The sequence below is a fragment of the Dermochelys coriacea genome, chromosome 5, assembly GCF_009764565.3.
Source record: "Dermochelys coriacea isolate rDerCor1 chromosome 5, rDerCor1.pri.v4, whole genome shotgun sequence".
Taxonomy (NCBI): domain Eukaryota; kingdom Metazoa; phylum Chordata; order Testudines; family Dermochelyidae; genus Dermochelys; species Dermochelys coriacea.
Window position 1 is genome coordinate 56,018,149 of NC_050072.1, and position 72,089 is coordinate 56,090,237.

The following is a 72,089-nucleotide window of genomic DNA, read 5'->3' on the forward strand; positions in this document are numbered from 1 at the left end:
TACAAAGCTTAAGGCTCAAAACTGTTACAGACTTCATGCTCAGCTGATATAGCTCTGAAATGTGAAGACTGAGTTCTAATGCAAACAAACTATTCTATAGTCCACAAATTATTCAGTACTTTTGATGATTTGCCAAATATATACATCAAAATATGCAACATTAGCAGATCATGACTTTCCGTACATGGACTGGGAAGTGTTTGTGCTGCATTTCCACTACTTACAACAACTGTTACTAGATACAATAACCCATTTTTCTCACAGGTTGACTTTAAAAAAAAAAAAAAACCACACATCAGCCTCTTGAAGCTGCTGACATTGAGAATGTTAGAATAAATGTAGGGGGAAATGGATTAGTGACCAGAGGGCAAGTGAGGAAGCCAAAAGTATATACGTAAATGCAGTTGCTCACTTATGGCCAGCTCTGGCAAAGACTAAAGCAAAGGCTTGTACCTGCACTATTCACAATGAAAAATTTTTCTTTGACTTGAACAGAAGCAGGATCAAGTCTTGGCTTAACTTTATGCAAAGAAACATAATAGCTGCACAACTGTAGTGCTTCAACTGCACCGCTTTAGTGTAGACACTTATTATAGGGACAAGGGAAGAATTCTTTCATCGACCTAGAAGTATCTACACTGGGGCGTAGGTTGTTTTAATAACATTGCACAAGGAGTGAAACTTTACAGCCCTGAGTGATGTAGTGAAGCTGACCAAACTTTGTAGTGTAGACCAGCATGACTTAAATTATATGTAAAAATAAGGAAAATTTGTGTCTTTGCAGGATCAGGTCTACTCCACTTATTTGCTATATAAATGTGTACAGTGGATGCAATTAATGTTAATTGTCATTTTAGAGATAATGACTTTAGATATATTCCTTACATTTAAAGTAAGGAATACTGCTATAACAAATATACCTAGAACTAGAATGAAAACTAAGACTGTCCACTGTATATTTATTCTTCTTTGTACATATTTTCCAGAGCTGGTTAATATGGTTTATCTAGAAGTGAAAAGAATGGAATCTGACTACAGCAACCTGATTTTTTATTTATTTATTTTTGGGGGTGGGGGAGGGGGCACAGCAGCTTTGGGTGAACTGCAAATATAGCTGAGTTATGATAATAAAACTGCAGTTAAATAGATACTCATGTAAAGTCATTAACTATTGAAGCTATATTTTATGACAATTAGAATGCTATAATCAATTTGGGGTTTTGTACTATGTGGGTACAGCCTGTAAAACTACAATAAGATATCAAAATATATTTCTAAAATATAATTAAAATACTGCAACGAAGGGCTATTAGAAGAACATATTAAAACCTCCTCTATTCTAGAAGGGGCAGTCAAAGATTTCAGACTTTCAGATATCTTTGCAGTTGCAGAAGGCATGGTACCAAAAGGTCACTATCCTGCAGTTCTTTCCAAAGCAGAATTCCACTTGGTGTATTGTCCTATATACCCGCTTACGATTCCTTCCTGTCCAAGTACCATGAAGGTGACTGCTGTTGATCTCATGTGGCTGGATCATCCCTGCCCATGGTAAAAATTCATGAGAGGGAGCTTAGGGGGAAGAAGTCTCTATGTGGACCCTTTCATGAAGATTTTCATTGAGGGACTGGAGCTAAACCCTCTAACAGAAGAGAGCCCAAGTCCTAACATAAAATTGGTAGATCCCTAGGGATCCATTTGGATTATGGGTGACCAGTTACACCCCCCCCACACACACACACACACACGGAGGTCATGTGCCTCTGCACTAGCCCCAGTTCCTAAGGCCATTCAATCCTGGCAGCTCAGAACCATTAGAATTGTGCTACCAGAAAGTGTGCCTGATTGCAGTTGCCCAGAGACCACTGTCTGGGTCATTGGGGGGGGGTGAGGGCCAAAGCCTTCCCATTTTCCTGCCCCATCCACCTTCTTTCGGTGAGTAGCAGGCACAAAGTGCCTAGTTAATTCCTGTATAACCAGATCTAAAATCTGAGTAACCCATGCTCAGGACTAAAGGAAGAATTTACTTGCCCTATCACTGTGGGATGGGTGTGGAGGATGAAGAATGATCAAGCTTGATGTAGATGAAAGGACATATTTTATGATCATAAGTCACATTAAATATCTTACTCCATTAGTACATCCACTGAAACCAATGAAACGATTTGCAGAGTATATTACTACAAGTACTTAAAGTATGTCAAACTCTGACCTTTAACCATCTAACATCTATAGTTCATTCAATTGCTGTAAAATATCCTACATTACACACACACACGCTATAAACCAGTGAACATTCACAATAAAGGTATGCTTAAGGATATGATTTTGAAATCCTTCCACACTTATTTAGTCTCACAAAAGTTTCTACAGCATTAGTTCAGATTTACATACATTTGTAGTACAGATACACTAACAAAATACTAGATCTGGTGAAAATGCCTTACTTTTAAATGAAAAGACCTTTTACAGAAAATTTTTTACAATTTTAGTTCTCTTCCCTGAGAAAATTAAACCTAAACAATGGAAAAACAATTTTTACTGTTAAAAAAGGTGTACATTTCAAAAGGAATTTTGTCTCTTTTGAAGTTTTATAGAAAATGCTTACCAAGCCACTTTACAAAAAAGTATAGGTAAATTTCTTACCAATTTCTGTTTTTTGAAGTTGAGAATCTACACAATGTTAGCTTCATAATAGTAACTCAGCTGCAGCAGGTACTCAGATATAATGCAAGAGACTAACATTTATTTATTTCTAAATTGGCTTTAGGCTAACACCAGTTCCACTAATGTTACACTCAGCTAAACTCTACATTTAGATAGTCAATATGCCCTTAATTGCAATCTGTACTTATGAGCATAGAGAATGTTGATTGGCTGGTAATGATTCATGGGATTTAAAGGCAGAGGAGTTGTCATGGGTTTCAAACTGTCAGTTTGGCACATCATTTAACAGTCTGCTTTCCTGTGAAATACTTTGACAATAAATATCATTTTTGTTTTTACTAAGGAAAGGGTAGTTCCTCTTATTGAGCTTTCAATAGATTAACTTTTTAATGGAGTTATGCAGTATTTTAAAATCAGCTAGGCTCTGGCCCATTGTCTTTGCACTAGTTTCCAATTAAAATTTCCGAATATATTTTATATTATTGTAGTTCTAACTTGTCAGGCTTCCATTAACCTGACTTGGTCCCTCTGTTATCTTTAGATTTCTTGGGCCTGATTCTCTGGAGTGGTGTAGGTACTCTATGTTGCATCAGCAAAGGAACTTGAGTGCAACACTTCACAAAATAATGAATGGTATTTTAAAGTCCTAATTTGTGCTGTCTCATCATCTGTTGCAAAAAACTGGATTTCATGGCATCTTGTGAAAATGCAAAATTATGCAGCTGCACTGTAATGGAAGCCCTGGGCCCGATTGAGATGAATAAGACTGGTTACATTTCTCAGAGCTATCATTTGAGGTGCTCTTCACACACAGGCAGATGATACTACATTGACTTAATCTTGTCACATGAAAGTTTTCTGCAACAATAAGGAGTAGGGACTACATTAAACAAAAAGGTCAGATTTTTGGAGCACAGTTTTGCCATAAGGAAGTGAATTCTGCAATATACAGGGACCTTCTCCTAGTAGAATTTCTATTTGTTCTTTTACAAAAATTGGAAGGCAATAATTTAAAACTGACTTTTTAAACTATGCATAATTAACCTGTGGAACCAACCACCACAAGATATCATGAAGGCCAAGAACTTAGGAGGAGGCAAATATATTATATATATATATATATATATATAAAAATAGATATGTAACAAACAGAATGCTTTTAAGACCTAATCCAAAATCTATTGCAATCAATTGACTCACTCACTTTAGGAAGCTTTGTACTGCACCCTTATACACTCTGCTTCAGGGCATAAGGCAGCCAGTAACTCACAGGTGTTGAGTTTCCACCTGTGATCATAACCTGTGTTATGCCATAATTGCATTTTGAGATATGGAGTTTGAGTTTCTTGTGCCTTCTTCTGAAGCATCTCACCTTGATCAGTGTCAGCCATGGGAGACTGCAGTAGATGTACCACTTGGCTGTTCTTATTGTCTTATACAGATCATGCTTTAGAGCATTAGGAGTTTGCTTTTAATAAAACAAAAAGCCAGAAGCTACCAGCACTCTAATAGTAAGTGATGGCGATGACAGGGGAACACCTGTATTTGTATAGGTGGATAGCTTTTTAGCTATGCGCTATTTGGCTTTTGAATCCACTTCCTGTTCTGAGATGTGCTACTACCATAGGTTTCAAATTTTAAAATTTCCGCTTATTTCTCCCATTTTTTGAAATAGCCATATTCCCTACAAACAAGCTCTCAGCTTGTTGTGTCTTGGGATTTGTGTCATGAAAGGCTTCAGCTGTGTAGAACCTTTTTCTTTGGTTATAAAGAACAGTGTACACAATCTCCAGGGGAAATGAAATGGTCACTTTTTCCAGCTAGTTTATTTCCCATTTGAGATATTTACAATTTAACATGAGAAAAGAAGTCATAAGTATTGTCAGTAAGGTTAGCTTTGTACTAGAATATATCTGACTTACAGCTATGACTTGGGAAATTACTACTATAAATCAACCTTAACATTAGCTCATGGGCATCTTGTGTCCTTTGGGTTATTTGCTCTAGGGTAGTGACTGACATTTTGGTACAGTGCCCACCATAATGGGCTTCTCCCCCCTCCCCATCACTGAGTGAATGCTTGGATTATAGTTTAATATAAATGCTAAATAATAAAAAACCTGGTTTAGCTACCATTCATTAGTCTGAGACACGCAAATACTGCATTTCTGTGCAAGTTTTTTTTAAAAAGATGAACTTAAAGGGTCTAATTCTTATCTCACCATTTCTGGTGAGACTCCTTTAACTTTAGTAGAGCTACTCCTGATTACATTGGGGGTGAGTGAGCAGAGTGGGGACCAAAATCTCTAGGAATCTGGTATATTTATCCTATAGGATCATGTAATTGTCTCATCTGTTAGACTAGACTGCATTCATGGATATACATCCCCCTCAGATGAGAGGTTCAGTCATCTCCTTGGTACCCTCCATGTTTCGGCCTGGACCTGGCAGGTCCTTCTCTAGAATACCCAGCGTCTATTCAGGAAGATATACAAGAGAGGGGTAGGTGGGCCCACAATGGAGCCAGAATAGAAAACAGCCTTTTTATGATGTAGATTTTGCCTGAAAAAAAAAAAAACAAAACAAAACACCTTTTCTGCACAGTTACCTGAGATCCTGGGAGCCTCTATGGCTGGAGGTGGGGAAGAAATCATGTTAGCATGACTCAAGTGGAGCCAAGTTGCCAGGGAACCAGGGCAACACCAGGATCAGTACAAAGATAGAGGGCTCTGCATCCCTGTCCACCAGAACCACCATCTTTTAAGCCAGGAAGATGTGTGGGAACCTCCCACCCCAAGAGAATCCTCATGCAAATTTCCTCCTAAAAGGCCATTAACCTGAGAGGGAATGATTGAACTCCAAGCACTGCACATACACGAGTAACATTAGGAACAAAATTGATGGAATTTGACTGATGGTATGAAATCTAGAAACAAAAATAATGTGCATATATGAGCTCAGACATTATTCTAACCTTCTGCTATAGATATTAACAGTAATATTTTACTAGGCATTATATACATTAATACTTAGATACAGATGCAGATATCTGAATTCCACCAGATAACATTTTTCAGATTAAATACACCAATTGTAATTTAAAAATACAATCTCTATATTTTATGTCTACAAAGATCACAATTTTCATGTAGATTTTAAGTTTTATTTTCATCTGTGAAATGTTCAATAACATTTTACTGCAAGGTTTTATGCAGAATCATGGTGTTAGACTGGTTCTTTAATATAGTCAGCAGCTGTAAAGTCATTTGATAAGTGATATGAACAATTTAAAAAACCATTTCTAAGACAGCATAACAGTAACATATTAAGAATAGCCTGAAAATGAAATCTTGCAAAATACATTGCTTTCATATCATAACTTCTGTTCACTTTTGGAGGTATTTCCATTTTAACTCAGAGCGGGTGAGAACTGAAACTTAAGGATATATTTACCTGAGTAATTGGTTATGACTTGACTCATCAGGTTATAAATTGATCAAAAACTAGTTTAAAAAACAAAAAAAAGCACCACTAATATAGCATGAGGAGCAGGAAAAAGCCTTCAAGAGAAAAATATTTTGATTGAACCAAAAAGTTTTAAAGGCCATAGAAGCTTCTATTTAGGACTCATACCCTTTTCTTTATTATATTGTTGCCTGATTAATACTGCTTATAAAAATGCTTTATTTAGCAGCTTCCATCCAAGGATCACCAATTCATTTGACCAACATCTACTTCTGTTGGCCAGTCTGCTGGCATAATGTCTTGCAAGTGTGGCTCAAATAAAATAAATAAATAAATAAAAATAAAACAAGAAATAGGCTAAACCAGATCTGATCACTTTGGGTACCTCCAGAAGGACCAGCCTGAACATTTTTTATAGAGCCAGCAAAGCTTACTAATGTTAATATTTAGTATTGTGGTATCAGAAGTCACAGAAAGAAAAGGAGTATTTGTGGCACCTTAAAGACTAACAAATTTATTAGAGCATAAGCTTTCGTGAGCTACAGCTCACTTCATCGCATGCATCCGATGAAGTGAGCTGTAGCTCACGAAAGCTTATGCTCTAATAAATTTGTTAGTCTCTAAGGTGCCACAAGTACTGTAAGGAGAGTGATCACTTAAGTTGAGCCATCACCAGCAGCGGGGGGGGGGGAGGGGGAAGGAGGAAAACCTTTCATGGTGACTAGCAAGGCAGGCCATTTCCAGCAGTTAACAAGAACATCTGAGGAACAGTGGGGGGTGGGGTGGGAGGGAGAAATACCATGGGGAAATAGTTTTACTTTGTGTAATGACTCATCCATTCCCAGTCTCTATTCAAGCCTAAGTTAATTGTATCCAGTTTGCAAATTAATTCCAATTCAGCAGAATCTCCTTGGAGTCCGTTTTTAAAGTTTTTTTGTTGAAGGATAGCCACCCTCAGGTCTGTAATCGAGTGACCGGAGAGATTGAAGTGTTCTGACTGGTTTATGAATGTTACAATTCTTGACATCTGATGTGTGTCCATTTATTCTTTTATGTAGAGACTGTCCAGTTTGACCAATGTACATGGCAGAGGGGTACTGCTGGCACATGATGGCATATATCACATTGGTAGATGCGCAGGTGAATGAGCCTCTGATAGTGTGGCTGATGTGATTAGGCCCTATGATGGTGTCCTGAAGGATTCTGGGTGGACTCCTCCTGAAGGTCGAAACAGCAGACTGGACTTCTACATAGAGTGCTTCCGCCAACGTGCACGGGCTGAAATTGTGGAAAAGCATCATCACTTGCCCCATAACCTCAGCCGTGCAGAACACAATGCCATCCACAGCCTCAGAAACAATTCTGGCATCATAATCAAAAAGGCTGACAAAGGAGGTGCTGTCGTTATCATGACTAGGTCGGAATATGAACAAGAGGCTACTAGGCAGCTCTCCAACACCACTTTCTACAAGGCATTACCCTCTGATCCTATTGGGAGTTGCCAAAAGAAACTACAGCATTTGCTGAAGAAACTCCCTGAAAAAGCACAAGAACAAATCTACACAGACACACCCCTAGAACCCCGACCAGGGGTATTCTATCTGCTACCCAAGATCCATAAACCTTGAAATCCTGGATGCCCCATCATCTCAGGCATTGGCATCCTGACAGCAGGATTGTCTGGCTATGTAGACTCCCTCCTCAGGCCCTATGTTACCAGCACTCCCAGCTATCTTCGAGACACCACTGACTTCCTGAGGAAACTACAATCCATTGGTGATCTTCCTAAAAACACCATCCTAGCCACTATGGATGTAGAAGCCCTCTACACCAACATTCCACACAAATATGGACTACAAGCCGTCAGGAACAGTATCCCTGATAATGTCACGGCTAACCTGGTGGCTGAACTTTGTGACTTTGTCCTCACCCATAACTATTTCACATTTGGGGACAAAGTATTCCTTCAAATCAGTGGCACTGCGATGGGTACCCGCATGGCCCCACAGTATGCCAACATTTTTATGGCTGACTTAGAACAACACTTCCTCAGCTCTCGTCCCCTAATGCCCCTACTCTACTTGTGCTACATTGATGACATCTTCATCATCTGGACCCATGGAAAAGAAGCCCTTGAGGAATTCCACCAGGATTTCAACAATTTCCATCCCACCATCAACCTCAGCCTGGACCAGTCCACACAAGAGATCCACTTCCTGGACACTACGGTGCTAATACGAGATAGTCACAAACACCACCCTATATCGGAAACCTACTGACCGCTATTTCTACCTACATGCCTCTAGCTTTCATCCAAATCACACCACACGATCCATTGTCTACAACCAAGCTCTATGATATAACCGCATTTGCTCCAACCCCTCAGACAGAGACAAACACCTACAAGATCTCTATCATGCATTCCTACAACTACAATACCCACCTGCTGAAGTGAAGAAACAGATTGACAGAGCCAGAAGATTACCCAGAAGTCACCTACTACAGGACGGGCTCAACAAAGAAAATAACAGAACACCACTAGCCATCACCTTCAGCCCCCAACTAAAACCTCTCCAATGCATCATCAAGGATCTACAACCTATCCTGAAGGACAACCCATCACTCTCACAGATCTTGGGAGACAGGCCAGTCCTTGCTTACAGACAGCCCCCCAACCTGAAGCAAATACTCACCAGCAACCACACACCTCACAACAGAACTACTAACCCAGGAACCTATCCTTGCATCAAAGCCCGTTGCCAACTCTGCCCACATATCTATTCAGGGGACACCATCATAGGGCCTAATCACATCAGCCACACTATCAGAGGCTCATTCACCTACGCATCTACCAATGTGATATATGCCACCATGTGCCAGCAGTACCCCTCTGCCATGTACATTAGTCAAACTGGACAGTCTCTACATAAAAGAATAAATGGACAAATCAGATGTCAAGAATTAGAACATTCAAAAACCAGTTGGAGAACACTTCAATCTCTCCGGTCACTCGATTACCGACCTAAGAGTGGCTATCCTTCAACAAAAAAAGCTTCAAAAACAGACTCCAAGGAGAGACTGCTGAATTGCAATTAATTTGCAAACTGAATACAATTAATTTAGGCTTGAATAGAGACTGGGAATGGATGAGTCATTACACAAAGTAAAACTATTTCCCCATGTTGTTCCCCCTCCCCACCCCACCCCCCATTGTTCCTCAGATCTTCTTGTTAACTGCTGGAAATGGCCTACCTTGCTTGTCACCATGAAAGGTTTTCCTCCTTTCCCCCACTTGCTGCTGGTGATGGCTCATCTTAAGTGATCACTCTCCTTACAGTGTGTCTGATAAAACCCATTGTTTCATGTTCCCCCCCCCCCCGTGTGTGTGTGTGTGTGTAAATCTCCACACTGTATTTTCCACCATAGGCATCCGATGAAGTGAGCTGTAGCTTACGAAAGCTTATGCTCTAATAAATTTGTTAGTCTCTAAGGTGCCACAAGTCCTCCTTTTCTTTTTGCGAATACAGACTAACACGGCTGCTACTCTGAAACCTGTCATTATGCAAGGCACTGAATTTAGCTGTATAGAGTGGAAATCTATCAACTTCATGAAAAAAGTCATACAGATACAGACAGACATCTTCCTCTCCAAATGCAAACAGATGGAGATCATACCAAAAGGACTGAAGGTAAAAAAAATACATTACAATCTACATACCACACAGACTATGCTGACAACTTGGTGCCACACACTCTCAAAGAAACTGCGGAACCACCTGATCAACATCCTCTACAGCAAACAGGGAAAGATTAAGCATGAGCTCTCAAAACTGGATACTCTCATAAGGAACCAACCTTCCACACAAACTTCCTCGTGGCTGGACTTTACATTAAGTAGACAAGCCATTTATAACATACACTTTGCTTCTCTACAAAAGAAAAAGGACACTAAACTATCTAAACTACTATATGCCACAAGGGGCCACAACAGTGGTTCCCGTAACCCACGCAGAGAGAGTCTGGGCAGTGAATTATGAAACTCTTGTTGTTACACATAGCTACTTGGAACCAGACACTGAATCAAGCATATTTCTTGCAGGGACATCAAGTTTGAGCGATTACTAAACATCACAAGCATGTCAAAGTCACACAAAGTCATCACAAAGCATGTCACCACCAAGCAATGGCTAAGGCACATTAGTTTCATAGCTTATAGTACACATGGGAGTGACGTGGCCAGCATCATGTCCTATCACCTTTGACATCCCTAACCCAACTGATAGGGTAACAGTTCTGCAGCTGGGGGAAACTAGAGATGGTTTTTCAGGGTGAGATTAAGTGAGACTCATATTCATGACTTTCATCATTCTAGCTGAGAACGTTGATGGCCATTCTTCTGCAGAATAAGGGCACTATAGTGAATTCCACACTGTTCATATACAGTATGAACACACTATTCAGAGACTTCTAACTATGGACTATGTTCTTTTTTTTTCCCCCCCACATGACCAAAAAAAAAAAAAGATAAAATTAAAGAGTAATATATTTTAGCAAAGTATAAGGCCTTCTCTGCACCAGAATGAGCTCCAATTATAGCAACTTCCACAATCACTGCAGCGGATGCTCAGAGTAGCCAGGACTCTGGCATTGTTACCATTGTATCCTGGTGGTAGTTGATAGAATATAGAATTTATTTTTTTAATGTAATGTAGGAGGCGGCCAATGGTCCAGTTTCTGCAATAGGTAACATGTGAGCAGATCCCTGCACTTGCATGGAGCTCTCCTGTTTTCATTGAAATTCTAGGTGGGAACAGAAGTCTGTTCATGAGAAGCTTATTGCAGCATCAGAGCCAAAAGATTAGCCTAAGAAGGCAGTGGCCTTTAGTGCTTTCGGAGTCCCTTGTTACCCAAAACCCAGTGCTCTCGGACACTTTACTCTCTGCAATACAGTATCAGGAAATAAATCAATGGAGACATAGCACATCTGTCTGATTTATGCCAACTATCTAGCATACACAAAATCAAATGCTTTTACTTAAAGCCTTCACTTTATTAGTATCCAGCACTCTCACAAGAATGCCTTTTCTCAAAGTCTCTGCTTTATTTAGTTTCAAGCACACACAAATGCCCCCAAACACACTATGGAGGGGTCTCGAGTGGTCAAGTGGACAGCTATCTGCCTCTTGCTAGGGATTTCAAGTGGTGTCCAAAAGGTCAAATCCAAATTCCTCAAATCTGTTCACACCATTTCTGTTAGTAACTGCTACAATTACAAACATGTCAAAGTAAAATCATTAAGCAAGCACTTTTTAAGCCATTTGTTATACAGATGTGTTTTTGCAGAGTCTGCAGTCTCATGGGCCCCGACACATACACCAGAAGTCAAATAGAGACAGACTTCCTGTTTTTCCACAGATGCTTACCCCAGCATATCAGAGAGGACATAGAATTGGGCTCACTCCTCATGATCACCCGTCCCTCCCAGCTTTTACCTTTGTGATACTAAGACTGTACAAAGGTGCTACTCTTGGCAATGAGCAAAATAATTGATATTGCATCCCAATAATTGGCAGGGGCTTGAGCACCTGGCTGGTTGCTAAAAATGCCTCTCAGTCTAGCACATTAAGGATGCTAATGGAAACAAATCACCCTTACCACCAGGATATAGTGAAGGAATCATAAAATAAGGGTCAGTACCATGTGCTGTACTCAGTCCATTTCTATGAGAGAAATATAAGTAGATATATAGTAATTGGAAAGAGAAATAAAGGAAATGGACTGAACATCAGTTGGTCAGAATATGTGGAAATATGCTGGTGCCATGTGCCATCAGAACAATTGTTTCTGGCAAGAGTGATGCATTGCCAGACCTCTGCCAAAAGAGCAGATCCACATTCAGAGGTGGCCCTACTAATTTGAGCTGCATTAAGTCTAGGCAGGCAGTAGAGGGGTCTCTGGGGGCAGCAAAGAAGCTAGTAATAATCCTGCTGTATATCAGCAACAGCATTGCCCTCAGGAACAGGCTTCTGAAAGGCAGCCAACAAGTCTGCAAAGTAACTGGGGGGAGAGAGAGGGGGAGAATAGCCTGTTGATCAAGGCACAAACAAAATACAAATGCAATATTTTTATATTGTGCGTCTGAATTTTTCATAGAAGATTAGGGTTGGAAGAGACTGCAGGAGGTCACCTAGTCTAACCGCCTACTCAAAGCAGGACCAACACCAAGTAAATCATCCCAGCCAGAGTTTTGTCAAGCTCGGCCTTAAAAACCTCTAAAGATGGAGATTCCACCACCTCCCTAGGTAACCCATTCCAGTTCTTCACCACCCTCCTAGTGAAATAGTGTTTGCTAATATCCAACCTACACCTCCCTCACTGCAATTTGATACCATTACTTCTTATTCTGTCATCTGCCACCACTGAACTGCCTAGCTCCATCCTCTTTGGAAACCCCCTTCAGGTAGTTGAAGGCTATCATCAAATCCCCCCCCCCCACTCTTCTCTTCTGCAGACTAAATAAGCCCAGTTCTCTCAGCCTCTCGTTGCAAGTCATGTGCCCCAGCTCCCTAATGATTTCCATTGCCCTCCACTGGACTCTCTCCAATTTGTCCACATCCTTTTTTTAGTGGGGAGTGGGGGGACGCAAACTGAACAATTCTCTAGATGTGGCCCCACCAGTGCTGCATAGAGGAGAATAATCACTTCTGTCGATCCACTGGCAATGCTCCTACAAATGCAGCCTAATATGCCATTAGCCTTCTTGGCAACAAGGGCACACTGCTGACTCATATCCAGCTTCTTGTCCCCTGTAATCCCCAGGTGCTTTTCTGCAGAACTGCCACTTAGGCAGTTGGTCCTCAGCCTGTAGCAGTACAAGGGATTCTTCCATCCTAAGTGCAGGACTCTGCACTTGTTCTTGTAGAACCTCATCAGATTTCTTTTAGCCCAAGTCTCCAATTTGTTTAGGTCACTCTGGACTCTATCCCTACCCTCCAGTGTATCTACATCTCCCCTTAGCTTAATGTCATCTGCGAACTTGCTGAGGGTGCAAACCATCCCATCATCCAGATCCTTAATGAAGATGTTGAACAAAACCATCCCCAGGACCAACCCATGAGGCACTCTGCTTGATACCAGCTGCCAACTAGACATTGAGCCATTGATCGCTACCCATTGAGCCAGACAATCTAGCCAGCTTTCTATCCACTTTATAGTTCATTCATCCAATCCATACTTTTTTAAACTTGCTGGCAAGAATACCGTGGGAGACCGTATCAAAAGTTTTGTTAAAATAAGTCTCAGGAAAGAATAGCAGGAAATCATTTGAGCACTCTGTGGATAAGGCATTTAACAGTCCCTTTCAGAAAATTGCTCTTTTCAATCAATCATTTGCTGTAGCCCTCAGCATAATTCAAAGAACACTGGCTGCTTAACCATTGTTTGTGGTGCTAATGGCAATTTATAAAGAACATTTGTGACTTTCTTGTTTACTAAAATTTTCAAGTGGGAAAAAAAGCCAAGACGACACAGGCCGATAGTAGAAGATAATACTTTAATTACTGCAAAAATTCAGTGCATGTAGTTGCATGCCATTACTGTGCCTTGCTGCAAAGCATTGAATAAAATGGCAGCTATTTATACTGCAGCCACAATGAGAGGTAGTATGGGGTAGAAAAAGCATCAGAATTCCACTGTGTCTTTTTGACATTTAAGATGGCTCTGAGCTCATTGACACAGAAAAGCTATAAATAATAGTGCACATATAAGCCATCACACAAATCCAAGATGTTTTCTAACCCAGTTTTCCCCACTGATAATGCAAATGGAACCATAAAGATGGTATAACAATCTGACAGTAGCAATAAAGCCTTCTATAAATGGCGTTCAGATCTGTGAAGGTAAAAAGCTGCAATATGCCTTCTGGTTACCTAATAGTCATAAGCATGGTGCTTTAAGGTAATTACTTTTCTAAAAAATGTGTGCATGCATGCACACACACACAACCACTCAAGTGAGCACTGTGACTTCTTCCTGTTATTACCTTTTAATAGGCTAATGATAAGCATGAACAAGCCTGTCTGTATTTCTTTTCAGATGTCGTATAAACTGAAGCCATTCTTTAAGTTTATTCTGTCATTTCTCCTCCCAAGAAGATAAGTTTGTTTGTGAATGAAGACTCCCATTGTTTTTCCTGTACCTCAGTGAGACACTTTCACTTCTTCCACTCTTTGGCCCATCCAAGTCACTTTCAGTAGTTTTCTTCATTTCTATATTCCACTCACACTCCCCATCCATTTTTACAAAAAAACAATTCAAATTTTATATTTAAAATAGATCTATGTTTTATACAATATGGTTAATTGGCTGCAGACAAACTCATGAATAATTCAGCATAAGTGCTAACAATCACTTTGGACAAATACCCATTAGAACCTGAGAGGGGCCAGGTGAACTGGATTATCATCCCATAAAATGCAACACGTCAGTAAGAATTTCAGTCTCAGAGTTTGCTCAGTCATTCCTTCATCATAGCTCCGTTTATGTGTATGAGAGAGTTGGGTGAACATTTTTGGTTTTGCCACCAGAATTGAACAAGGCAAACACTGAAAGCCTTTGGCAGCTGGGAGAAAGAATGAACAACAAATCCTACAGTTTGGATCGTACAAGCAAGTACTGCAGTATCTGTTTTGTATCCGGTTATGCTCTTAAGGATGAGAGAGAGAGAGAGAGAGAACATGAAAAATTTCTGACCCATATTCAAAACAATTTAGAACACAAAGTGGCTGCAATAAGCTTGTTAAACTTCTAGTCTTTTGCAAAAGACTAGGATGCTCACAATGAAGAAAAGGTGGTGACTTTAGCATTCTTAATAGCCTGTCTGATTTCTTTTTTCAAGGAGATGCTAAATGTAGCTTCTTCACCCCATTAATTGGCTATCAGTGCCTGTTTTCCAATTACAGCAACTCAATTAGTCTTTATGAAGATGTTTGAGCCAGGGCCTAAACTCCAATGGGCAAAAGTTGGTCTTCTAACCACAGATTCTGGGATTCACAGAACAGAATCTGCCTATGTATAGAGGCAAGAATACAACGCTTTAGGCAATGCTGCTCTGCCCTCCAACTGGTTGCTCCTTCAGAAGTCACAGGCATGAGTGTCTTTCACTGCTGCCTAATATCACCTGCCAGATTAGATTCTGCTCAAGTCCGCATTAAATCTAGACTGAATAGCCACTGAGCCAGCCAGGCAAAATGCCACAGAGAATGACTGGTCAGTAGTCCTGACGCCCGTTATCTCCCACACTACAGTGCCTCACATTTGTGGTTCCTGTCTTTCATAGTACACTAAAGGAGAGAATTCTAAGGTTCCCAAGGAAGAGAACAATGCTGAAGGAGTCATTCCATCTTCTGAGCACAAACCTACTAAGTCTACACTGTGGAAATGGAACGGAATACAATGAAGGTAGACACTAACCCTATTCAGGCCACCCATATACTGGCTTCAGGTGGTCCCAGTAACAGGAAAAGATGGTGTGGCATAGTGGGTAAGTCACCCACAAAGAGGGCTATGACCAATCTGTGTATATTATTATTTGTATTCCCATAGTGCCAGGAAACCTCAACAAGATTTAGTCCCAGCTGTATTTGGCATTAGAATCATAGAATATCAGGGTTGGAAGGGACCTCAGGAGGTCATCTAGTCCAACCCCCTGCTCAAAGCAGGACCAATCCCCAACTAAATCATCCTAGCCAGGGCTTTGTCAAGCCTGGCCTTAAAAACTTCTAAGGAAGGAGATTCCACCACCTCCCTAGGTAACACATTCCAGTGTTTCACCACCCTCCTAGTGAAAAAAAGTTTTTCCTAATATCCAACCTAAACCTCCCCCACTGCAACTTGAGACCGTTACTCCTCGTTTTGTCATCTGCTACCAAGGAGAACAGTCTAGATCCATCCTCTTTGGAACCCCCTTTCAAGTAGTTGAAAGCAGCTATCAAATCCCCCCCTCATTCTTCTCTTCTGCAGACTAAAGAATCCCAGTTCCCTCAGCCTCTCCTCATAAGTCATGTATTCCAGTCCCCTAATCATTTTTGTTGCCCTCCACTGGGTGTTTTCCAATTTTTCCCACATCCTTCTTGTAGTGTGGGGCCCATAACTGGACACAGTACTCCAGATGAGGCCTCACCAAAGTTGAATAGAGGCAAACAATCACATCCCTCGATCTGCTGGCAATGCCCCTACTTATACTTCCCAAAATGCCATTGGCCTTCTTGGCAACAAGGGCACACTATTGACTCATATCCAGCTTCTCATCCACTGTAACCCCTAAGTCCTTTTCTGCAGAACTGCTGCCTAGCCATTCAGTCCCCAGTCTGTAACGGTGCATGGGATTCTTCCATCCTAAGTGCAGGACTCTGCACTTGTCCTTGTTGAACCTCATCAGATTTCTTTTGACCCAATCCTCTAATTTGTCTAGGGCCCTCTGGATCCTATCCCTACCCTCCAGCATATCTACCTCTTCTCCCAGTTTAGTGTCATCTGCAAACTTGCCGAGGGTGCAATCCACACCATCCTCCAGATTATTAATGAAGATATTGAGTGCCCCAAGGGTCAGTCCTCGGGCCGATTTTGTTCCACTTGATACCGGTTGCCAACTAGACATGGAGCCATTGATCACTATCCGTTGAGCCCGACAATCTAGCCAGCTTTCTATTCATCTTATAGTCCATTCATTCAGCCCATACTTCTTTAACTTGCTGGCAAAAATACTGTGGGAGACTGTATCAAAAGCTTTGCTAAAGTCAAGGAATAACACATCCACTGCTTTCCCCTCATCCACAGGGCCAGTTATCTCATCATCGAAGGCAATTAGATTAGTCAGGCATTACTTGCCCTTGGTGAATCCACGCTGACTGTTCCTGATCACTTTCCTCTCCTCTAAGTGCTTCAGAATTGATTCCTTGAGGACCTGCTCCATGATTTTTCCAGGGACTGACTGGCCTGTCATTTCCAGGATCCTCCTTCTTCCCTTTTTTAAAGATGGGCACTACATTAGTGTTCTTCCAGTCGTCTGGGACCTCCCCCAACTGCTATGAGTTTTCAGAGATAATGGCCAGTGGCTCTGCAATCATATCTGCCAACTCCTTTAGCGCACTCTGATGCATTGTGCTAAGCCATTGGGTCCGCACATAGTGAATTCATAAAGCCAATACAGGAGGGGAGCAGAAGGTGCCCTTAAATACCAGGCAGTAGTTGGCAGACTACTTTTTAGGCAGTGGCTACATGTGATTTCTAAGAGGATGTCACTCAGCATTGTTTTTGTACAGTTCCATGCAAGCAAAACCTTTGTGTGCTGTGATTTGCTTCTTACTTCCAGGATTGTAATTTGATTGTGCAATATAGGAGAGCAGTGGTAACTTCATTTTATTAAAACCCTTGAGTTTTCAAATAGGTTTACAATTGCTTTCTTCCCACCTCTGTGTGACTATATCCAAACATAAAAGTACCGTTTGACTATTGCTCCTCTTTTTTATGGAGGAAATAAACTGGAGGAAGTGGGAAGCATGACCTGCACACAATTTAAGTGTTGATACTGTGCCATGAAGCTCACAATAAAAAAAAAAGCCACCACACTTAGCAATTTCCTCTAAGGGAACATAATGTAGGAGCCTCATTATCTTAATTACAAAAACCAAAAAGTGCTTTTAACAGGTAAATAATTTTTACATCGTGCTTTGCTGAGAAAGTGAAATAGCTCATTTAACACAGTGAGCCAGTGAATATAAAATTAGGATTTAATGAAGCTTTTTAAATTGTATACTGATTTTTCTTTGCTTTTGTTTTGACAGTTCATTGGTGTTTCATTCCCACTTCGTTTCTAATAGAACAGAAGACTTTAAATCAATAGTTACAGCCATTCATTTTTGGCCAGAGATTTATTAGGAGTAATATCTTTATGTTGGTATCCTCAAGCCCCAATCAGGATCTGTGCACCTTTATGCTGGGCATGATAAACACAAAGGATGTTCAGATTCCTGCCTCAAACAGTTTAAAATTGTCCTATAATCATTGATTGCTATTTTTACTGTACATCCATTATAATAATCATATCCGTCTACAGAAATGAATCAGTTTTCCTAATGACTTCAGGGGGAATAAAGTGGAGACAAATACATAGAAATAAAGCAATACAGGCATATAAAAACAATAAGTTTTTCAAATCACACTAGAAAGCCTATTCAATGTCTAGTTCAGTGGCCCCCAAACTTTTTACTCTCTCCCCTCCCCCCCCCACACTCCACTCCCTGGCCTGGGCCAGGAGTCTGGAAGCAGAAAATGCAGACAAGGGTAAGGGGGATGAGGCTGGGGCCATAGCTGGGAGCAGGAGTGGAACTGAGGCCAGCAGCTGCGCCTGGGAGCGAAGCACAGGAAGCAGATCCGGCAGCCGGGACCCTGTATGCACAGCTGGCAGCCACAGCCAGATTCTCAGATGCAGGGCTGGCAGCCAGATCCCCTGGCCAGGAACAGAGCTGGTTGGCACTCCCTCCCTGCCCCTGTGAGGGCTGGCCCATGCCCTCCTGAACATTCCTCCAATCCCCCTTCGTGGGGTGAGCCCCACAGATTGGGGACCTTTGGTCTAGTTTAAGAGGTTTAGCTCAATGCTGGGTAAGGCCACACTTACTAATGGTTCACCCATTACTATTATCCGATCATCTGGCACGTGTGTGTGAATTTTATTTTTGTATTCAAGGAATAAAATCATAGACACAAAAAGAAGGAAGTTAGAAAAAGTATGGTCTAGTGCAATGGTTCTCAACCTATTTACCATTGTGGGGGGCATATGCAGCTCTCTCCGTGTTATGTGGGCTGCAGCCACATATTATATATCTATATCTATCTATCTTTTATGGTCCTGAGGAGGTCATATGGGCTGCAGCTGTGTGCTGATTGGAAGTGGCCCATGGGACGTGGGTTGAGAACCACTGATCTAGTGGTTAGGGTGCAATACCTGGGACTCTGGAAAGCTAGGTTCAATTCACAGCTCTGCCACAGATATCCTATGACATCTTGGGCAAGTTACTGAACAGCTCTGTGATTCAGTTCTGCATTTGTAACATGCGGATAATAGTCTACTCTGCCTCTTGGGGAAGTTAGGAATAAAGATTATAGGACTCTCAAACTATGGTAATGGGAGACATGTAAATAGGTTAGAGTAGAAAAGTTGTTCTTTAGATCCTAAACTAAACTAAACAACTTAAAATGTAGTCTGGTTCTTTTAGTCAAGAGCACATATTTAACTTGTGCTCTGTTTCCATCCCTGGAACATCATAAGAATCTAGTAGAGTTGCACCAGAGAATTTAGCACAATGTGTTCTAGTTTTCAACTACTTCTGACTATCTCCTGCAAACACCACTACATCCTCCATTTTACTTTTCTTGAAAGAGGATCTTACTGCAAAAGCAATATGCAATTTACCAAAAATTTTGAATGAAGATTCTCTTCTATCAGGTTTAAAAAAATAACTATTTTATGATGGAGAATATTAGTTAATTCAATGCACTGAAAGTAGAGCATAAAAAAATTGAATTTATGTTTCAAAGGAGACCATAAAGACAGAAATCATATATTTGAATGAGGTCTCCTAAACCAAATACTAACAATAACTCAATAATTAAAAAAGTTCCCTTTCAGCTTGGACCTGGTCATCTGACATGATAAACTCCCACACATCTCAGTGTCAGCATTTTACTCAAGTCTGAGAAAAAAAACTAGATTAGACAGTTTCACTCGGTTTTCTAGTTTCCTGCACTGGCACAACATTATTGTTTGGCCTTGCCACCAGGAAGACAGACAACAAACGATGGATGTAGTCTAATTAGGCCACAATCTTATTCACTTAAGGCAAGGATGCTCAACCTACAGCCCACCAAAACATTTTATAAGGTCTGTGGCCTGCTTCAACACAATATACTAACAGCTGATTCATTAGCACTTTTTTTTAAATCAAGTTTACATCATTTTAGTTTACACAAATGTATAAAGAGAAACAACCTAAGTACATACAAAACAAGCTGAACTTAAATATAAATCAATACTGGTGACTTTAAATCTTATTAAAATATGTAGAATCTTTTTGGCCCATACAAGGTTGTACTTAGGTTTAATGTGGCCCTCCTGTGTAATAAGGTTCAGCACTACTGACTTAAGGTATTTAGAAATACCCAGCAATAAATCCTATAGTGCAGGTCAATTCTTTCCTTAATCTTTTCCACCTATGGGACAGCTGCTATCAACTCTCTCCCCTTCTTAACATGGTCCCAGCCTGATACTGAGGGGGATAGAAAAGAAAGAGGGCCTGACAAGCGTACCTTCTTGTAGCACTATGAATTGTAGCAGCCTCAGTCAGTTTCCCCATCTGTTCTTCCCCTACTCTTCTCAAGCCCCCAAAGCTTTCTGGGTTATAAAGACTTAGACCTCCTGCTAGTTTCTTACAGTTCAGTGTCCCATAAGGGGCATTCAGAGCCAAAATAAGTATGTAGCAACATAAACTTACTCTTCTCTTTCCTCCAGGAAATCTGCTAGGTTGAATTCTCCCCAATTCCTGACCATCCAGTCCATAGCAAAAGCCCTGTCTACTCTTTCCACCTACAGGGTGTTATGTAAGCAGGTCTCTTCTTTTTAAGCCCTTCCCTGGAAGCCTGCTTTCTGCTCCAGGTGACTCAACTTGGGCTAATTGGACCTTTAGTAGCTCACTAACCCCTACCTGGCTTGCCTGGAGGGTGTATGACCAGTTAGAATGGGGTGTCTCCCTGTCATACTTGAGATTAGGAGCCCTAAGCCTCTTCTTTTCCTTAGAAGAGGTCTTCCTTTAAATCTCCTTTAAAGTTCTGTTTATCAGGGAACCATAGACCCTCTATATTAAGTACCTGCACTGGACACCTACCACACTTGATGCCTACTAGGCTGTGACAGCTTGAACTAACTTCTTTACCTACCTCAGCAGCCCTACAACCTGCTGTAAGGAAGGCAGAAAACTCACCCCGTGTTGGCCAATCTGAAGGTGAGGGAAAATCCCTTTCCTGCCCCAAAAGAAAAAGGACGAGTTATGAAAACACAGTGCAGATCATAAAACCCAGTCTTACTCTGACCCCATAGTTGGGTGCTGCTGATTGAGATATATGTGTGAGAGAGGGAGAGGTGTATACTCTACCTGAAATTCCTAAGGTATAAAATCCAGCCCTCATAATACATGGTGGGTTAGTACTCTTACCTGTTGTCCATGTCCTGTTCCCCCTTAGCTCTGCTCAGGTAAGCCCCTGCCTCGTAATGGAACCTATCCCCTTTTTCCTGTTGACCTGACAAACCCCTGACCATGTTCAGCTGTGCTGAGCACATTCTTATAATGTACAAAGCTTAAATACCATTTTTTCAGAGGTTTTTTATTGTTTTATAAATATATCTATTGATATTAGCTTTGGCAAAATCTTTAATAAGAAACCTAAATATGGGGACTAAATTATTTGTCCCTTTCAAATTTCCCTTAGATCTTAATTTAGTATAAATATTTATCATCTGGAAGCACAAGCTCCACTTACAGATGGTGGCAGTAGGAACAGAGTGAAATCTAGTTAGGGATTGAAATTGATATATTAATTGAAAGGTGAGTTCACACCCAACAGCAAGTTTAAGCCCCATCCAATATGAAAGGAGTAGGATCTTTTACTGGGTATTGTTTTGAGTATCTGTGGTGTACAGGAAGGCAGAACACAAAGAAACTGAGGACAGACAAAGATGACTGGGGCTACATCTATATTACAGAACTTAACAGTGGCACAGCTGCGCCACTGTAATGCTTGTAGTGGATACTCTCTAAGCCAACAATGCTTAGGTTGGTATAATTTACATCACTCAGATGTATATTATTCACACCCCTGAATGACATAAATTATACTGAAGTAACCTGTAGCATAGAAGGTCTGAGTGAGAGATATAAACATGAAGAATAGTTGAAAGCATGAGGCTGACCCTGGGGAGAGGTTTTGGGGTTGGGGTGCAAGCTGATTAGAGTGTTCTTGGTGCTGTGAGCAAAAGAAGCTGTTTCTTGCTGTTTGATTCCTTCTGCATTCAGAAACACAGGACTTTGTAAACTCTTAGTAAACAGACAACACTGTATCAAAGACATGCATGGACTACCACCAATTTCCACTCCCAACTGGAAAACCCACAGGACCCCAGACTTTACAAGCCACTTAGATCAAAAGACAAATACCTCTGGATAGGTTGTTTTTTTAAATTTGTACCAGGTAGAATGCCAATTAGCTGTAGGTTTTTTTTTTTCTTCAGGAGGCATTACTTTTCTGACATTCAAGTAAACTGTCTTGTATCCTGTATGTTGTGTCAGGTTTGTGACCCTGGCGTAGACTCAAGAACAGATAGAGTATTGTATTGGATCCTGTATCTGCCATTACTGTGGCTAAGGAAATCAAAATAAAATCAATTTGACAGATGAAAGACAAGTGCTTAAATCAGCAATTCTTATTTAAATAGTCACATTATCTTCTTTCAGACTGATTGGAGGAGTAAGGTTTGCACAATTAGGCTCCAAGTGAGGAGGTAAGATTCAAAAGTGACTCAGCGATTCACCAACTATATGAATTGTCAGCTCTCCATATAAAGTTTTAACTAAAAAGTAGTTGAACTGGAAAAACAAGCTAGTGAAATAGCCTGAAGGGAAACAATTTATAATGGAAATTGTATTAAAGCCAAACAAACAAATATGTTTACCTCTGGGTTTATTTTTGTGAGCTGCTTACATATGAAAATAAGGTGGTATTTTATTTATTTTATCCTTACTAATTCTTTAACTCCCATAGTGGTAATTACAGTCTAGTTTAGTATTATTAGATATTTATAATCCTTCACTAATGTCCCCTAATCTCTCTTGTTCCCAAGATGGTTGCCGCAGAGCTTGGCAGATTGTATTCTTTTAATTATTTCCTCCATAGTAACCCTGCAGTTTGAATGTGGCCACTTACTCTTGTCTTTGGAGAAATACCTGGATTCACACATCCCCAAACATATTATATAAAGCTATTAAGTGTTTGTTAATATTTCATTTACTTTTAACCCTGCATTGTCATACTTTCCCTGTTCTTCTCTCTTGTAGCCCAAGGGATAAATAATAGTAACATCTTTGCTGCCTTCTTCCTACTATCGTCCTTCTCTTCGCCCCCTTGTATTTTCCAACTCAGACGTGAGGAATGAACTTACTTCTAACATTTTCCTACTTTGCTGCAACAGCACCTCCAATCCAATACCTCCCTTCACACTCACATCCTCTGGATCTTCCTGACATTGTCCAGTTTCCTAAGAAAACTCTCTCTCCAACACCTTTCGCCTTCCATGTTTGACCTTTCTCCCTACATTACCATCATTGTTAACAGCGATTTTTCCTCTATTTTTTCCTAACACTAATATTTTCCATGATCCACCTGCTTTTTCCATTTTGGATATTTTGATGTTATAAAAGTGATAATGGAGTGAGCTACAATTTACAGAATTACAATTCTTTTGCAAAAAGCTCTCTTGACCTTGTAGCAATTTATCTTGCTGTTCCATCTCTCGCATTTCCTTTCTCAGCAGTCTGCTTGAGAAAGTAGTGTTTTATTTTCTCTGAAATCACTTCTCACAAAAGAATACCCTTGAGTAATTTTTATTGGGGTTTTGTTCTGGTGATATTATGAAAATTGGTCCCCTCTAGTTAATGAGATTTTATGGTGTTGATGGCTCCTTCTCCTTGACTGCATTCTTTGGACCTTTTCATGCTCCTGAACAATTTCTATAGCTATTTTGGTGGTTCTGTTTTTAATGAGAATTCTAATCCTGGAAGTTTCTTTGCAGCCAGACACTTCCTCTTCATCACTAAAAGAAAAGGAGTACTTGTGGCACCTTAGAGACTAACAAATTTATTAGAGCATAAGCTTTCGTGAGCTACAGCTCACTTCATCGGATGCATCTTCATCACTAGACTCTCTAGCTACCTTCTCTCTTGATCATCACATGTGAATGTACCTTAAACTTTACCTACTATGGCTTATATAGTAACATAGCTTTTGTGACTTTTTCACATCCATGTCTAGTTGAGGAAGAAAAAGAAATCTGCCCCACAATTATCATATGTCAAATAAATGCACAAGAATTGACATTGAAATTTGGTTTTATAAAACTAATTGTAAATGGCCCAATTTTCAAACATGTGAGTTTTAAAATGAGAAACTTAAATCCTGTTTGGGCACTTAGCATTAAGGGACACAAACTTGAATATTAGAATTCTAAAACTAAATAGTAATCAAACTTGAATATTCTACTTCTTGCCATAAGTACAACAGCTAAAAATTACAAAATGATTCTTTTTTCAAACTATCACAAACTTACTTCAGAAGTATGTGAGTGTTAATGTACAGCAAAAACATGGGACAGCTACTAGATATTATAATGAATATTGACAGGCCACAACACAGAAGGCCAGATTTTAAGATAAGCTAATGGTGTTGGTGGCAGACCAATAAGCAGAAAAATTGTTGTGGCGGTAGTAGTGACAAATTGGATGATGACTACAGTATCATAGGTACATCATGATGCCTTCAGAAATGTACGCATGCTGACCTGCAGTGCTATTGGCACTTTTACTATCTTCACAAATCCATATCAGATTGAGTGTCGTGCTTTTTTTTTTTTAACGGATTATGTCCCTAGACAGCAAAAGACCCTATGTCTTCTTTGGTAACATATTACAGATCATGCACATATAATTTAGAGAATCTTGTGATCTATTAATCAGGTATTTCTTCAGCATATAACATTTGATCTGTGGTTCATTCTTGAATATTTGCAATTGGTGATTAGGTAAATAAGTTAATATTGTTTATTCTGATTACAGGGTTTATACAATTAACAAAACTGCAAAATGCAAATCATACATTGCAAATATTTCCATACAATATACAACTGGAAACTTCCATTATTGGTTGCATAGGTCAGCCAGTCAGAAAAAAAAATGTTACCTGTGTAACTAACAATAATATGAATTAGATTGTGATCGTAATTGAATATACATCTGTTGTTGGATGGAAGTCAATCAGAGCAGCAGGGTACTCAGTATTTCTGAAATATCCAGCCCTTTGTGCATGTATGTGTTCTTTTAACAATTTTTGGAAGTTTATGAACTATTCATAATCATTAATTTTCTGTATATTGTATGAAATATTTCTGAAGACTTTTTCAATATTCATGAGCTGCTTATGAACACTCCAAATTACATTTTCGATTTATGGTAATATGCTTTTTCAGGAATTTTAATAAATGTTCATGACATTTTATAAACAAACACCTTTCGTGACCATCATTACTTCACTGGATGTGGAATTAACAAATAACCATTCTATTAGTAAGCAGACAAATCTGCCAAGGTGTTTTGCTTTGTTTGGTTTTATACTAATTATACTATACAATACTAATTAACAAAACCGAACCTATGCCTTTTCCTCTGACTTGACTGAAGATGGATATGTTTTCACTTTACTGCCTAAGTCTATAAAGTAGTAAAATATCAGACATTCAACAAGTTTAAAAGAAAAAAGAATATTGAGAGATGCATGTTTGGTTAATATATCCAAGCGTCTTAACATGGCAGTCATTTTCTACTGTTAAGCAAAAAGACATGTGCTTTCATCTCCCTTTTTTTCCTGGAATGTGGGATAAAGATGTGTGTCAGAGTGGTCTAGTGCTCTAAACATATGGCCCAATGAAGAAAAGCATCCCTTTTCAGAAAAAGCACTTGAGTTGTGCTTTTAGGATGGACTTAAGCACATGCTAAAGTGCTTTCCTGAATCAGCATCTGTATTCCCAATTTTGCCACCTGCTTGTGGTGTGACCTTGATTACGGTAAGTTACTTAGGCCCCAACCCACTTGGAGCATCTTAAGTACAAAACCTTAATCACACAAATTCTCTTATTGACTTCAATGGGGCTATTTACATAGTTACAGTTAAGCATGTGCTTAAGTACTTTGCTGGATCAGAGCCTTAAAGTCTTGGTATTTTTCCCCATTTGTCAAATATGGATATTAATACTTACCATCTTAATAAACTGATTTGAAATCCTGAGATAAAAAGGTCCATAGTACTAGTAGCATTATATCTACCTGCTCTTCTCAGTAATCACACTGTGAAGTGTGGGAAAACATTATACTACATGACATATCTTGATCCCAGTACAGCCATTAATATAAAAACTGATGCTAATAGTGCTAATAAGAGTAGACTTAGAATAGGTCATTACATTTCCATGCACAGATGCATAGATGATCATGTTGCTTTACAAGCATATAAACAATGTTCTTGCCCTGAGAACCTTTATTTTGCATTATGCCAGAGTCAAATTCGAACTTTGCAGCTATATAATTTACTAAAGTAAACTCTATAATATATTAAACCCCTAATAACGTTCTGATCCAGATGGAAACTGTCTTAAGACCATGAGCTTTACATATACTTAAATTTACTCCCAAATTAGTGCTCACTTGTGGCTTTAAGAGACTTAGATAGCTACAGATATGAAGAAGGGCCATTACTACTGAGAACTTTTTCTGACAAAGATCTTAGAGTCATAGAATATCAGGGTTGGAAGGAACCTCAGGAGGTCATCCCAGTCAGGGCTTTGTCAAGCCTGACCTTAAAAACTTCTAAGGAAGGAGATTCCACCACCTCCCTAGGTAACACGTTCCAGTGCCACCCTCCCAGTGAAAAAGTTTTTCCTAATATCCAACCTAAACCTCCCCCACTGTAACTTGAGACCATTACTCCTTATTCTGTCAACTGCTACCACGAAGAAAAGTCTAGATCCATCCTCTTTGGAAGCCCCTTTCAAGTAGTTAAAAGCAGCTATCAAATCCCCCCTCATTCGTCTCTTCCGCAGGCTAAACAATCCCAGTTCCCTCAATCTCTACTCATAAGTCATGTATTCCAGTCCCCTAATAATTTTTGTTGCCCTCCGATGGACATTTTCCAATTTTTCCACATCCTTCTTGTAGTGTGGGGCCCATAACTGGTCACAGTACTCCAGATGAGGCCTCACCAATGTCGAATAGAGGGTAATGATCATATCCCTTGATCTGCTGGCAGTGCCTCTACTTATACATCCCAAAATGCCATTGGCCTTCTTGGCAACAAGGGCACACTGTTGACTCATATCCAGCTTCTTGTCCACTATAACCCCTGCGTCCTTTTCTGCAGAACTGCTGCCTAGCCATTCGGTCCCTAGTCTGTAGCGGTTCATGGGATTCTTCCGTCCTAATTTCAGGACTCTGCACTTGTCCTTGTTGAACCTCATCAGGTTCTTTTGGCCCAATCCTCTAATTTGTCTAGGCCCCTCTGGATCCTATCCCTACCCTCCAGCATATTTACCTCTCCTCCTAGTTTAGTGTCATCTGCAAACTTGCTGAGGGTGCAATCCACATCATCCTCCAGATCATTAATGAAGATATTGAACAAAACTGGCCCGAGGACCAACCCTTGGGGCACTCCACTTGATACCAGCTGCCAACTAGACATGGAGCCATTGATCACTATCCGTTGATCCCGACAATCTAGCCAGCTTTCTATTCACCTTATAGTCCATTCATCCAGCCCATACTTCTTTAACTTGCTCGCAAGAATACTTGGGGAGACTGTGTCAAAAGCTTTGCTAAAGTCAAGGAATAACACGTACACTGCTTTCCCCTCATCCTTATCATCATCTTGTATACCTTTTCCTCAGATTTCACACAAGTGCACCTAAGTTAAGAAAGCATCTTTCTGAACTTAAGTTCTAATCAAATTTGAGCACACTTTCTCTCATTGTCAGAGACCTAACATATGCTCACTCTTGTAGAGTGTAGTCAGCAGGTATTTATGACCTGGATTTCCATACCTTTGTGACAATTTACATTAAAATTCTGCTCTGTTCTCTTAGTAATAACCAGAGAAGCTGCCAAAAGCAATTAGAGATCAAAATGAAATTAAATAGTTTTGCTTATAATGATAAACCCATCACTATAAAAATCAAAAAGGATGTTTTTGTAAAATTATATGAACCACAAGTCATTTGTCCTCTAAAAGTTTCTTCATTTTCTTTATCTAATTATAGTGTCACTTCACAAATTAGTGTCTCTTGAATGTTTTCCCTACTAAAGTTGTAACTCTATAAAATGCATCCTTTATACTCTGAGCTCCAATTGATGACTGCTATTATTTCTCCATTCTATAGCTCAATTGCATATTCTCATGTAGCATTAACAGAGTAAAGCGGTATCACTCAAACAAACGGACTCCTATTGATATCATCACCACCCCCACACCAATAAAACCCATTGTTTCATATGCCTATTGTGTCTTATAATTAACTAAGGCCTCACTCTTGCAATATGTAGCATGGTACTCATGTGCTATATATTGCAAGATCTGAGATCCTTTCTAATGAGGGTTCTTGATCTGTAACTTGGGCCTGAATGTTGTTTGCAATATAAACAAACAACAATGACTGCAACAAGCAGACACTCTAATGAAATTTACAATGGTTCCATTAATGTACATCAGAAAGATCAACTTGCCTTTATTTTCAGGTAAGGAGTCCTTGAGTCCACTGATGATACATGGATTTTAGTGAGGATAAGCATGTATATCTCATCACTAAACTATGAATGAGGATTGAGAAAACTCAACAGTTTACATGTACACAGTCTTCTCTGCTATTTGAGTATTGGATTGAAATGTGGCTCCAGTGTGACCGTGTTTAAAAAAAAAAAAAGTTAACTACACACAAATGGACACCTGGGTTTCATTTGTATTTTGTATTTACCTTAAAAAAACCCCTACATTTTGATCATAGTTCCAGAACATTTATATATAAAGAAGGATCATTCAACATTCGAAGATTGTATAATGTTTGGCATAGTGTGAAGATTTTTTTCAGCATGACTGTTTTTACTGGTATAAAGAATTAAGATAGTACAGGTTCCAGGATAGTATTCAAACTTCCTATATTTTGCAAAATGTATACTGATCCTTGCTAATCATTCAATAACTGAAGAGAGGGGCAGCTCCTCAGCTGGTATAAGCTGGTGTAGCTTCATTGAAGTCAATAGAACTATGATTATTTATACCAGCTGAGAGCTGTCCCACACCCACCTTATGCAATTGTAACATAAACTTTGTATTAGACTTTGGTAAGAGACTTTACTGGATATTTTTCCTCCAATGATGGGGATTCCACAGCCTCCTTGGAAGCCTATTCCAGAGCTTAGCTATCCTTATAGTTAGAAAGTTTTTCCTAATATCTTACCTAAATCTCCCTTGTTGCAGTTTAAGCCCTTAGTTGTTGAAGCCTTATCAGGTTCCCCCATCATTTGTATTTTCTCAAGACTAAACATGTCCAGTTGTTTAAAAACATTTCCTCATAGGTCAGGTTTTCTAAACCTGTGTTCATTTCTGTTGCTGTCCTCTGGACTACCTCCAATTTATCCACATCTTTCTTAAAGTGTAGAGCCCAAAACTGGACACACTACTCCAGACAAACTAGTGTCAAGTAGAATGGGACAGTTTCATTCCTGTGTCTTATTTATAAACAATCCTTTTAATACCTAACTAAATGATATTAGCCTTTTTTACAACTGCATCATTGTTGACTCATTCGCTTTGTGATCCAATATGACTCCGAAATCCTTTTCTGCATTACTACTGCCAAGCCAGTTATTCCCCATTTTTTAATTGTGCATCTGATTTTTTTCCCTCCAAAGTGCAAAGCACTTCACTTATCTGTATTGAATTTTGTCTTGTTGAATTCAGACCAACTCTCCAACATGTAAAGGGCACTTTGCATTCTAATCCTGTCTTCCAAACTACTTATAAACCCTCCCATCTGCAAATTTTGAGTATACTCCCAACTCTGTTATCCAAATCGTTAAGGAAAATATTTACTAGTACTGGATCCAGGACTGACCCCTGTGGGATCCTACATACACCTTCATGGTTTGAGTGTGAACCATTGATAACTATTCTGAATATGGTCTTTCAACCATTGTGTGAAAAAAGCATGTTGGACAAAAATCTGTCAGTAATAGTCTAGGTTTACTTGCTCCTGCCTCTGGTCACAAGGCTGGATTTAATGATTGAGGTCTCTTCCAGTCCTACTTTTGTGTGAAGTTAGTTGGATCTAAAACCATTCAGTTCAGTTTTCTCTTACTTCAGCACCATGAACCCTGACACATTGTGAGATTTTGAGATGGAGATCTGTTAAAAATGTGTGTGCTACTTTTGGAGGCAGAACTGGAATGAATAAAGCATGTATAATTAATCTCCCATCTGACCTACTGAGTGTCCTATTTAATATTATGGGTATAGCTGTGACGGGTCTCTTAATTATATTCCTCCCTGGTTTCCTTCATGACCCTAAAATAAGAAAGATGGCTGACATGATATTTCTGATTAAATATTCAAATTTATTAATGTAGAAGAGTGGACTCACTGCTAAAGTGTCCCCTTGCAGCTAGGTATTTAGGTGCCGAAAGATGCAGATGAGATGCACCTGATGGGATTTTCAAAAATGCTTAAGTTCCACTGATTTCTTTGGGAGTTACACCACTAACCTGCTTAGACACTTTTGTAAATTGCCCTAGGTGCCCATATGACTCTTTTGGTACCAAAATGCTAGAGCTAGCTGGAAAATGGAATTTCTTTCCAAAAAAAAAAAAAACCTGGGATTTTGAAATAGTTTTTCAACCCTAATCAGGACAAAATAGCAAAGTTTTGAAAACTTTTAAAGGTTTGGAATGCCAAAAAATGTTTGTTTTGAAATAATTGAAGAGTGTCAACATTTTTGACCCACAGGAGGAAATGCTCTGGTGGCCATTTTGATTTGAATGATCATGGTGTGGGTTAGTCAGGACATGGAAAAGTGAGAGAGAGGGGGATAGCTCAGTTGTTTGAGCTTTGGCCTGCTAAACCCAGGTGAATTCAATCCTTGAGGGGGGCCATTTAGGGATCTGGGACAAAAATTGGGGATTCATCCTGCTTTGAGCAGGGGGTTGGACTAGATGACCTCCTGAGGTCCCTTCCAACCCTAATATTTTATGATTCTATGAACTGCCATTTTCAACAAATACAAACAGTTCTGCTGTACTCCAGTTTCTGAAAGAAGACTATGATGATGCTCATCTACAAGAAAGGTGAGCGAGACAATCCCAGCAACTGGAGACCCATCTCTCTCTGTTCCACCATGTCCAAACTGTATGTCAGCTGCCTCTCTAGGATCACAGACTGGTCGGTGAACGGAGGAGCCATCAGCTCCTTCCAGAAAGGCTTCATGTCATGCGAAGGCTGTTATGAACACAATTTTGTCCTTCAGACTGCAATCCACATGGTCAGGAGGGCATGGAGGCAATATACCATAGCGTAGTTACCTGGCTAATGCTTTTGGATCGATGCCCCACCAGCACATTTTTGCCACGCTGTGAGAGTTCAGGATGGCTAAAAACTTTCTCCAACTGGTACGGGACCTTTATGAAGGCTGCATCATCACCATCCACTCCATGGAAGAGAAACGCCCAAAATTCCTATCCGTAGCAGCTTGAAGCAAGGCTGCCCCCTGAGCCCCATCGTTTTCAACTTAGCCATAGAGCCACTCATTCAAATGATCTCCAACAGCCTAGGCAGTTTTGATCTGTTTGGCAAAAGAGTGAATATCCTGGCCTACACAGACAATCTGGTCCGGATTGCGGACAACCCTGAATCACCAACAATGCTCGAAGTCATGAGCCAAGCTGCCAACAGGATGGGACTCCGCTTCAATGCCAGGAAGTGTGCATCCCTGCATATCAATGGCAGTAGAAGGGACTTGGTCCAGACGACACCATTTCAGATCCAGGGTGAACCCATGATCTTCCTTGAGGACGGGCAAGCTTACCAACATCTGAGCATGTTTCCATGGGTTTCCACATCCAGCAGACACCTGAGGATGCCATCATGGAGATCCTACAAGATGTGGCCAGGATCGACTCCTCCCTACTGGCACCATGGTAGAAGATCAATGCCTTTAACACCTTCCTGATCCCCCATATTTCATTCATCCTGAGCGAATCTTCCATTGCGAAGGTACCTCTTAAGAAGGAAGACAACACCATCAGGCAGATAATGAAGAAATGGATGTTTCTTCCTTAGAGAGCCAGCAATGGACTGATGTAAATCTCGCACAGGCAGGGTGGCACCAACATCCCTCGTATGGGTGATCTGAGTGATATCATAGTTCCCTTTGAAAACAGGACCCCGGCCTTCCGTGACACCCAATCTCGAAAGCTGGAGAAATACATCCCTATGGCCGACACACTGAGAGCTAGGAGTTACCAGGTTCAAACTCACACTCTGATTGTCACCGCCCTCAGTGCATGGGACCCCAGTAATGAGACACTGTTGTGAGAATGCAGAATTGGTCAGCATTACACTAGGGTCATGTGGCAACTCAAGGTGTCAGATGCCATCAGGTGGCTAAGGGACGTCTACTTAGAACACGTCACTGGACATTGGCAATACCAGGAGAGATGAGCTGGAGTGCTGATGAGAACTGAAATCGGAAAGTAACTGAAATATTTCTCTGATGGATTATACCCACTAAAAGACAACCTATCCTAAATGCTCAATTACTGAGGGATAATCTACACTCATTCCTATATTTACTTTCTACAACCAATCCTCTGTAAAACTTTTCATGTATGATGTACCCGAGTATTTGGATTGTAATATTTAAATTGTATTGGTAAATTTATTCACCTAAATTTGAGTTATTGCAGATTATGTACTATAAGTATTTTGTGACTTTTAAATCAGATTTTGTACTTTTTGATAATCTAAACAATACACACAGATGGACAGACCCTCTTTGCTAACATAGTTCCTATTTTTAAGAAAGGGAAAAAGTGATCCGGGTAACTACAGGCCAGTTAGTTTGACATCGGTAGTATGCAAGGTCCTGGAAAAAATTTTGAAGGAGAAATTAGTTAAGGACATTGAAGTCAATGGTAAATGGGACAAAATACAACATGGTTTTACAAAAGGTAGATCGTGCCAAACCAACCTAATCTCCTTTTTTTGAAAAAGTAACAGATTTTTTAGATAAAGGAAATGCAGTGGATCTAATTTACCTAGATTTCACTAAGGCATTTGATACCGTGCCACATGGGGAATTATCAGTTAAATTGGAGAAGATGGAGATCAATATGAACATCAAAAGGTGGATAAGGAATTGGTTAAAGGGGAGACTGCAACGGGTCCTACTGAAAGGCGAACTGTCAGGTTGGAGGGAGGTTACCAGTGGAGTTCCTCAGGGATCGGTTTTGGGACCAATCTTATTTAATCTTTTTATTACTGACCTTGGCACAAAAAGTGGGAGTGTGCTAATAAAGTTTGCAGATGATACAAAGCTGGGAGGTATTGCCAATTCAGAGAAGGATCGGGATATTGTACAGGAGGATCTGGATGACCTTGTAAACTGGAGTAATAGTAATAGGATGAAATTTAATAGTGAGAAGTGTAAGGTTATGCATTTAGGGATTAATAACAAGAATTTTAGTTATAAGTTGGGGACGCATCAATTAGAAGTAACAGAAGAGGAGAAGGACCTTGGAGTAGTGGTTGATCATAGGATGACTATGAGCTGCCAATGTGATATGGCTGTGAAAAAAGCTAATGCGGTTTTGGGATGCATCAGGAGAGGCATTTCCAGTAGGGATAAGGAGGTTTTAGTACCATTATACAAGGCACTGGTGAAACCTCACCTAGAATACTGTGTGCAGTTCTGTTCTCCCATGTTTAAAAAGGATTAATTCAAACTGGAGCAGGTACAGAGAAGGGCTACTAGGATGATCTGAGGAATGGAAAACTTGTCTTATGAAAGGAGACTTAAGGAGCTTGGCTTGCTTAGCCTAACTAAAAGAAGGTTGAGGGGAGATATGATTGCTCTCTATAAATATATCAGAGGGATAAATACAGGAGAGGGAGAGGAATTATTTAAGCTCAGCACCAATGTGTACACAAGAACAAATGGGTATAAACCGGCCACCAGGAAGTTTAGACTTGAAATCAGACGAAGGTTTTTAACCATCAGAGGAGTGAAGTTTTGGAATTGCCTTCCAAGGGAAGCAGTGGGGGCAAAAAATCTATCTGTTTTTAAGATTCTACTTGATAAGTTTATGGAGGAGATGCTATGATGGGATAATGGGATTTTGGTAAGTAATTGATCTTTAAATATTCAGGGTAAATAGGACTAATCCCCTGAGATGGGATATTAGATGGATGGGATCTGAGTTACCCAGGAAAGAATTTTCTGTAGTATCTGGCTGGTGAATCTTGCCCATATGCTCAGGGTTTAGCTGATTGCCATATTTGGTGTTGGGAAGGAATTTTCCTCCAGGGCAGATTGGAGAGGCCCTGGAGGTTTTTAGCCTTCCTCTGTAGCATGGGGCATGGGTGACTTGAGGGAGGCTTCTCTGCTCCTTGAAGTCTTTAAACCATGATTTAAGGACTTCAATAGCTCAGACACAGGTGAGGTTTTTCGTAGGAGTGGGTGAGTGAGATTCTGTGGCCTGCCTTGTGCAGGAGGTCGGACTAGATGATCCGAATGGTCCCTTCTCACCTTAGTATCTATGAATCTATGAATCTATAAGTAGATAGGAACATATTCAGGATCAGGACATGCAAGTAGGGGTCAGAGCAACGGGTAGGGAGTTACTCTCAGAAGTGAAAATTGGAATGTCCTAATCAAAGAGATATGATTATTCTTCCCTAGTACAAACATAGGAGATGCCTTCATGCCCCTTTTTTTCTGAACACATGTATTCCAGATGTCAAGAGATAAGGGGTACACCATGGTACCAGAAAAACAAGGTAGAAAGCTTGGTTAAATCTAGTTTCAAAATGATGCACGTGGTACCTTTTTGCTTGTAAAGAGGATGGGCATAAAAAGAATAGCTTTAGGAGAGTAACTTTGGGAGCACACCTTCTGTGTAAGGTGAATTTACCGCTGTACAAGATGGCATCTCAAAAACTGGTACTGTATATTGAACCTTTCTTCCTGCACTATATTATTTACTTTTAGCAATAAACCTGACAGTGGTTATTTGGACTCTTGAATATATTTCATACTGAACCAAGGGTGTGCTCAAGCAATTAACTATACTAGTTAGCAGCAATGTCCTCCATGGCAACATACAGTTTCTCTAAGATGTCTGTGGCGGTGTGCTCTTTTTTCAAATCCACACAGACAGTAAGGTGTGCTGTGAGGGTGTACACATGGCCAGTGCTGCTGCTAGTCATTCTGCTGCTTTCCTCATGGGCTGAAAAGGACATGTTATGTATTTTCTGACCACATGTCAGGGTTAAAGGCACCCTCCGATATTCTCAGTTACTCAGGTCATCCTGTTCTGAAAAAATCTCACAAGATCACACAAATATAGCACTGCCTTTTTTGCAAAATAGGACCAGCTACTTATCTGTCATCTGTGAGCAGCTGTTGCCACAAATGATTTGAAACCCTAATCCTCCATCAGGCAGAAAGGAAGTATATCCACAGCCAGAATCTTTGCACATTCTGTGACCAGCTTCACAGAACTCAGGTGTCTGATCATATTTTTGCCCCCCTTCTGATAACACTATGGTAGGGTCAGTTGATTGATGATGCTAGACTTAGCTGGCAAATTGTGAAAAGCATTGGTAGTGGTAAGCTCTGCTCTGAAGTAGACCGCTTGTCTATTTGCTTGTCTTTTGAACTAACCTATTGTGGCACTTTTGTGCTGTGATTGCATTTCCTGTCTTTTTAGAATGCTATTTAGAGTCTTGGCACAGATTGACTCTACATCTGTGAGGCAGGCAAATGGCAGTGCTACTATCCCCAGCATCAAGACTGAAATGGTTCCAAACCCACAGGTCTGCCTGTTTGCATTTTGCAAGACAGGGTTGGGGGACTTAACTGGTGACAGTCACTGCTGAGTTAAATGTAGTGTGGGAGCATTGCTTTCTCCCACTAGGTTTTATCAAAACCATGTCCATCAAAGATGAAAAGGCAGGGACCTCTCCCCACCCTATTCCCAATACCTTGGAACGTGAAGTGACTAACAACTATTTCCTTTCAAAAACTGAAGTAATAATTGAGGAAAATTTGAGAGGGAGTGGTAGTTGATTTTCTCTGGACATTAGCCTGGTAGGGTCAGCATGACATTTGGTTTGAAAACATTAAATTATATTAACATGCCACACATTAATGGATTTAAAACTGAATGATAGGTTTCAAAATGTAATTGTAAATGTGGAATCAAGCAAGTCTGTTTCCTGTGATACCATAGGGATTGGTTCTTGGACCTAACAATTTTTAATTATAGACCTTGAAGAAAACATAAAATCACTGATAAAGTTTGAAAATAACCCCAAAATTGGGGGAATGACAAATAAGGAAGGGGACAGGTCACTGATTCAGAGCAATCTGGATCACTTAGAAAACTGGGCACAAGCAAACAATGTGTTTTAATACAGCTAAATGAACATATATACATGTAGGAACAAAGAACATAGGTCATATTTACAGGATAGGACATTATCCTGGGAAGCAGTGACTCTGAAAAGATTTGAGGGTCATGGTGGATAATCATCTGAATATGAGCTACCGATATGATGCTGCTCAAGAGAGCTACTGTGATCCTGGGATGCATAAATAGGGGAATCTCAAGAAGGAGTAGGCAGGTTATTTTACCTCTGTATTTGGCACTGGTGTGACCACTGCTGGATACTGTGTCCAGTTCTGGTGTCCACAGTTCAAGAAGGGTATTGATAAATTGGATTAGGAAAAGAACCATGAAATGACTAAAGGATTAGAAGACATGCTGTATAGTAGACTCAACAAGTTCAATTTATGTAATTTAACCTCTTTGTTAAGCTCTTTGATTACAGTCTATAAGGTTCTTCTTACATGGGAAACAAATATTTAATAATGGGCTTTTCAATCTAGCAGAGAAAGGTATAACATGATCCAATGGTTGGAAGTTTAAAGTAGACAAGTGTAGGCTGGAAATAAGTTGTAATTTTTTGACAGTGAGGGTAACTAACTATTTGGAACAATGTACCTAGAGTTGTAGTGGATTCTCCAGCATTGACAATGTTTAAATAAACAGATGTTTTTTCTAAGAGATAAGCTCTAGCAATTATTTTGCTGAAGTTGTATTACACAGCACATCAGACTAGGTCACAGTGACCCTTTCAAGAACAGAAGCAACTTCATGTGGCGCTAGAGAAACTTGAGCTGCACTAATGATCTCCTCCTCCAGCACACTGACTGGTTGATTGTGCCCCAGGAAAACAGTCCTTCCCAGAGGAGCTGTTTCAGAGGTGATGCATGGGGGGGAGGGGGGAGTGTGCATGCGCCCCCTCAGAGTTACTGCTTGACTTGTATTGAGAATGCTTACATGGACTGTGTATGTACAGTAAAATCTGAAACCGCTGCCCTCACTCTGCCCCCTCACTATCAGCAGGTATGAGTCATCTCTGGCTGTCATCCCTAGGCAAAGTGGATGCTGCCTGATCCTTTCCTTACTGTGCAATTCTGATTCTTCTCCCTTCTCTTCCAGGGGCTCATGCTGCAGAGTTTCCACACCTGTTTATCCATTTTGCAATCCAGAGATGGTCTCATTTTTCCACTCTAAATTTCCCCGTGGAAGAATGCTGATTGGGCTCTGGGTGGAATGCAGCAAGTTTGTTGCTTCTTGTCTTAGGCGCAGCCTCAGAATTTCCTCCTCTCCATCCTTCAGACAACTGTTGTCTTCAAGTCCCTTTTCATCTTGCAGAAGGGAAGAGAGTGCATGGAGGCAGAGGCACCAGTAGCAGTTACAGGGCGACGAGGGGGGGGGGGCGCAGACAGTAGCTCTTATGCTGTAGATATCCTCTCCTGACCCAGCTACATTTTTTGATCAAACAAACAATAAGATGCCTAAATCTGCTGGTTCGAGCGAACACACCCTCAATCATGAAGAGACAAAGAGACCAGAGATTGCAGCAGGTCACACTGTCACTTCACATGGGTAAACTGAACCATTCTGAAGCAACATGCACTCATCCAGTGAAACAGCACCTAGGACAATGTGTAACAAGAGTGACTGACACATTATGGTGAATCAAATTTTTTTAGCATTAAGTCAAAATGGAACAGGAAACTTGAAATGAAATTCTAAAGTTGGAATGAAACAAAACAGAGAAGCCAAAAACAAAAAAAACCTCTTTTTTCCCCTCAAACATTTCTGTTGAAAATTGGTCCAAACCAGTGTGCCTTTGAGAAACTTCAATTTTGTCAAAATTTAATTTTCCAGCAGAAAACAGTTTAGTCAAAAATTCTCTGACCAGCTTGACTAAACACCTTTGTAAATCTGACTTCCAGTGAGATTTTTGAAAGCACCTACATGCCTAATTCCCATTGATTTACAGGAGTTAGCACCTAGATGCTTTACATAATCTGACTAGGTACGTATATACATCTTTAGGCAACTAGAGATCTTTAAAATGTGACCCTACATGATTTTAAAATTAAATCAAATCAAAATCAAATTAACAAGATATAAAAAACGCTCCTGATTAGTATAACTGAGAATCCTGTAATTCCCCATACTACTTTGTTCATTTATTTTCAAGAGTATAGTTTGGTTATTTTTAATGATTTATGCCAACAGTTGGTTGTATACCGGTAACTACACTGTAATGTAGCATTCTGGGCTTCATCCAGCAAGGGCCTGAGCACTCTGGCCTCAATCCTGCAAAACACTTAAACTTGTGCTTGAATGTAAGCATGTGAGTAATTCCTTTGACTCTGGTCTGACTTTTGGGGGTCAGTGGAAGAATACCACACCCCTTTTCAATTTGATTAAAATGTCTCATGATTTTTTGACCTCCATTTGGTGGGGCACAAGAAAAAAATTCTCTTCCTATTTTCTTTCCATCCCACTGGAGAAACAGGGAGAGGGGGAGTAAAAAGTGACAGCGAACTTATTTTCTATTTGCTCCTCCTTGTTCAAGTGGAAAGAGTCAAAAAGTGAGAGAAAGCTTCCTCCTCACCCCACCTCTTACATTTGTTTCCCTTTTTTGCCAGTGGGGAAGTGAAAGCAGGGTTGAGGAGCAGAGTTAAAGAGTGAAAGGAGGATTTTTTTTTCCAGCAAAAAGGTTGGGAATTTATTTTATTTTATTTTATTTTTGGTAGCAAAAGGCATTTTTCCGTGAAAAAAGAAAAAAAATACTTGAATCAGCTCTACACAGCACCTTACAGATTGGAATCTTCTGTGTTTGAGGATTAGAAATTGCATCATTGCCAATAGGAATTTTTGCTGTGAAGTGAGGATGAGACGATCATATTTTTCCCCCAGTGGTCACCCAACAGGTCTGTCGTAAATATAAAGGGAAGGGTAAACACCTTTAAATCCCTCCTGGCCAGAGGAAAAACCCTTTCATCTGTAAAGGATTAAGAAGCTAAGATAACCTCGCTGGCACCTGACCAAAATGACAATGAGAAGACAAGATACTTTCAAAGCTGGCGGGGGGGGGAACAAAGGGTCCTCTCTGTCTGTGTGATGCTTTTGCTGGGACCAGAGTAGGAATGCAGGTCAGAACTCCTGTAAAGAGTTAGTAAGCAATCTAGTTAAATATGCATTAGATTCTGTTTTGTTTAAATGGCTGATAAAATAAGTTGTGCTAAATGGAATGTAGATTTCTTTCTTTTTGTAACTTACGGTTTTGCCTAGAGGGATTCTCTGTTTTGAATCTGATTACCCTTTAAGGTATTTACCACCCTCGTTTTACAGAGGTGATTCTTTTACTTTTTCTTTAATTAAAATTCTTCTTTTAAGAACCTGATAGCTTTTTTCATTGTTCTTAAGATCCAAGGGGTTGGGTCTGTGTTCACCTATGCAAATTGGTGAGGATTTTTATCAAGCCTTCCCCAGGAAAGGGGGTATAGGGCTTGGGGAGATATTTTGGGGAGGGAGACGTTTCCAAGTGGGCACTTCCCCTGTTCTTTGTGTAATACTTTGGTTGTGGAAGCTTGTAACGTAAGCTGGTAAAAGTAAGCTTAGGGGGTTTTCATGCGGGTCCCCACATCTGTACCCTAGAGTTCAGAGTGGGGAAGGAACCTTGACAAGGTCAGTGTCAGAATTGGGAATAGGACTCCTGATTTCCAGCACAATGTCCTATTCATTGGGTAGCACTGCCTGCCTTGTTATCAGATCCACTCCAACCATTTGGATTGTGCATAGCCATTGAAGGTTGTAACACACATATACATAAAGAATTTACATTTGGGTGCTCTATTTAGCCCATGATGGGAGGAACTGGGGGTCATAACAGTGGGATTCCCTGAAGCCACTCTTATTGACTCCTTGCTCACTCTTATTGACTCCCAGGAGATGTATAGTGACATTTGACAAGGTGCTATATTCTCCCCATAGTGACAAACATCTGTGCTGGCCAGTACACAATGGGGATGGACACAAATCCCTAACATCTGCCTTCCCTGGGGTATCTAGCACAAGAGGCATTACTAGATTTACATAATCCTGACAATGAGTGTTGAAATACTGATAATTAGGGTGGCTCCCCATACAGGTATCCAAGGTGTAAAAGGCTCTTGAACTGATCCACTAGGACCCAGAGTTATTAGCTTTCCAGATATAAGGTAAAGCCTTCTCTTAGCCACTTGGAGCAGGGGTGTGAATAGAGGAATATTATTGTTATTAGTTACTGTTATGACTTGTCATTATGGTGCAGTGTTTGGTCTGTGATGCAGGTATTTCTTAAAGGACAATGAGTACTTTATAATATAATGGGTATGTTAGTCTGAATTTTAAAATTGCACAAAGGTGCCTAGAATAAGGAATCAATACTTATTGAAGCTTTTAACATTCAAATTAAGTCAATTAAATAAATTAAATACATAGATTTCAGTGTGAGCAGATGAGTCCTGCATGTCAAATCCAGTTCAAAGTAATTGTTTAATTTATAATTAAATTAAAATAACTTCAGCATAGCAGGAGGGAGGGGCGGCAGAGAAATGTAACAATTATTCCTGCGATATTTTTCCTTCCCTTACTGCATGATGGAGGTAGATGTGATGTAAGGATTTGAAATCTTGACTTGTGCCTATTAGCCCTAGCTTTGAGTGTAAGGATTGTTGGTTTTTTCAGCTTGTCTTATAATATGTTTATTTTACACCTGTTTGGTCAATCAGTGCCCTGTCACTTTTTTAAATGTCTGGGCATCTTGATTGCAATGTGAATGACTGATGTTTGTGTTTTACTACTTAATGTTTATTATACCCTGAATCATAGAATCATAGAATCATAGAATATCAGGGTTGGAAGGGACCCCAGAAGGTCATCTAGTCCAACCCCCTGCTCAAAGCAGGACCAAGTCCCAGTTAAATCATCCCAGCCAGGGCTTTGTCAAGCCTGACCTTAAAAACCTCTAAGGAAGGAGATTCTACCACCTCCCTAGGTAACGCATTCCAGTGTTTCACCACCCTCTTAGTGAAAAAGTTTTTCCTAATATCCAATCTAAACCTCCCCCATTGCAACTTGAGACCATTACTCCTCGTTCTGTCATCTGCTACCATTGAGAACAGTCTAGAGCCATCCTCTTTGAAACCCCCTTTCAGGTAGTTGAAAGCAGCTATCAAATCCCCCCTCATTCTTCTCTTCTGCAGACTAAACAATCCCAGCTCCCTCAGCCTCTCCTCATAAGTCATGTGCTCTAGACCCCTAATCATTTTTGTTGCCCTTCGTTGTACTCTTTCCAATTTATCCACATCCTTCCTGTAGTGTGGGGCCCAAAACTGGACACAGTACTCCAGATGAGGCCTCACCAGTGTCGAATAGAGGGGAACGATCACGTCCCTCGATCTGCTCGCTATGCCCCTACTTATACATCCCAAAATGCCATTGGCCTTCTTGGCAACAAGGGCACACTGCTGACTCATATCCAGCTTCTCGTCCACTGTCACCCCTAGGTCCTTTTCCGCAGAACTGCTGCCGAGCCATTCGGTCCCTAGTCTGTAGCGGTGCATTGGATTCTTCCATCCTAAGTGCAGGACCCTGCACTTGTCCTTATTGAACCTCATTAGATTTCTTTTGGCCCAATCTTCCAATTTGTCTAGGTCCTTCTGTATCCTATCCCTCCCCTCCAGCGTATCTACCACTCCTCCCAGTTTAGTATCATCCGCAAATTTGCTGAGAGTGCAATCCACACCATCCTCCAGATCATTTATGAAGATATTGAACAAAACGGGCCCCAGGACCGACCCCTGGGGCACTCCACTTGACACCGGCTGCCAACTAGACATGGAGCCATTGATCACTACCCGTTGAGCCCGACAATCTAGCCAGCTTTCTACCCACCTTATAGTGCATTCATCCAGCCCATACTTCCTTAACTTGCTGACAAGAATGCTGTGGGAGACCGTGTCAAAAGCTTTGCTAAAGTCAAGAAACAATACATCCACTGCTTTCCCTTCATCCACAGAACCAGTAATCTCATCATAAAAGGCGATTAGATTAGTCAGGCATGACCTTCCCTTGGTGAATCCATGCTGACTGTTCCTGATCACTTTCCTCTCCTCTAAGTGCTTCAGGATTGATTCTTTGAGGACCTGCTCCATGATTTTTCCAGGGACTGAGGTGAGGCTGACTGGCCTGTAGTTCCCAGGATCCTCCTTCTTCCCTTTTTTAAAGATGGGCACTACATTAGCCTTTTTCCAGTCATCCGGGACTTCCCCCGTTCGCCACGAGTTTTCAAAGATAATGGCCAAGGGCTCTGCAATCACAGCCGCCAATTCCTTCAGCACTCTCGGATGCAATTCGTCCGGCCCCATGGACTTGTGCACGTCCAGCTTTTCTAAATAGTCCCTAACCACCTCTATCTCTACAGAGGGCTGGCCATCTCTTCCCCATTTTGTGTTGCCCAGCACAGCAGTCTGGGAGCTGACCTTGTTAGTGAAAACAGAGGCAAAAAAAGCATTGAGTACATTAGCTTTTTCCACATCCTCTGTCACTAGCTTGCCTCCCTCATTCAGTAAGGGGCCCACACTTTCCTTGGCTTTCTTCTTGTTGCCAACATACCTGAAGAAACCCTTCTTGTTACTCTTGACATCTCTTGCTAGCTGCAGCTCCAGGTGCGATTTGGCCCTCCTGATATCTTTCCTACATGCCCGAGCAATATTTTTATACTCTTCCCTGGTCATATGTCCAACCTTCCACTTCTTGTAAGCTTCTTTTTATGTTTAAGATCCGCTAGGATTTCACCATTAAGCCAAGCTGGTCGCCTGCCATATTTACTATTCTTTCGACTCATCGGGATGGTTTGTCCCTGTAACCTCAACAGGGATTCCTTGAAATACAGCCAGCTCTCCTGGACTCCCTTCCCTTTCATGTTAGTCCCCCAGGGGATCCTGGCCATCTGTTCCCTGAGGGAGTCAAAGTCTGCTTTCCTGAAGTCCAGGGTCCGTATCCTGCTGCTTACCTTTCTTCCCTGCGTCAGGATCCTGAACTCAACCAACTCATGGTCACTGCCTCCCAGATTCCCATCCACTTTTGCTTCCCCCACTAATTCTACCCAGTTTGTGAGCAGCAGGTCAAGAAAAGCGCTCCCCCTAGTTGGCTCCCCTAGCACTTGCACCAGGAAATTGTCCCCTACGCTTTCCAAAAACTTCCTGGATTGTCTATGCACCGCTGTATTGCTCTCCCAGCAGATATCAGGAAAATTAAAGTCACCCATGAGAATCAGGGCATGCGATCTAGTAGCTTCTGTGAGTTGCCGGAAGAAAGCCTCATCCACCTCATCCCCCTGGTCCGGTGGTCTATAGCAGACTCCCACCATGACATCACTCTTGTTGCACACACTTCTAAACTTAATCCAGAGACACTCAGGTTTTTCCACAGTTTCGTACCGGAGCTCTGAGCAGTCATACTGCTCCCTTACATACAGTGCTACTCCCCCACCTTTTCTGCCCTGCCTGTCCTTCCTGAACAGTTTATAACCATCCATGACTGTACTCCAGTCATGTGAGTTATCCCACCAAGTCTCTGTTATTCCAATCACGTCATAATTCCTTGACATCACCAGGACCTCCAGTTCTCCCTGCTTGTTTCCAAGGCTTTGTGCATTTGTATATAAGCACTTGAGATAACCTGTTGATCGCCCCTCATTCCCAGTATGAGGCAGGAGCCCTCCCCTCACAGACATTCCTGCCTGTGCTTCCTCCCGGTATCCCGCTTTCCCACTTACCTCAGGGCTTTGGTCTCCTTCCCCCGGTGAACCTAGTTTAAAGCCCTCCTCACTAGGTTAGCCAGCCTGCTGGCAAAGATGTTCTTCCCTCTCTTCGTAAGATGGAGCCCGTCTCTGCCCAGCACTCCTCCTTCATGGAACACCATCCCATGGTCAAAGAATCCAAAGCCTTCTCTCCGACACCACCTGCGTAGCCATTCGTTGACCTCCACGATTCGACGGTCCCTACCCAGGCCTTTTCCTTCCACGGGGAGGATGGACGAGAACACCACTTGCGCCTCCAACTCCTTTATCCTTCTTCCCAGAGCCACGTAGTCCGCAGTGATCCGCTCAAGGTCATTCTTGGCAGTATCATTGGTGCCCACGTGGAGAAGCAGGAAGGGGTAGCGATCCGAGGGCTTGATGAGTCTCGGCAGTCTCTCCGTCACATCACGAATCTTAGCCCCTGGCAAGCAGCAGACTTCTCGGTTTTCCCGGTCAGGGCGGCAGATAGATGACTCAGTCCCCCGGAGGAGAGAGTCCCCGACCACCACCACCCGCCTTCTCCTCTTGGGAGTGGTGGTCGTGGAACCCCCAACCTCAGGACATCGCATCTCATGCCTCCCAACCAGCGGAGTCTCCTTCCGCTTTCTCCCCCCAGACATATCATCTGGTCCACTCTCCGCATTGGTACCTGTGGAGAGAACATGAAAGCGGTTAGTTACCTGTGTCTGTGTTACTGGAACCCGGACATTCCGCTTACCTCTTCTGGAGGTCACATGTTGCCAAGCTTCTTCACTGGCCTCTTGGCTCCTCTGTGCAACCTGCTCTATATCTTTAGAGCTTTGTGCCCCTAGAAGGCTATCCTGAGTTTGGTCCAGAAAATCCTCAGTCTCTCGTATACAACGCAGGGTCGTTACCTGTTGCTCCAGACCTTCAATCTTCTCTTCCAATATGGAGACCAGCTTGCACTTTGTACAGACAAAGTCGCTTCTGTCCTGTGGAAGAAAGACAAACATGGCACATCCAGTGCAGGTCACAACAGCTGAATCCCCCCCTTCCATATCACCTACCTACTATGAGCTTCCTCAGAGACGTTGGCAAGATGTAAGCCTCACTGGGCTCACTCCAGGCGAACTCCCAGGCAAACTCCTGCTGTGAGCTGCTCTGCTGTCCCCGCTGCTCCGCTGCCCTGAAGTCACTTGGATCATTTAGTACAGAATTCGCTGATCTCTTGACAACTTTGAGGTGGTCTTTTGAGAACTGTTTGATAGTCCAAGACTTTAATCTTTACATTGATGACTCATCTGCTTTGGGAGTTTGGAGTTGTCTCAGAGCACTGGAATGTTTAGCCTTTTTTCAACTCATTAATATCTTTTGCCCACAGCCACAGCCCTAGTGTAAATTTAGTACCTAACATAGTAGGTTTCACTTTTTTTTTTTTTTGGTCTGCAAATACATAATTATACTAGTCCTGATCTCTTTGTCTCATTTCCATTAAATAGAAATTGGACTTTTTTGCTTTACACACTTTAATTGCCTGTTTAGTTCAGTAAGTAATCACCTCCCCGACTTCTGCTACAAAACAAACAAACTTCTTACTATTCTATTGGAGATGCTGATTCACAATATGGGACCTATAATTCATCTCCTTTTTATGCCTTTATCATTTAGTGCAGCAAGGGTGAATTATCATTTCTGTCTTCTCTCCAATGTTAGCCACTTTTTATATGTCTACATTGCAAATGTCAGCAGAAGTACGACTGAGGTCCTGATCCTGTAATGCAGTTATGGCAATTTCCTGGACAAACCTTATGCAAATGTTTGGGATTGGATAAAACTTCTTTAAGAGGAAGAGAGGATTAATGCAACCTCTAGGAGGTACTGTGAGTTTCAAAAGACTACATTGAACAACACAACAGACATGAATGAATTTTTGGGACAATAACTGAAGTGAAATTCCATCCATGGACTCAACCTTTGAAGCCCTGAAGGGGAGGCGGGACTTTTTGTATCCTGATCACCTGTTCATGAGGCCAGTTCAGAAAAACTGTATAAAGGAGTAACTGGCTTACTCATGAGTGTTCATGTTTTGAATCAAAGGAGTGATGAAATGGAAATCACAGGAAAACCCGTGGGTGGGGTTCAAAGGAACATTCACTAGTCAGAACCCTTGTTGAATTCTTAGAAGCTTATTAGCATGTGTGTGTGTGGTGGGGGGGAAGGTTGTTTTTTAGTATTTTTGTAATGCTTTTACCTTAAAAAGAAATATGCTTGTTTAGAAAAAGCTGTGTGATAACTTAACTATGGCAATTACACTGATTTACTCTCACTTAGGAGAAATGTAATGTAAAGCAGGCCAGTTTAGGCCGCCTGACTTTGCTGGAAGGTCACAGTGTAGGCAGACTGCTGTGCAGTCTGGAAATATCCTGATTGGGAGGGAGAAAGACATAAGTCTTCCCCAAATGAGGAGACTGCTGATGAGACGGGATCCTAAATGGGTTTCCCTTGCTGGGCCACAATGAGGGAAAATGCAGATGCAGTTCCCCGGCACTGAGACACCTACATGGAGAATAGAAATTGGAATAGTGTCGGGTCTACACTCAGTCTAGGAGACAGAGGTATAATAAGATCCAAGGGTGGAAATTAAAGTGAGACTAATTCAAATGAGAAATAAAGAAATTTTCAAACAGTGATTGTAATTAATCATGGGGACATCATACCAAGGGCTGTGTGGGACTGTCCATCACGGAAAGTGTTTTGATCAAGATTGGATGTCTTTCTAAAAAAATTACTGTATTCAAACAAGCATTAATTCAGAAACATCCTTTGGCCTCTATTTTACAGGAGGTCAGACTACATGATTAGTGGTCTCTTCTTGTCTTAAAATCTAGTAATATGAAATCCTGTCATGACATGTTTACAAAAAAACTCTTCAAGGCAGAGACATACATAAATACAATCTTAATGTACTTGCTCCAAAATAACTGCATATGCTCAGGCTAGCAGAAGGACTAGATTAGAACACTGAGACAGAAGAATTAGCTATTGGATAATAAAGAAACTGCAGTAACTATATAGCTGCTTTTGGTGCTATTAGTGCATTGCTGCAGCTATCCCCCCTAATTTTAATAATGACAGTGCATGATTATACCAGTCATTTTCTATTTTTACTATCCTTGATATGACGTTAACAAGTGCTCTGCTCTTGCCTTTAGTGTTTCTGATACAAGGACTGAAACCCTTTACTGATATCAAATGCAGTATCTGCTACTTTTTAATTCTCTCTTAAAAATAAACCTTTTAATGAAGGATTATTGCACTCCTTGCCTCAGAAAACTAGGAGCAGCATAGCCAAGACTGATATAACCTTACACTCTGCAGTTAATATGATATGCATGTTTTAGTTTCTCTCTTAATACTAAAAGCAAGGCAACTATTATTAAAAGGACAGTGAGATTATGCCTTCAATTTGGAATTCATACGTGAATAAGGGAGAGTTGAAGCTAGCATTAACACAGTGGCTGTGTGGAGTACAGTACGTGAGCTTCCTGGATCCCTTGTGTATATTCAGAAAGTGTGCTCAGTGCAAATAATGACTATCTGTAGGTTTACAGTTCAGATTCAGTAATGCTTTTGCTACACATTAACAAGAAGGGGAAAGGATTCCAGTCAGGGATCAGGACAGAAGGTCTGACGGCTGTTCCTACTGAGTTTATTTTATTATATCCTTTATGGATCATCATCACTTCTATGACTGGCTCTGTGCAGTGTAGAGGTCATAAGAATGCTTTTGGTTCTCTGTGGGCTCCTGGTGGGGAATAGACTTGCTTATCTATTGTTAACAGTGTTCTGCGAGTCCAGTTGTACATATTCTGTCTAAACTTTGCCAGCTTTTTTGCTCCTGCTCTGGCTTCTGGTATTTGCTGGATCCAAAAAGACACAGGATTGGGATTTAAAAAAAAAATCCAGATTTTTTTTTTAATGAAACATCTGCTAGCTTTAAATGGAAAGATTCTCTTCGGTGAATTTCAGTGTATTTTTGCAGCCCATCTTGTCATAAATATTATGACTGATAAAGTATTTTACATGAAAACCTTTTTCTGCTCTTTGACACAGGAAGATATATGTGGAATGCAAGAGATAGGAAGTGTCAAGTTATAGTGCGTGCAAAAAGTTGTACCCAAGAAGCCATTTACAGTGCACAGGAAATTTTTAGTCCTGTAAAACCCAGAAATTATGGTAAATATTTTTCACTGGCATCTAATCAATTATTTATAGGGAGCGCCCCTGTAACTAGAAGAGGAAATGGAAAAGTCAGTCCTGGATGAAAAATATGCATATAACTCAAGTTCTAATAGCAATAAGATCTCTCTGTTTAACTATTCTTCTAAGTAATCTCATCCGTAATACCTTTTATGGTTTGGTGCTGGAACTAGGGGTGCTGCCGCACCCCCTGGCTTGAAGTGGTTTCCATTATATACAAGGATTACAGTTTGATTCAATGGCTCTTAGCACCCCCACTATAGAAATTGTTCCAGCTCCTCTACTGTCATGTTTTAGGATGAAAGGCCTATCAAATATGGTTAACACAAGGTTCCTATTTATGTTATTCTGCAATGTGTATTACTATAATCACTAATATGTTATGCACTAAAGAACAGAGTAGTAAACCTCACTCTTTAGCTTCCTGTGATTCAGCTTGATGTCATTCTGCTTGAGCATAATTTGAATAGAAGCCAATTTGTGTTATTGATTTTGACTGTGAAGAGTCCAATATGGGAAGTGTGTGTGTGTGTGTGTGTGTAAAACATGTGACCATGTGCCTTCTTGATGTGGGAAGAGCTAACTGTATAAGCAAATGGCTAATTAACTTATCATTTGCTTGAGCAATTATGTTAATTGAATGCACAGAAAGAAAACATATAAAGCTGGTTGGAAGTTTTCTGAAAAAAACCTTAGTTTTGTCAGAAAATGCCAATTCACTGGACCGAGGTGTTTAGCCAATTTTATTGTAGATTTGACAAAACTTTTGCTAGAACACATGCAGATTTCCATTGGAAACCTAGTGGCATTCTAGAGTCCACAGCACCACAGCAGGGAGCCAGACACCCTCCAGACACTGGCTAGTCATGAGTCCCAGCTCCATAGTGTACACCCTGAAGCTGTGCCTGGCAGAGCTGGTAGGTTCCCTGCTATGCAGCTTACGGGCAGGGGACCCGTTGTGCTTCCACTGATTGCAGCTCTGAATCAGCCCTGCTAAGCCAAGGCTTCATGGGCTACCAGGCTCACTGATGCAGAGGTGGAAGCCTGGAGGTTCTGGGACAGATTCACAGGGTTTGCGTCTCCAGGGCAACTCTACTACGTGGCCTTGCCTCTGACTTGCTGTGTCATTGGGCATTTCACCTCTGTGCCGCTGTTTCCCCTCCCACACTTTTCCTTATCTATTAAGATTGAAAGCTATTGAGGCAGTGAGTGTCCTATTTTATGCATATTGCACAATGGGACCCTAATCTCTGTTGGGTCTCTACATGCTACCATACTACGACTTCTACAACATTTTAACTATTTTGGGTTTTATATGATTTGTCCTAAAGAGACAATGTGACATTGACTCTTGCACACTGGCTATTTTAGTAACCTATATTTTATATGTAACTTTGTTCCATTAGGTTTTATGATGATACATTAAACCTTAAAAAAAAAAGACATTGAGCCCCAATCCATCTGCTTTAAAAAAGAATTGCCAGAAAAATCTATAAACAACCAACTATTTGCCAAAGCTTGCAATACGTGATTACTAGTCATTACAACATACTTTCTCTCTACATTCCCCCCCCCCCCTTTCTTTTCATTAAGAAGATTTAACTGAGAACCCTCTGGAAAAAAAATCTCAAAATCAGAATGGTCAGAAGTAATATGCTGCAAAGAAAGTCACAAAATATAAGTATACATTACCTACAGAATGCTTCAATGTCATTGCATTCACAAAGGAATCAAATTTGGCATTGTTCTAAATATAAAGGATCTGTTCAAATAAAATCTTAAAATCTTAGCTCTCTCAACAGGTAGTCTGCTATATAGCTGAACAAATATCCTGTTTTCCATACACATCCAGCAGAATCTTGGCCTTTGCAGTAAATATTAAAACTTTAGATAACTCTACTTATCATGTCACATCAGATTTGAATCACTGTTGTAGAATGAGAATCAAGAAGCCATCGGTAATAACTACCTCTAAATGGAACATTCTAAATGGCACCTCTAACCGGCACATTCTTTTCAAACATGGCTAGTGAAGAGGTTTTAAAGCAATTATGAGCACCCTCTGATATGGTATTTAAGTATTATACTGCATTCAGAATCCAGAACATTCTCTACATTATTCTGTTTACCCAGCATTCAAAGTTCTTCACAAGCACAGGAAAGGATGTGTTAAAATTTTCTGTGTATGCACAGTTGTTTAATTAGACTGAGTGGAATGACCTTACATGAAGGGATGACTAGTTTTTCCTCAGACATATAAAAGGAGGCAGATCTCTTTTCTCCTTGTATATTTTATCAGAGTTAGCTTCCTGGAGTGTGTTACACTTCAAAAGTCAATTCTCTTCAGTGCCTGAATTGGATGGTTCTAGGGAGAGATTGTATATATAACTCCTTTTGGACTCCTCAATTCAACTAGAAAACCACAGTAGCAAAAAGTACTCACTATCTACAAACTGTTATAGAATTGTGCCCCATCCTTCCAGAGACTAAAGGGAACGTATGAATCACTTTGGTCATGTCCTACAGGCTTGATCATTACAACTCATCATATCCAGGAATAGAATCACTAGTTACACTGGGAGATTTTCTCTCTGACTATGGCCCTTTTATATTACTGCACTGGCATGCAGGAACAGCACCAGCGAGCTTTTAAACATCCAAATGCACATTCTACCATCATTCTGTACTTGCTCCGCCTATAGTTGAACTGCTCCTTACTACTGTCCAGGATGCCTGTGTATAGCTTCATGAGGTAGGGGTAGGCTGAGTCCCCAAGGATAACTATAGGCATTTCAACATCCCCAATGGTAATTTTCTGGTCTAGGAAATAAGGTCTTCCTGCAGCTATTCAAACAGACCAGAGTTCCTGAAGATGTGAGGGTCATGCACCTTTCCTGGCCATCCCACATTGATGTCGGTGAAACATCCCTTGTGATCCACCAGTGCTTGGAGCACCATTGAAAAGTACCCCTTGCAGTTTACGTACTGGCTGCCAAGGTGGTCCGGTCCCAAGATAGGGATATGCGTTCCATCTATTGTCCCACCACAGTTCGGGAACCCCATTGCAGCAAAGCCATCCACTATGACCTGCACATTTCCCAGAGTCAATACCCTTGATAGCAGCAGCTCAGTGATTGCGTTGGCTACTTGGATCACAGAAGCCCCCACAGTAGATTTACCCACTCCAAATTGATTCCCGACAGACTGGTAGCTGTCTGGCGTTGCAAGCTTCCAGAGGGTTATCGCCACTCACTTGTGAACTGTGTGGGCTGTTCTCATCTTGGTGGTATTGTACTTCAGGGCAGGGGAAAGCAAGTGACAAAGTTCCATGAAAGTACCCTTATGCATGGGAAAGTTTTGCAGCCACTGGGAATCATCCCAGATCTGCAACACTGTGCGGTCACACCAGTCTGTGCTTGTTTCCCGGGCCCAGAATCAATGTTCCATGGCAGGAACCTGCCCCATTACCACCATGATGTCCAAACTGCCAAGGCCCATGCTTTGAGAGAAGTCTGTGTCCATGTTCTCATCACTATCGTGATCACGCTGTCGTCGCCTCCTCGCCTGCTTTTTGCAGGTTCTGCACATACTGCAGGATAATGCGTGAGGTGTTTACAATGCTCACAACAGCAGCGGTGAGCTGAGTGGGCTCCATGCTTGCTGTGGTATGGCATCTGCAGGAGAGCAGAGTTGCAGTGGAAGTGGTGGATGACGACAACATGGAGAAATTTGCTATTGAGACTGAACTCATTTACAAGAGCAAGAGAGCAGAGTTGTGGATGATGATGGTTAGCAGTCCTACTACACCATCTGCTGACAGCAGTACCCAGGACACAACAGCAGCAGTGACGGTAAGCTGAGCTGAGTGGGCTCCATGCTTGCCATGGTATGGCATCTGCACAGAAAAAAGGCATGCAACGATTGTCTGCCGTTGCTTTCATGGAGGGAGGGGCAACTGACGACATATACCCAAAACCACCCATGACAATGTTTTTGCCCCATCAGGCATTGGGAGCTTAACCCAGAATTCCAATGGGCGGCAGAGACTGTGGGAACTTTGGGATAGTTTCCCACAGTGCACCGCTCTGTAAGTCGATGCTAGCCTTGGTAGTGAGGATGCACTCCGCAGACTTAATGTGCTTAGTGGGGAAATACTCAATCGACTGTATAAAATTGATTTCTAAAAATCGACTTCTGTAAAATCAACCTAATTTTGTAGTGTAGATATACCCAAAGTGCGGTATCCTTTTCTTAGGAACACAGACTGCTGTGAACCCATGATCCCTGTGCTCTGCTCTCTGTACTGATTTTCCCAATGAATACAGAGTCATATTTGATGTCTCTGCTATGATATTCAAAGCCCACTGTGGAACTGCTCCAAACTGTGTGAGAGATTACTTCTCCCTCTGGAACCATAACCATCCATGACAGCTATATTTCACTGTGTGTATGAACAGCATGAAAGTGTTTACCAACAGGGCATGACCCTGAGCACAGGAGAAGGAGATTTCACAGTAGCTAGACCAAGATTATGGTATTCGCTGGCAGAATAAGAATTCATAAGCTACTGCAAAACTCATCCCTTCAAGTTAGCCTTCCCTCAGTAAATTCTTCATATACTATCTTTAGATATATCCAGCATATACATACACCAAAAACAATAAGCCCATGTAAAGCAATCAAGTCATTTCTCCAATAGGGTGAAAAGGATTTTGGCCATGGATAAAGTTCTCTTTGAATCTTCATGTTTGGGGTCTGTGTAGCAATCATAAGATCTGTCCCGTGGTAATAGATGAAGGTTTTTAAAAAGTCTCTATTTTCATATATGTGAATGTAATCCTGAAACTTGTACTAACACATTTTTGTTTCAAAATATGGATCATTCATTTCATGAGATGCTGCCTATTGAGGATAAAGTGATACAGACATAAAGTATTTAAACCACAGATTTTTCTGAGTTTGGCAAACTCAATAATTAGTTGGTACTAGAATATATTAATTTGATGCCTCAGTCATATTACAGATTAGTTAGTGATCATTTCCCCCCCGTACAATGACCCCCAATCACAGAACTCCTAATATTTTTTAAGCTTCAGACTCTACCCTAGGTACACCATTCTCTTCAACACATTAGACTGGCAGATTATGTTGCTGCTATGACGGATAGTACATGTTTTTTGTTCTTGCAGTTTCCAGATTTGACCGAATTTTTGAGGCACCAGATGAAGAATTACATTTGGACAGTTGCAGCACTCATGAAATAAAAGGAACTGATTGTAGGAACAGACTGGTTTAGAAGTTGACAACTGATCAGATCCATAAGTCACCTTGTAGAGTTCTATGTTGGATTATTAGTAAAAATAAATGGTGCTATAAAGGCCTATGAACAGCTAAGACCCTTGTGCTCCAGCAGAGCCTTTGTGGCTCTTCTTATTACTAAAAAGGTCCTTTCAGTGGAATGAATACAGACTTCTAGGATCTTTTATCCCCAGCAGAGCATCAGCACAGAACTCAGGTCTCTGTTGTATATGCATCCTTCTCTTAGCACAGACAGAGGACAGAGTCTTTTTTATGTAGCGGTGATGCTGTATGCCCCCCTTCCCCCTGCCGTGATAACAGATCTGCATAATAAAGAGCCTCAGTTAATGTTGAATCAATTCAGACCTTACAGCTCTCTCTTTCTCCTCTTCTCACTAAGTATGCCTAGCAAGACCATAAAAGGATCATTAGCTGCCTTGCAAATGCTAGTTCAAAATTTGTGGAGAGGTTTTTTTTCCACTCCTGATTCAGAGCACAAACATTACAGCAAGAGTTATATCTTCATTTGAAAAGCAAGAATCTTTTCTCAGACAGTCCAGCTCTTCCAGCAATAATTTGATCATGTCCATTCAGGACTAACTTAGACAATATTTAGACTGGAAACAATGATTTATGTTAGCCAACATGACAGGTTTCAAAGTAGCAGCCGGGTTAGTCTGTATCCGCTGTGACGGGGCAAGGCCAGATGGCTATGGAAGAGTAGTCTTATTGGGATCCGGGAAGTGGGCGAGCGAAGCCCGTCCACTGCTAAAGGATCCTCCCCAGCCTAAAAGGGGGATCCACAGGACCTAGATACCAAAAAATTCCGGGGGACAACTAATGAAATAACAGGGACAGGAGTGTGGTCAAAGGGTCAAACGAAGGGAACCAGATGGGGACGCCGAGCAGAGAACCCCGGACAGCGCCCTATGCTCCTCAAAGGCGTCAAGGGAGTCAGAGGATGCTGCCCAGAGGAACTCTGCCCAGATACGTGAACGGACCGAGGATCGGAAATAGGCCCCACCGTCACAGGAGACTCCATCGGCCAACCTCCTCACTCTGGTTTTATAGATAGCCATTTTAGCTAGGGCCAGGAGGAAGCTGACCAGGAGATCCCGTGACTTTGTGTGGCCACAGATAGGGAGTGCATAGCTAAGAAGGTGAGGGGAAAAGTGCAACCAAAAGCATAATAAAATATTGGTGAGGAGTCAGAATAGGGGCTGCAGCCTGGCACACTCCAGGTATATATGTGCCAGGGTTTCCCTCAAGCCGCAAAAGGGGCAGGTGTCTGGGATTGAAGTGAACCGCGCCAAGTACATGGCCGTGCTCACGGCTCTGTGAAGGAGCCTCCAACTGACATCCCCAGCAGGCCTCGGGACTAAGGTGGAATATAGGCTGGCCCACCAGGCCGCATCACCCTCCAAAGATGGCAGGAGGTCCTGCCATTTTGTATCGGGGCGGGACAGGAGGGTGAGGGAGTGAAGGGTGTGGAGCACGAGCATGCATAGATGTTTTCTTGGTGCAGTTTAAAAGCAGACCAGCTGCATCTCGTGCAGCCGGCTTACAGTGAAGGGGTGAGGGAGTCAGTTGGGTCCATGGGGCAAGGGTCCAATTAAAAAGTCCGGCTGTCCTGGGGTAGGGGGTGGGCGGGGCGTGCCGTCGTGCAGGACCTGGTTGAGATAAACCTGAGCAGCAGGCAGCAAAGCGGCCTTCACCTCCTGAAGTATGCGTCGGGGAGTACAAGGTCTGGACAGCCCCATGCGCTGACCGAGCGTCAGGGAATCCAGCCAGTCTCCCTGGTCATAGTCCAGGAGGTGTCCGACTCTTGTGACTTCTGCCAGGATCAACCTCTGGCGCACCGAGCGGGACTCCGCCACCTGCACACGGAGCTGGGGGTTGTGTAGCAGGAGCTCCACGAGGAGATCTGCCACCTCGGTGGCCGCCACGGATCTGGTCATTGAAAAGGTCCGGAGGAGGCCATGGTAGAAGACCGGCAGCCCAGAGAGGTCTCGCGGAAGACCTCTCGGATGGAGATAAAGGAGCTGCCGGTCGTATTGGAGCCCTCGGAAGCGGCGCAGGAAGGCATGCACCAGTATGCTCCACGCCGGACTACCTGCACCATAAAGGAGCCTCTGCAGGGTCTGGAGGCGGAAGACATGGACCTGAGTAAGTGGACATTTCAGGCCCTGCCCTCCCTCCTCCAGGGGTAGATGGAGAACCCCTGCAGGGACCCAGTGCAGTCATGACCAAAAAAACTCCAGAATCAATCTCCGGTTGAGGTTGGCTAGGAAAGCCGGGGCCGGGACCAGGGTGTTGAGCCGGTACCAGAGCATGGACAGGACTAGTTGATTAAGCACCAGCGCTCTCCCTCGAAGGGAGAGACACCAGAGTAGTCCTGTCCATTTCTGGAGTCGCTCTGTCACCCCGCCCTCTAAATTCTGCCAGTTCTCCAGCGGAGAGGGATGCGTGGCAGAAAGGTAAATGCTGAGATAAAGCAGCGGACCCGTGCTCCACCGGATGGCCTGAAGCACGGGTGGGAGGGAGCTCACCTGCCACCAGTCCCCACCACCAAGCCAGAACTCTTGACCCAGTTAACCAACGCGGAGGAGGCTGCCGAATAGATGGCCTGGCAAGCCTCCACCCGCGCCAAGTCGCCCGGGTCCTGGACCAGGAGGAGCACGTCATCAGCGTACGTCGACAGGACCAGCCGCAGCTTCGGTTCCCGCAGCTCCGGTTCCCACAGCACCAACCCTGTCAACTTCCTTCGGAGGAGACAGAGGAAGGGCTTAATCGCCAGAGAGTACAGCTGGCCTGAGAGGGGGCACCCCTGCCGTACTCCTCACCCGAAGCTGACCGGTTCGGTCAGGGTCCAGTTGAGCCTGATCAAACACTCTGCAGAGGCTTACAGCGCCTGGAGAAAACCTACAAATTGGGGTCCGAAGCCAAACGCTTGCAGAGTGCTCAAGATATACCCGCGATCCACCCTGTCGAACGCCTTCTCCTGATCTAAGGACAGGAGGGTGAACGACAGACCATCCCTACACCCGAGTTCCAAAAGGTCCCGGACCAGATATAGGTTGTCGAAGATGCTGCAGCCCGGGACGATGCAGCGAGATTGCTTTTGCCACGACTTTGTAGTCCGTGCTGAGAAGTGAGACGGGACGCCAATTTCGTAAATCGCAGAGGTCCCCCTTCTTTGGCAATAAGGCGAGCACGGCTCGCCTGCACGAAAGAGGGAGGACCCCGCTCTGCAAAGACTCAGCCAGACGGTGACTAGGTCAGGGCCCAGGACGTCCCAGAACACGCGGTAGAACTCCACAGTCAGCCCATCCATGCCCAGAGATTTATTGGTGGGCATGCGACGGAGGGCTTCCGAGAACTCGGCCAGGGTGAGAGGCAGCTCTAGCCAGTCTCGGTCGCCTGCACTGACCATAGGGAGCTCCTCCCAGAGCACTCTGCAAGCATTAGGATCGGTCAGATCCAGGGAGAAAAGGCTTGCCTAGAAGGCTCTTGCCCTCCCGCACATCTCCACCGGATCCGTGAGGGGGGTGCCATCTTCTGCCAGAAGGCAGATGACATGTTTTTTGGCCCCCCTCTTTTTCTCCAGGGCATAGAAGAAGTGGGAGCCGCGATCCATCTCCCAAAGGAAACGGATGTGGGATCGAACAAAAGCACCCCGGGCCCGATGGTCCTCGAGGGCCCGGAGCTCCTCCCGCTTCTCCTGGCACGCTCTGCAGAGGGGCGGATCCTCGGGGCTGGTGGCCAGACGCCTATCTAGCTCTAAGACCTCCCGTTCCAACTGCTCTATAGCCTCATCCCTCCGTTCGCTGGTGCCCCAGGTGTAGTCACGGCAGAAAAGCCGGGCACGCACCTTCCCTAGGTCCCCCCACTGCCGCGCCGAGGGAAAGGAACGCTGCTGCCCTCGCCAGGCCAGCCAGAACTCCCGGAAGGATGCCACAAAGCCCACATTCTCCAGCAAGCTATTCTTGAAATGCCAATAGGCCGGCCCCGGCCTCTCTGCGCAGAGGGAGGCTGTCACGGTGGCTAAATGATGGTCAGAAAATGGGGCCGGCCAGATGCTGGAGGAGTGGGCTCGTGAAAGATGGAAATATGATAAATAAATGCGGTCCAACCAGGAGTGGCTCGACTGATGGGCCTTCACCCGGACAAAGGTGAACGTGGAAGTGTAATCTGGGTGGTAGTCGTGCCAGACGTCCCACCTCCCTCCAAGCTAGAAGGCTATGGAAGAGTAGTGGGAGATAGATAGATAGATAGATTAGCTCCAGGCTAAACAAATCCCTGGTACCAGGTTAAGTGAAATGGAAGCTGCCCTAGGTCAATTAAGACACCTGGGGACAATTAAGAACTTTGCAGAAGGCAGAGAGAAGGCTAGGTTGATTGGGACACCTAAAGCCAATCAGGGGCTGGCTGAAACTAGTTAAAAGCCTCCCAGTTGGTCAGGTGGGTGTGCATGTCAGGAGCTGTGGGAAGAAGTTGCGTGGTTGGAGAGGCTGAGTAGTACACACCATATCAGGCACAAGGAAGGAGGCCCTGATGTAAGGGTGAAGTGGAGCTTGAGGAAGTGAGGACTGCTGTGGGGGAAATAGCCGAGGGAATTGTACATGTCATGTTTCTAAAAGGTCAGCTACCATAGCTGATACTATTAGGGTCCCTGGGCTGGAGCCCAGAGTAGAGGGAGGGCCTGGGCTCTCCCCCCCCCCCCCACACCTTTGCCCCCTGATTAATCACTGAGACTGGGAGAAAACAGAGACTGTGCAAGGAAGGATAACTTCTCCTCACCTCCCTCACTGGCTTATGATGAAAATGGCTCAGTAGAGTGTGACCCTTGTCTCTAGAGAAAGAAGGGTTGCATGGAGGGTCACAGTGAGCCTCTGAGGATAGCGAAATCTGCCAGGAAACGTGAGACCCACGGAGGCAGGGACAGAGCTTTGTCACAACTGGTTTAGAAGTGGGATTTCATTCACAGTGTGGTGGAAGAAAGGTCTTTTAAAAAAAAGTGCACTGGGGGTTTGGATTTTTTTTGTTTTGGTTTGGTTTTTGTTTGTTTGCTTTGTACCACAATGGAGGAGGTGGTAAGAGCTCTGGTACAAGCCATGACAGTCCAGCAGGAGGCCACCCGGGTTCAGGCAATGTCACAACAGTAGTCTATGCGGCTACTGCAGGAAACAAATCAATTATTGATGAACCAGGTGACCCAAGATCGTACTCTCTTGAGAGAGGTGGTGCACCAGCTGAAGATCCTCACCTCCCAGGCACAGGGGTCTGACGGGACGCAAACCCTGAGGGCCACTGGTGTTCTGCCAAAGATGACATCAAGAGATGACGTAGAGGCATATCTCCTCTCATTCGAAAGGACTGCTCAGCATGAGGCATGGCCCCAGGAGCAGTGGGCCAGCATCCTTGCCCCTTTTTTGTGTGGAGAGGCCCAGAAGGCCTATTTTGACTTGCCTGCCAAGATGCCACTAACTATACCCATTGAAGGCAGAGATCCTAGCACAAGCAGAGGTAACGGCAGCAGTAAGGGCCCAGAGGTTGCATGGGTGGATATACCAGGAGAACAAACCCCCGAGGTCCCAGCTATTCGACCTCATACACCTCGCACGGAAGTGGTTAGAGCCTGAGGTGTGCAGCCAGAGGAGATTTTGGAGACCCTGGTAGACCATTCGTAGACCATTACATGCGGGGACTGCCGCCAGATCTCTGCAAAGGGGTAGGCCAGAACAATCCGTCCATGTACAACGAGATGATAACACTGATAGAAATACAGATTACAGCCAGGGGACTGACCCGACTACCAAAGAAAGGCCCCTTTCGAAGCAAGCACCCGAACCCAACCCTGGAAGGTTGGGCAGCCAAACCCCTCGGGAGTCCTAGGTGGAAGATGGGGGGGGAGCAAAAACCAGCGGGGATCCCGGAAGGAAGGGATTGCCCTGAGTGGGGGGAACCCCGGGACTAAACCTCCTAACCTCCAGGATAGGGGAGTGATTAAAGCAATTATAGATGTTATGCATGTGGAGAGTGGGGACACATAGCAGTACAGTGTCCCAGCACCGAGGAGCCTATGCAATGTAACTTGGGGGATTGGGAGGTCCCATCCTCCCTTATCCACCTCGCGGGGGTCGCATTCGCCCCACATAATTACACCAGGCCAGTGAGGATAAATGGAGCAGAGACTACAGCGCTTGTGGACTCTGGGAGTGCTATCACCCTTATATAAGATAAACTGGTAAAAAATAGTCAGCTGCTACAAGCCAAACGAGTAGCAGTGACATGCGTGCATGGGGCCGTGAGCCATTACCCCACCATCCCAGTGGGGATAGAGGTTCAGGGAAACCCCGTTGAGGTGACCGTGGGCGTAGTTCCTAAACTCCCATATCCTGTAGTCATTGGGAGGGACTATCCAGGGTTTGATAATTTACTCCCCCCAGAGATGCTGGAGGGAGGTGGGGCCCTGAGGACAGCAACTCGTCACTGGGGGAATGTCAACCCCCGATGTTCGCTGAGATTTCTCACAATCTGTTCTCAGTCCCCCCAAAAGACCCGGAAGACAAAAAAGGAGAGGAAGGCCATGAAGGCCTTGGAAACCCGTATCCTGACCCAGGGCCAGAAGACATTCCTAGTAGGCAGATGGACGCGAGCAGCCAACAGAGCAACTTCCACCACAAAAGGTGAGCCAGAAGCTGCCCCCAGTCATGACGGCAGCGAGCCATTGGAAGAAGCAGAAGATAACTTCTCCTCACCTCCCTCACTGGCTTATGATGAAAATGGCTCATTAGACTGTGACCCTGTCTCTAGAGAAAGAAGGGTTACGTGGAGGGTCACAGTGAACCTCTGAGGCTAGCAAAATCCGCCAGGAAACATGGGACCCACAGAGGCAAGGACAGAGCTTTGTCACACCACAAAAAGAAAAGGAGTATTTGTGGCACCTTAGAGACTAACAAATTTATTTAAGCATAAGCTTTTGTGAGCTACAGCTCACTTCATCGGAGGCATGCAGTGCAAAATACAGTGGGGAGATTTTATATACACAGAGAACATGAAACAATGGGTATTACCATACACACTGTAAGGAGAGTGATCAGGTAAGGTGAGCTATTACCAGCAGGAGAGAAAAAACCCTTTTTTAGAGATAATCAAGGTGGGCCATTTCCAGCAGTTGACAAGAACGTGTGAGGAAAAGTGGTGGGGGAAAATAAACATGGGGAAATAGTGTTACTTTGTGTAATGACATGTCTTTGTCAGTACAGGAAGTGTGTGAGCACATGCTGGTGTCTGCCCTGATCCTGAGCCCAGTCCTAACCTGGATATGACTCTGTGACTTGAAGCAGTAGCTGGGCTGTTTGAGGTCTCTCACTGTTGTAAGGTCCTTTAATGGACGCTATACCAATGGCAGATAAACATAGCAAAGTGGAACACCATCTTCAGGCCCCCTACCTGCCCTCAATACACCTCAGACACCCTCCTCACCAGGCATGGAAGGGGCAGAAGCACAGCACCTGGATCAAGCATAAATATTCCCGCAAGTTCTCCTTTGACAGAAGAGTTCTCTGCTGGCCATTTAAGCCAAGTTTATACCGACTTTGAACTATTGAGTGGTGCAAAGGGTCCAAAACTTACCAGAGGATCTGGCCACAAATGTTTAAGTGGGCCTACTCAGTAGTTTTATCCTATCTTTTCATAATGTAATACTAGTAATTGCTTGATGTGCTACATCCTAATTAGAAAGTATATATCTATACACACACTCACTCTCTCTCTCTGCAGTGGTACCATTCTCATCTGATTATCCAAGCCATGCAGAACATTTCAAATTACACTTTTGTCCTTCAATTTGCACTTCAGATCATATTGGTTACATATGTAAAGTGAATATTTTTTTCCACCAGAAGAGTTTACTGAACTATATCATGAACAGCCACACACGTTGTAGTTATGGATGAATGAATTCTATTCTCCCCCCTCCTCCACTCTGTACCTTTTTTTGACAAGCAATTCATTATTTGATCACAGATTTATGGGTAAGGTGGAGAGGTTGGTGAAAAAGCTGTCTGTTCTTAAGGGGAGAGGAAGAGAAAAAGAAATCACTTCAAAAATGTCATACTGCTTGCACATCATTTACAGATTATACATTCCACTTTCTCAAACTAGAAATTTCATTTTCACCTCTAATTGGGCAGGAATTTAGGCAAATACACAGTCTGGTAGACCCTGTGCTGTTAGTTATAGTTATAGTTATAAGTCTCTTTATAGATCCCACATGTACAATCAAAGAAAAGTATTTTTAATACTAATCTAAGTTTATTTTTTAGGTTTTCCTCTTGGACGCATTTTTAATAACACTAGTAGGAAATTGTTTTATATAAAGACCATTCAAAAAAAAAAAAAACCAACCCCAACCTTGATCCAGAGTCAGCATATGTTGCATATGGAGGATGCAAGGAGGAGTCCACAGTGTGGTTGAGTGGATAAGGTGCTAGCTTGTGACTAAGGAAACCTGTGTTCTATTTCAAGCTTTGTCTGCAGTGTGACCTGGGACAAGTAACTTGACTATGCCTCTGTTTCCCATCCCCACCATTAATCCATCTAACATATTTAAATTATTAGGTTCTTCTCTTACTATTTGTACAATCCCTAGCACATTTGGGACTTAGCTTCTTTTGGTGCCTCTAGGTGCTACTGTAATAGATAAAGCTTGCATGGGCTCAAAGTTTTATAATGGCAAAGGCACAGCTCCTCAAAAGGTACTTAGGTGCCTTACTCTCATTGAAATAAATGGGAGTTAGATGCCTAAATACCTTGAGGATCTAGGCCAAAGGGCCTAATGTGGACAGTCTTTAGTCTAGATCCAACATCTCTGTAGCAGTTCCATTCAGCCAATGCAAGAGCGTGGCTCCAGGTTAAGCCACATGAACCTAGTCCTGAAGCACTTGTAGGACTGATATGGGTGCCCTAAAGGAGGAAGAAATGAGAAACAAAAATCTAGCAAAATCTCAGGACTTTCTTCTCTCCAAACATTAAAATAAATAGCTTACCACTTAGAATGCTTAGGTAAATTTCCCCTTCCCATCTCATTAGCACAAATCCACAGATCCAGTGAGAAAAAAGGACTTACAGATATGTTTTAAAAGTAACCCTCATACTAGTGTAGAAGACAACAGAATGACCATAGTGAAGAGGTCCTTCCAGACATACTGAGTCTAAAATAAGATAGTCTCCTTCTTGTAATTCAAATTCAACCTGGCTAGAAGCATCTAGAGCAGGAGATGCTTCTAAAATGAAAGGTATTTTATAATAATGTGGGGAACAGGACTCATTTCTTTATATTATTTGTTACTCATACAGAGCCCAGACGTGTACTAGATATTTTACCGAGCAAATATCACACATCTCAAGCTTGCTAAGATTTATGTACATGCTTAACTTTCTGCATTGTAGTTAATCTCACTGATGCCAATACTTATCATAGTCAAGCTTTTAAAGTATTAGGTTATTTAGTTTTGTTTTTAAATTCACTTTAAAATATATATATATATAATATATAATAAATAATATCATAATAAAGTTGAACACATAATAGCACAGGTTTTTTATTAATATTAAGCTTATTTATATAGAAAATCTCATTCAATGGATGTAATTTTCCCTGCATTTTTCCATAGATGACAGTCACTATTTCCTGTGAACTTTTATTTTATTTTTTGTAGGAAAGGGATTAATAGTTTGGAGGTAACTGTAACTGCACTCATTTAAACAACATAAAACTAGTGTGGTATCTACATAAATTCATACATACTGTACAACAGAGCAGAGAGGAAGTCTTAATGTACAGGAAATAAATAAGTTGATAGAGGGGAATGACAGAATAAAACTCTTTTCCCAACAAACAGTAAGAGACAACTAATATTCTGACTGGCCTGCAGCAATTCATGTCAGCATATGGGGAAAGACTCCCCTCTCCTTGTGAGATGTGACTGTGGTGTCATCTTAAGACAGAGAGCAAGAGTATAAAAAGAGGGCACCAGTTGATGTCAATCTGACTTAACCTGGAAGGTGATTTATTCTGAAGTGACCTGCAAGTTTGAGCTAGCCAAGTGGTCAGTAAAATTCTCATAACTCTTCCTAGGAAAGGGAGGAGACAGGTCAGTGGGTATGCAAAGATATCAGCCACTCAAACATGACACAGTTCCATCTGAAGACACCTGAAGGCACACAGACCTATCACGAGAGCTGCGACAGGAAGATATGCCTGTTCTATGGGTTGAGTATATTTTGAGTTGAGTATATTTTGATTTTTGAAACTGCAACTCTATATGCTTTCAACCATGTTAGACAAATGTTATGCAGCAATATCTCTCTATCAACTTATTTATTTCCTGTACGTTAAGACTTCCTCTCTGCTCTGTTGTACAGTAAGTATGAATTTATGTAGATACCACACTAGTTTTATGTTAAGTTAATCTCTGGAAAATTGTGCTCAAACAATTTGGACCATTTATATCTATCAGATGGTGTAAGTAAGTGGAACCCCCTTTGCTTATTTAGATTTATATAAATACTATTCCAGAATACAATGGTTCCTTTAAGAGTCTAGGTGCCCTTGTTATAAGTCTCAATATCATTGTCAAGCCACTCACAGAACACCAGACTCCTCTTTGTCCCCCAAATCCTATTTCCTCAACCCCTACCTCGGTGGTAGCCTACGGTGAACAAGATACCCTTGCAACCTGCCCCGAAGGGTAATAAACTTAAGCTATTTCAGGCAGATGGGGAAGCATTTTTCAGAACCAACAGATCCTCATAGAATGCTTAACCACCAGCCCCCATTGCTTTTAAATTGGCAGGAGGAGGGGAAGAGAATACCTTGAAAACCAATATGTGCTGGTTTCAGAGTAGCAGCCATGTTAGTCTGTATTTGCAAAAAAGAAAAGGAGTACTTATGGCACCTTAGAGACTAACAAATTTATTTGAGCATAAGCTTTCGTGAGCTACAGCTCACTTCATCGGATGCATCTGATGAAGTGAGCTGTAGCTCACGAAAGCTTATGCTCAAATAAATTTGTTAGTCTCTAAGGTGTCACAAGTACTCCTTTTCTTTTTTGTGAATATGTGCTGGCTATCATATTGCTATCAGATTAATAATTTGTATTATCTGCACCATATATACACATTAGTATGCATTAATCTTTTGATTAGCAGTTATAGAGGCTAAATTGGCTTATACCTTTACTATAATGCCGTTCTCTTATGCTAAGTATCTTATAGAACTTTGTATTATAGGAAGTAACCTTTACATAAGCAGACAAGAAACTTGTCAAAAATCAAGATATATTTATTCTATATCTTAGTACAAAGTAGGGAAGTACCATCACAGACCAGTACCTGAAAAGCTTGTATCCAGAACAAGGTAAGGAAGAAACAGAACAAGTTTGGGATAAACAGGATTTTTGTGTTGTGTAAAGAGATGTGTAACTAGTAACATCATCATATAAATAATATAATTGACATATAACTTTGGGAGAAAACCTTCAACATTATTAGATAATAATAAAATAATAATTATTATTATTTATATAAATAGTATTTATATAAATCTAAATAAGGTTACTATAACAATGCTGCATGAGACTGCTTCCGGAAACTGGTATTGTATAGAACCTTTTTCCCTGTACTGTATTATTATTGGCTTGTAGCAATAAACCTCACTGATATTAGCTATTTGGTCTCTTAAGTATATTTCATAATTAATCAAAATTGGTCAAGCAATTGGACTACATATTTTATCAAAGTTGATAAATTTATCAGCCATACAAGACAGAAATCTTGGTTAGCGTGATCTACCACTCAGGGAATATTTAACACAGTTCTTAAGCCCTATGGCTTCAGGCAGTTTGGGTGACAGTGATTATGAAATGATGATTTCATTATTCTAACAAAAGGAAGGAGTGAGAGCAGCAGAATAAGGATAACAGACTTCAGAAAAAGCAGACTTTAACAAACCCAGAGAACTGGTAGGTAAGATCCCATGGGAAGAAAAACTAAGGGAAAAAAAAAGAGTTCAGGAGTGCTGGCAGTTCCTCAAGGAGACAATATTAAAGGCACAATTGCAAATTATTCCAATGCAAAGGAAAGATAGGAACAACAGTAAGAGGCCAATATGGCTCCACCAAAAGCTCTTTAATAACCTGAAAAAAAAATCAAAAAGGAAATCTTACAAAAAGGTGGAAATATTGCTAAGGAGGAGTATGAAAGAAGAGCATGAGTACATAGGGACAAAATCAGAAAAGCTAAGGCATAAAACGAATTATTCCTGGCAATGGATATAAAAGGCAATAAGAAGAGGTTCTTTAAATATAGTAGGAGCAAAAGAAACATGAAGGAAAGTAGTACTTGTGGCACCTTAGAGACTAACAAATTTATTTGAGCATAAGATTTCGTGAGCTACAGCTCATTTCATCGGATGCATTTTTTTCGTGAGCTGTAGCTCACGAAAGCTTATGCTCAAATAAATTTGTTAGTCTCTAAGGTGCCACAAGTACCCCTTTTCTTTTTGCAAATACAGACTAACATGGCTGCTACTCTGAAACCTGTCATGAAGGAAAGTGTAGGTCCTCTTTTTAGCAGGAAGGAGAGCTAATAACTGATTACATCAATAAAGTTGAGGTGCTTAATGCCTATTTTGCTTCAGTCTTCACTAAAAAGGAAAATGATGACCAGATACTCAACACAATTAATACTGGCAACCGAGGGGAAGGAATGCAAGCCAAAATAGGAAAAGGACAGGTTAAGAATATTTAGATAAGTTGGATGTATTCAAGTTAGCAGAAATTCATCCCAGGGTACTTAACTAAATAGCTGAAGCAATCCTGGAATCATTAGCAAGTATCTTTGAGAACTCCTGAAGGATGGTAGAGGTCCTAGAAGACTGGAGAAGGGCAAATATAGTACCTATCTTTATAAATCAGAACAAGGAGGACCCATGGAATTAGAGACTAGTCAGCCTAACTTCAACACCTGTAAAGATAGTGAAACAAATTAACAATCCATTTAAAGCACCTGGAGGATAATAAGGTTATAAGGAAAAGTCACTATGGGTTTGTCAAGAACAAATTACACCAAACCAACTTAATTTCCTTCTTTGATAGGCTTGCTGACCTAGTAGGTGGGGGAGGAAGCAGTAGATGTGATATATCTTCATTTTAGTAAGGTATTTGACACAGTTCCGCATGACATTCTTATAAGCAAACTAGGAAATTACTGTCTAGATAAATTTACTATAAGATGGGTGCACAACTGGTTGAAAGACGATACTGAAAGAGTAGATATCAATGTTTTGCTGTCAAATTGGGAGCATTTATCTAGTGGGAGTCTTGCCAGGGTCAGTCCTGGGTTCTGTACTATTCAATATTTTTATTAATGACTTGGATAATGGAGTAGAGAGTATGCTTATAAAAATTGCAGATGACACCAACCTGGGAGGGATTGCAAAATCTTTAGAGGACAAGTTACAAATTCAAAATGATCTTGAGAGATTGGAGAATTGATCTGAATTCAAAAAGATGAAATTATATAAAGACAAGTACAGAGTATTTCACTTAGGAAGGAAAAAAAATCAAATGCATAACTACAAAATGGGGAACTGTCTAGGTTGTAGTACTGCTGAAAAGGATCTGGCAAATATAGTGAATCACAAATTGAATATGAGTTTTCAATGGGATGCAGCTGCAAAAAATATTAATAGGAAGGTTGTACATTAAAAAGGAGGTAACTGTCCTCTACTCAGCAGTGGGGAGGACCCAGCTGGAGTATTTTGTCCAATTGTGGGCAACACAATTTAGGAAATATGTGGACAAATTAGAAAGAGTCCAGAGGAGAGCAACAAAAATGATAAAAGGTATAGAAAACATGACCTATGAGGAAAGGTTGAAAAAACTGGGAAAGTTTATTCTTGAGAAAAGATGAGTGATGGGTGACTTGGTAAAGGGTCTTCCAGGGCTGTTACAAAGAGGATGGTGATCAATTGTTCTCCATGTTCACTGAAGGTAGGACAAGAAGTCCTGGGCTTAATCTGCAGCAACGGAGGTTTAGGTTAATATTAGGAAAATCTTTCCAACTATAAGAGAGTTAAGCTCTGGGATAGACTTCCAAGAGAGGTCATGAAGTCCCCATCATTAGAAGCTTTTAAAAACAAGTTGGATAGACATGTGTCAGGAATGGTCTATGTTCACTTGGTCCTGCCATAGCACAGGGGGGTTGTATTGATGACCGAGGTCCCTTCCAGCCCTACATTTTTATGATTCTGTTATACCACAAGTATAATTGTTCAGTGTTTCCCCTACATTCAAAACAATCACATTTTACCAAAACAAAGACTTTATATGGAACTGTGAGTAACAAAAATGCAAATGAAGCTAGCACAGTCTTACCAAGAGCTAACTGAAAAAGATCATTCACAGTCGACAAGAAAAATAAATCACCTATAACTGAACATAACAGTTTGTGTCCCCATAATTCCTTGCATATTAGGCTGCTCTCTAGTATCTTCAGTTCTCTTCCCATCTACCAAATGAGAAATTCTTATAGAACTTCCTGGTGTAGACCTATAGCTCCCGCTTGCGGTCAGTCATTGTCTCTTTATCCCAGAGAATTCTACCTGTGTGGGTGTAGAGCTGGGAACACGTAAGTAACTCCCTTCCTGACATTTTGAAGGTAGGGCCTCTATCACCATTTATTGAAGTTCTGATTGAACTAAACTGCCATATAAAGTACATTCAAGTACAATGTTGAGCTGATCATTTTATATGTACTTCATTTGTCTCTTCAAAACAAGGATTTACTTTTTATCTGCCACATTAGTCTATCTGAAATAACACACACAACACATAAGAATGTAATGACAAAGGAAAAGCAATCCATCATCTCACAGTAACTGCATTGGTCTAGCCAGTTTGGGTCAAAATTCCTTTTTTCTCTCATTAAAATGTTAGACTAGAATTAGTTATTATGAAAGGGTAATAACTGTGTAGCTATTTTAAAGAGCTGTCTATCCAAGATTTGGCAAAGTGAAGTTTTGCACTTTAACATTGCCAGATGTATGACTAAGAGTGTATAGTTAAAACAAATACACTTAGTAATTTTAATATACCTGTAATCTGTCAAAATCATTTGTTCTTTTAAAAAAGCATGCCATGGCTTTTATGCAATATGTGCTATCTCCAATTGTTAACAGATATTGTGGTCCACTATATGAACAAAGTAAAATGAATTTTATTAGTAAATATTAGTTTTGTCATTTTGAGCTACTATTTATAGTTGTTACAACAATATATCACTGATTTACTGTCCCTCATACTTTTTAACCAATAAGACAGCAGGGATCATGAACTTTAACTTTTCAGTGTTTATACACATATATCCGTATATATTTATACTATACTAACTATAAACACACAATGAAAACAAATCTTTACATTTAACTGTAAACTTGAAACAGAAAATACTGTATCAGCAATCATAAAATCATTGACAAACCCCAATGTCCTGAGCCAACACCCATTGAAGTCAATGGAAAGAGTCCGAATACTACTACTGGAGCAACCTTAACTCTTGATATTTCCTAAATTTTGAGGAATTGATCTTAACGATACAGGAACTGAGTGAAGGTTGTTTGGATACCATTAATTGTGATTTTTTTTCTGTCTAATGTTTGTGATTTTGTGTAATCCTACCTTTGCATTTACAGACATTCTAATATTGGTATTTTGAGAAATTTCTTGAGAGTTTTTTCTCTTCCAAACTAACAAATATGTTCAACCTTAACTCCGGTGTAATGCAGTTATTTGCCAGGGAATTTTCTTAAATTTTTAAATAAGTTTTGCAAGAATGCATGTGGCTATTTGATCTGGACAATTGTGCACCAATGATGTCAGAATAAATTAGAATTATTTAACAGAAAATAAGAGAATAAACAATTAATATGGAGGACCATTATTGTGAAACTTTGATGCCTGTAGCTGCAAATATCTTAAGGCGTGTATTATAATTATTTTTATTTTAGTAGTGCCTAGGCACTACCATTTATCCATCAGGTCTCACTGTATAAAACACAACCCAAACAGACATTCTTTCCCCAAAGAGATTACTGGCATGGAAAATTCCAGGTGGGCTTGGATGTGGACATCCTAAATTGTCCATGATATGGTGGCTCAGACTGGTTTGCTCTAGTGGTTGGTCAAGCTTGAAGCTGGGTTGGAGTCCATATGTGTACTCTGAATTATTTATTAGCCCACTTAAAAAAATAGACTTCACCACCACAAAAAAAAGTTGCAAAAGACAATTCTTAGCAAGGCTAGCACAGCAAAACAACTGAAGTTTCTAGCTCAAGCCATATTAACATTGAGGGAGGAAAACAAACAAACAAACAATACTTTTCACAAAGGAAATCTTTTTATTAAAATCTTCATATTTGGAAACTCCTGGTCTGACTTGCTCTACGCTTTTCAGAAAATTTCTACCCTAACGGAGAACTCTTAATTTGCAGGCAGAATGGTTGTTTTAGTGAATTGGGATAGATGGTCAAAAATCAACATTGAAGACCAAGCCTTTACTTCTGCAGCCACTACAGTGTGTCTATAAATCATATAAGATTCTGAAACGTCTCAGACACTAAACTGGGGCAAAAAACCACTATCAGTATTTCTAAGGCTCCTGTAACTGTAATATCCAAGGGCTTGTCTACACTGGGAAAAACCCTAGAATAGCTAATGTGGAATACCTACTCAGCCATAGCTATTCTTCATTAACTCCCCATATGGACACTTATTCCACATTGTGCTTTTGTGCAGGTTAGGCTAATGCACTTTTGGAGTAGATTAACCTAACTTGCAAAAAGGCATATTTAGTGTGGAATAGGAGTCTCCACTAAGGAAGGTCGTGCAGAATAGCAATTGTGCTTTAAATTCACACCCTAGCTTCACTCTGAAGTCCTCATGCAGACAAGCCCTAATACCAAATGACAATTAAAGGTATCATTGGATATGCCCAAAAGAGACTCTATTCTGTCTACTTAGGGCTTGTCTATAACTGAAACACTGCAAAGGCACATCTGTAGCTGTGGCACTTTAGCGCTTCAGTGAGGACACTAACTACTCGGATGGGAGGGCTTCTCCCATCAGAGTAGATAACCCACCTCCGTGAGAGGTGGTAGCTAGGTTGATGGAACAATTCTTCCAACAACCTAGTCTTATGTACACCGAGGGTTAGATTGGTTTATCTATGGTGGTTAGGGGATGGCTTTATCACACCCCTGAATGACATAGCTGCGTCGACCTAATATTTTAGTGTAGACCAGGCCCTAGTATCATTGTTTCTGTTACTAATCTGAGTTATTCTGGACACTCAGTGAAATAGTAAATACAATGCAATTACTTTGGCAGCAGAATTGCCATATAAATTGTTGTGATATTCATCTTTGAATGAAAATTTTCTAACTTCATACATAAGGCAACATTCAAAAGAATTTTTTTTAATGCTGAGAGGACAGAAGTAAATGTTATACTGTTGATGTAGCTGACTTTCTAGTTTGTTGTCCAGATTAAATGTCTCAGCAAGATTTCAAAAGGCTTTTTAGCAAAGTGAAATGGATTTATGAGAAAGAGCTCAATTTCATGAATAAGATATCAAAGAAGTTGTACTGAGAAACATTAGAATGTGCCAAACTCGTTTGAATAAATATTGGAAAGAGATTTGTAGGATGGCAAAGTTTGATCAAGATTCTTCATAGACAGATGACAGAAACAAAATCCTGTTTATGTTGGTCATAAAATACTGTAAAAAGAAAAGGAGTACTTGTGGCACCTTAGAGACTAACAAATTTATTAGAGCATAAGCTTTCGTGAGCTACAGCTCACTTCATCGGATGCATTTCAGTTTTGGGCATCCTTATTTTGGGAGACAGAAGTTAAGGAAAGTTCCAATGATAGCATCAAGACTAATATGGAGAGTGTAAAATAAGAGAGAGG

General features: G+C 41.5%; 1 long non-coding RNA gene across 1 annotated transcript; it reads right to left on the reverse strand.

The window, feature by feature from the left end:
• Window positions 1-11,289: 11,289 nt before the first annotated feature.
• On the reverse strand, window positions 11,290-20,761 carry LOC122460393. Its single transcript, XR_006281671.1, has 3 exons — window positions 20,679-20,761; window positions 11,785-11,849; window positions 11,290-11,392 (listed from the first exon to the last, which is right to left on the reverse strand). It is a non-coding gene; the product is annotated as an uncharacterized LOC122460393 (long non-coding RNA).
• Window positions 20,762-72,089: the final 51,328 nt, after the last annotated feature.